The 72,089-nt window shown below is 35.9% G+C and overlaps 5 protein-coding genes, 1 long non-coding RNA gene and 1 other non-coding gene across 7 annotated transcripts; 5 read left to right on the top strand and 2 right to left on the bottom strand.

Moving 5' to 3' along the window:
• The first annotated feature begins 4,152 nt into the window (after positions 1–4,152).
• Positions 4,153–11,929, top strand: LOC125214779 (ubiquitin carboxyl-terminal hydrolase 14-like). The gene is made up of 20 exons (XM_048115931.1): positions 4,153–4,358; positions 4,926–5,097; positions 5,582–5,694; positions 5,781–6,117; positions 6,879–6,973; positions 7,155–7,288; positions 7,365–7,421; positions 7,543–7,620; positions 7,893–7,947; positions 8,033–8,074; positions 8,329–8,409; positions 8,752–8,950; positions 9,050–9,107; positions 9,182–9,304; positions 9,532–9,620; positions 9,702–9,791; positions 10,706–10,864; positions 10,946–11,067; positions 11,182–11,305; positions 11,443–11,929. Exons 1-20 carry the CDS (start codon positions 4,263–4,265, stop codon positions 11,619–11,621), a joined length of 2,403 nt encoding a protein of 800 aa, XP_047971888.1. The 5' UTR covers positions 4,153–4,262; the 3' UTR covers positions 11,622–11,929.
• A 14,140-nt stretch (positions 11,930–26,069) lies between these two features.
• On the top strand, positions 26,070–27,631 carry LOC125215805 (vesicle-associated protein 4-1-like). Its single transcript, XM_048117360.1, has 7 exons — positions 26,070–26,288; positions 26,370–26,440; positions 26,707–26,788; positions 26,864–26,967; positions 27,043–27,120; positions 27,190–27,309; positions 27,401–27,631. The coding sequence occupies exons 1-7, from the start codon at positions 26,123–26,125 to the stop codon at positions 27,458–27,460; spliced, it is 681 nt and encodes a 226-aa protein (XP_047973317.1). The 5' UTR covers positions 26,070–26,122; the 3' UTR covers positions 27,461–27,631.
• A 15,106-nt stretch (positions 27,632–42,737) lies between these two features.
• Positions 42,738–44,129, top strand: LOC125212139 (dynein light chain 2, cytoplasmic). The gene is made up of 2 exons (XM_048112219.1): positions 42,738–42,955; positions 43,704–44,129. The coding sequence occupies exons 1-2, from the start codon at positions 42,818–42,820 to the stop codon at positions 43,902–43,904; spliced, it is 339 nt and encodes a 112-aa protein (XP_047968176.1). The 5' UTR covers positions 42,738–42,817; the 3' UTR covers positions 43,905–44,129.
• Positions 44,130–44,826: 697 nt separating this feature from the next.
• Positions 44,827–44,899, top strand: TRNAF-GAA. Its single transcript has one exon. It is a non-coding gene; the product is annotated as a tRNA-Phe (tRNA).
• A 552-nt stretch (positions 44,900–45,451) lies between these two features.
• Positions 45,452–46,769, top strand: LOC125214734 (chlorophyll a-b binding protein 13, chloroplastic). Its single transcript, XM_048115869.1, has 3 exons — positions 45,452–45,615; positions 45,694–45,855; positions 46,113–46,769. The coding sequence occupies exons 1-3, from the start codon at positions 45,499–45,501 to the stop codon at positions 46,620–46,622; spliced, it is 789 nt and encodes a 262-aa protein (XP_047971826.1). The 5' UTR covers positions 45,452–45,498; the 3' UTR covers positions 46,623–46,769.
• Positions 46,726–55,201, bottom strand: LOC125214732 (myosin-2-like). Its single transcript, XM_048115867.1, has 24 exons — positions 54,587–55,201; positions 53,861–53,962; positions 53,630–53,773; positions 53,392–53,542; positions 53,256–53,283; positions 52,991–53,159; positions 52,815–52,878; positions 52,669–52,682; positions 52,495–52,579; positions 52,028–52,131; positions 51,641–51,779; positions 51,203–51,321; positions 50,887–51,039; positions 50,702–50,791; positions 50,338–50,415; positions 49,889–50,047; positions 49,393–49,593; positions 48,946–49,151; positions 48,729–48,864; positions 48,431–48,560; positions 48,158–48,271; positions 47,979–48,082; positions 47,603–47,806; positions 46,726–47,349 (listed from the first exon to the last, which is right to left on the bottom strand). The coding sequence occupies exons 1-24, from the start codon at positions 54,878–54,880 to the stop codon at positions 46,894–46,896; spliced, it is 3,444 nt and encodes a 1,147-aa protein (XP_047971824.1). The 5' UTR covers positions 54,881–55,201; the 3' UTR covers positions 46,726–46,893.
• An 11,962-nt stretch (positions 55,202–67,163) lies between these two features.
• LOC125214735 lies at positions 67,164–68,176 on the bottom strand. The gene is made up of 2 exons (XR_007175165.1): positions 68,127–68,176; positions 67,164–67,308 (listed from the first exon to the last, which is right to left on the bottom strand). It is a non-coding gene; the product is annotated as an uncharacterized LOC125214735 (long non-coding RNA).
• Between the last annotated feature and the right edge of the window lie 3,913 nt (positions 68,177–72,089).

The raw sequence follows: 72,089 nt of genomic DNA, 5'->3' as shown, positions 1-72,089 counted from the left end.
GCAGTAGGATAATCTCTCCAACAGTACTGCAAAACCAACCTCATTATAGGTTTTTGAAGAAAAAATACCTATCTTTAGGTTTGCACTAAAAGTATACCAAAAACACTTTTCATAGTTTGAGTAATTGCATTCAAGTCCAAATCAATTCATATTTAACAAAATAGAAGAAGAGAAGGATAGAAGAAGAGAAAAAAGAGAAATTAAAATACAGACAAAAAAAAAACTTACAGATTGCAGAAAGTGGCGTGGAGAAGATGAAAATGTGAATTAACCTAATTTAATCTTATTAATATTTGATTTAGTTATTAAATGGGCTGGCCCATATTAATATTATATTATTCAATATATTGGAAAAAAAACTAGTATCTATTATTTATATAAGAGCCGTCCCTTTTTTCCTACGGAACCCAATTTTATTGTACAGTTTAATTACTAACGGTACATATAGTATGAAAATAATTATTTTATTAGTTAATTAAATACTATACGGACATTAATATATTCAAATAAAATATGCTATCAAATATAACATAAATAGTTAAACATTAGTAATTAAAACAATACATAAAATAAAAATAGAAGACTAATAATTAAAATTGCAACAACTAATAAAAACATAATCTAATAATAACCCGGTAAATCTTATATTATACTATTATTTAATTTAATTTAAGATATTGACAAAGTGTCATGGGGTTAGTGTGTAATATAGATAAAAATATATAGCTATGATTGAAAAGTTTAAAAAGTTAGTGGGTGAAGAATATTCTTTTGGGTTTGAGTTTAGTGTAAATGGTTGGAGCAAAATCAATATTTAGTGTGAGATTTACACTAAAATAGGTTTGAGTTTAGTGGAATGGTTGGAGATGGTCTAAGCACAAGAAATACAAAAGGAATGGAATTATTATTCCTTGATTGATTTCATTTCTATGATTGATAGCAAGGGAAGAAATGGTAGAAGGTGTCTTAGTAGGAACCCTCTTGGGTACATAGGAGCCAAGACTTTCTTCAACTAAAAGAAGTAATGAACTCTAGGCTACTTTCACCAAAGTAAGCTGCATTGGTTCCACAATCATGACTATGTTTAACCATGAAAGTATACATCTACTTGATTAATCACAAAGAATTTAACAAGCACCTGGATAACATCTCACGAAAGAAGATAAATTTGCTCATAAGAGTCTTTACAAAGTTCAACATTCAACTAACTATAAAATGAGCTAAGGGAGTTATTTATACTTAGTGCTAAAACGTAGACAATTTAGAAAACATGGACAAAATTCTATGTTTGAGAGATTTTATTTTATTTTCGAGAAAGAGTAAGCCGTCTTCTGATTTCGCGTCCTTCACAGAGATGCATAATTATAATGCTATCACCTGAAAAATTTCTCTCTCCGTCTCTGAAAAATATGAACTATTTTCTTTTTAGTCTATCCCAGTAAAGTATGAACTTTCTAATTTTGGAAACGCTTTTCTCTCTAATGAGGTGAGCCTCATTCTTCACTAACAATACTTTATTTAACTTTTCTTTCTATTTCTCTCTTTCTTTACCAATTATGCATTAAAACTCGTATCGAACCAAATGTTCATATTTTTTAGGGATGGAGGGAGTATAAAAGTTGGATTGTTCATTCGATAACATACTGACTATGGCTAGCTAAAATAATTTTCCTTATATTCTGGTATACCCGAGCCTAAGTTTGTACTCCCATGTCTCAACTAGGTTAAGTCAAAACTTTTAGACACGAAGATTAAAATTTTGTGTGGAAAAGTAGAAGAGATAAATAAATAGAAATGATAAAAAGAGAATAAAGTAGGTGATGGAATAAAGTAAAGAGTGATTGTATGTTTTGTTTTTTGTTAAAAAATGAAATGACTCAATTCAGTTAGGACACCCTAAAAAGGAATACGACTCAACTTAGTTCAGACGGAGAGAGTATAAACTACTCTATCTATTCCACAATAAGAGTCATACTCCCTCCGTCCCATAGAAATTGGTCATATTTTTTTTTTCGTCGGTCCCATACAAATAGTCACATATCCATTTATGGTAACATTTTTCTCCTTCTTTTTTACTTTTTCATTTATGGGTCCACCATCCACTAAACAATTTCCACTACTTTTTCTCTTTCTCTCTTATTTTACCAAATTACGCATTAAAACACGTGCCAACCCTAAAGGGCCAATTTCTATGGGACGGAGGTAGTATTAATTTTGACATCTTCGTATGTCCCACCAACTTATTCCACTCAAATTTTATTATTCTCTCCGTCCTACAAAAGATATCACACTTTCCTTTTTAGTTTGTCCCACAAAAGATTTCACATTTCTCTTTTTGAAAAAAGTTCTCTCTCACAAGAGTATAAAAATTATATTTTCTCTCTTTATCTAACACACAAACCAAAACCTCCTAAAATCCCGTGTCATTCCACAAATGTTATATCTTTTGTGGAACGGATGAAGTATAAAATCGATATATATAAGTGAGACTTACGTTCCACTAACTTATTTAATCCGATTTTTATATAATTTTTAAAACTCGTCCTCGAACCAAATAGGACACGAAGGAAGTACCACTTAGACAATTCAATTTTTATGTTTTTAGGTGACACATTATTATAATCATAATTATAATGATAATGATGTGCCTCTCTTAAAGCTGCGAAATCGAGACTCGTTTTATCCTTCATCAGAATTAAAAACATAAGAGCATCTCCATCCGTGCTCTTAGCTAAGAGCACGGAGGTGGGCCCGGACCCACTTTTACTCCTTGTCCTTAGCTAAGAGCACAACACCCACATCCATGCTCTTAGCTAAGGACAAGCTCAAGAGTCTCACCATTCTATTATTCAATTTAAATATTCCAATTATTAAAAATATTTCTACATTATAAAAATACATTAAAAAATAAAAAATACATAATTAAAATCCTAAAAAATAAAAATACATAATTAAAATCCTAGAAAATAAAAAAAAATACATAATTAAAATCCTACAAATTAAAAATTACACACGTGGAAGACTACTCCTCTAACCCCAATTGCCGTCGCCAAGGCGGCAATGATGATGTCGAGCTCGTTCGTGCCGCTCCCCGCCGACCGCTCTTCCTGGAGGTAAATCCCCTGGAACTTCCCGATTGCCTCGTTACATCTGAAGATGCAATTGCGAACCATACTATCATTGCGATAGATGGTTCCCCCGGCCGGGTTTCATTGTAAAGATGAGTGATGCGCCACCAATACGTTTCCCGGTCTGGTTCATGCCAACTTCCGGATCTTCGGAGACCGGCCAAGTAGGCTTTGAACATCGTCATCATCTCACCCGGAGTGTACGGGGTGCGGGTGCCACGAATGGAGGAGGGTAGGAGCAGTAGGAGTAGGAGTAGAGGCTGCTGCTCCCTCCCGATCCGGTTCGGGTGCCCACCCGAACCGGAGGCGTTTAGGTCGTCCACCGGGTAAGGACGGTAGCCACCCGGAGCTTGCGAACCTTGGGTTTGAGGAGGGGCCGTAAATTGCGTTTCCGGACTAAATCCGACCTCGGAGTCGAACCAACGTGGTTCCAACCGCGATTGCCGGATGGGTGATCGCGGAGAGCCGAGACATTGTGTATCTTGTGGTGGGAATTTAGATGAGAGAGTATGAGGAAAAAAGATGAGAGAATGTAGATGATGATAGAATAGATGAGAATGTGATTTTTTTTTGTTGAAGTGGGGGTATTTATAGATGAAAATGTGAATTTTGGGGAAAAAAAATTAAAAAATAAATTAAAAGTGGGTAGAAAACGGATATAATTTTTTGGGAAGTGGGATTTTTTTTTTATTTAAATTTTTTATTTAAAATAAATTTCAAATTTTTTTAAAAATAAAAATAAAAAAACCAATTTGCCAACGGCTAGCCGTTGGCCAATCAGGGCGTGCCACGTAGGGCTGCTCGGCGGCACGGACGGACGAGCTCCATCAGCGGACGGATGACACCGTGCTCGGCGGCATGGACGGACGAGCACCGTCCTTCTCACCGCTGCGGATGCTCTAAGAGTATCTCTGAAATAGTATGGAATTCCCTATATTCGTGTTGTAAAATTATCCTAAAGTCGCGTTTGTAAATAGCACCAACCAACAGGCCATAAAGCTTCGCCTTTGTTCTTTTCCTCGTCTCCTCAGTCATCACTGCCTCAGTCGCCAAGACATAGGGCAATACACACCTAAACTCGTCGGTTTATCTATTGCTTTCCAAACATCGGCTGCGGTAGAAAAAGAAAAGGTTATGGAGCTGCTCCGATCAAATCTCTCTCGGCTGCGAATTCCGGAACCGACCAATCGCATCTACAAGCATGAATGCTGCATTTCATTTGATACTCCGGTATGTATTTGCTGTTTTGCCCTCACGCTCTAATTTTGATTTTGGATATGCTTATGTATATGTAATGTGTCATGTTTGGGATTTTTTATGCACTGGCAACAAGTTTGTTCCTCTATTGGTATTGTTTTGAATAGTAGGCTATGATTGCTTGTTTACTGAATTAGGGATTATGATGTGAGAAAATTTTGAGGATTGACGGACATTAATAGTAAGGATGAAATATACTTCTTGTGGTCCTATTGTTCCTTGACCAGTAGTCATAGTGAAGCAGGGAAGCATCTACACCATTATACATCACATAGGCTTTGAATTTCATAGTACTTCACTTGTGGATTTCGTAGAGAATCCAGCTCCGTGTGAAGATGCGGAGTTACTAAGTGCCATGCTGTTTGTCTTTAGTGAATAAATCATTGTGGCAAAGTAAGCATAGCAGTGGAAAAAGTATTGAGGTTATCATTTCATGGGTAACTTTTGATTACACTGCTATGCTACTATTTACTTTGCCACAATGATTTATTCACAGCCATTCGCTATGTAAAGCTGATTTTCTTATTCATGTTTTTGCAGAGATCAGAAGGTGGATTGTTTGTAGATATGAATTCGTTTCTGGCTTTTGGCAAGGAATTTGTGGATTGGAACTATAAGAAGAGTGGGAATCCTGTTTATTTGCACATCAAAGAAACAAAAAAGGCAGTTTCTGAAGACAGACCATCAAAAAAACCAACACTTCTAGCCATAGGTATTTTTTAAACTGCATTTATAATTGGAGACCCTTTCATATTCGGCATTCTTATAACAGGTTCATCTAAATTTGTCACCTAATTTCTGTCTTTATAGCTTGCAAAAGAACCCTTAGTTTTGTAACTTAGCCATTTTTGAGCATTGGATCATTGGATATTTTTAGACTGAGTAGATTGGTATACATAATGGTGAATATGAGATTATGTTAAATTGTTGAGCTCGACACGTTTATCTGAAAACTCATTCTGTCCGTTACAGAGCTCACTATGATAGGCCATTTTACCGTGTTTTATTGAAGGGTTTTTGGAATTCCTCTTATTTTATCCTTCCTCAATCCTTAGCCTTTTCATTGATATTGTCAGATGCAAAGTGCTTACTTTTAGCGGACTTTCTTGTTCTTCTATGCTATTAGCATGGAGCATGTCATGGGCATCAGTGTGCTATTTAAATTTCTATGAGCTAATATGCGTTGTGGTTTGCAGGTGTTGAAGGAGGATTTGATAACAATGACCCAGAATATGAGCAGAGCTATGAAATAGTCATTTTACCGGATTATGTTAGCCTTCCCTTTCCATGTGTAGATTTGCCAGAAAAGGTAATCTGGCATTTTCCTTTCTAATAATTTGTGAATTATATTATAATAAGAGTAGATAGGTAAAGTTCAATTTGTTGAAATCACAGGTCAGATTAGCAGTTGATGCTGTTATTATGAATGTGGGTGCTGAGAAGAAAGAACAAGTTGCTGTATGGACTGCTGATACAAAACATGTCAGTAAACATGCATTGGAATTAAAGCAGCTAAACAATGGGGTGATTGTTCCTCCATCCAGCTGGAAGTGTGAGAAATGTGATAAAATGGAAAATCTTTGGTTAAACTTAACTGACGGATCAATCCTCTGTGGTAGAAGAAATTGGGATGGAACTGGGGGTAATGACCATGCAGTTAATCATTACAGCACAACTGGGTATCCCCTTGCTGTGAAGCTTGGAACAATAACTGCTGATCTTGAGGCAGCAGGTAATGCCTGCATTCTCGTCATTATCCACCTGCTTGCAGTTAGTTGTTCTTTTGTCTCTTGCAGTCTTGCTATAGTGAATGGTGATTGAGATTTGAGAGTGCACATGATTATCTTTTCCTGATAATTTCAAATTTTCAGTAACATGTTTAGCTTGAACAACTAGCTTTCTGAAATGTCTCCGGTGCTTATTTTGTGACTGTGCCTGGGGAGGGTGGAGGCAAGGATGTTTCTGTTTAATTATCTGTTTCTGTAATCTTTATTCTGTGATGCTAATTTTCAGCACACACACCCACACACACACACACATATATATATATTAAGATTATTGATAGATGCAGAGGTGACTATTTAATTTGTTAAATGCTGCAGGCAGACTAAAGTGATGTTGAAGAGAAACCAATGTGGCCTTTCAGTGCCTATCGTTTTTTTGTTTGTATAGAACAATAGGATTGGTTTTAAGTTAATCATCTTGTCTTACCTATGCTGGTTTCAAATTAGTCTGCAAAATAAACATATTTGCATGATTGGCATAACTGGTAGTTTAACATGTAGTCAGAAGTTTGGTTTCCTTGACATATTTTATATAACTTGATCACTTATTTCCTGGATACACCAATTGCTTTTTGTTTTAAGCCTTTCAGGATTTGTACTTTCATTTCTTCAGAGAAACATCGAAGCACATCTTTGTGGTTTATGTTTTTCTGGTGCTACATTGCTTTATTTCATGTATAATCATGAAATTCAAACTTTGGCAGCTCAGACGTTTACTCTTATGTGGAGGATGAAAGTGTTGTAGACCCACTTCTAGCACAGCATCTGCAACATTTTGGCATAGACTTTTCATCCTTGCAAAAGGTATAAGGCTTTAGAGTATTTGTCTTGTTTAACTTATACAGGTGTTGTCTTGTTAGTCCCTAGGAACTTAGTTGTCATTATCTGATAATTTTTTCCATTCCTAAGCAGCATTTTGTTTTTTATTTATTGTTCATATTGTCATACCATAACGGACCATGGAATTGGTTGTGAAATTGTTTAGACCGAAATGACAACTGCGGAGAGAGAACTTGATCAAAACACCAATTTCGATTGGAACCGCATTCAGGAGAGTGGTCAAGAAGTTGAGCCACTGTTTGGACCGGGTTATACAGGACTTGTGAATCTTGGCAACAGGTTGCTATCCTCTCTGTAGTAAAAGCATTGTGATCTTATTATTTGAACACTCTTTCCTAATATATTTACTTTGCAGTTGTTACTTGGCTGCAACTATGCAGGTTGTGTTCTCCACAAATGGCTTCTGTTCAAGGTCAGTTACTGCACTTTTGAGTTTTATTTGGAGTCGAATTTTTGACAGCCGTTGAGGTTGAGCTGCTGTTATCATTACTAGTTCTGAAGGTTCCACCTTTATCTTTGGATTCACTTTCTAGATACTATTTGAACCAAAGCTTGAAAGCAGCTTTTGATTCAGCTCCAGCTGATCCAACTGTGGACTTAAATACCCAACTGTAAGTAACTTCTTTTAGATAAAGTGTTTACTATTGGATAAAAGTTTGTTTTTTGTGTCATATAAATGTAATTGGCATTGCAAGAATTGAAATAGTTGTTGGAGTACAATGCATACTTTCCATGCATTGGTGGTTATTATCGGTCATTTTATTTAGAACTTTCTTAGCTTATTTTACTGCACTATGAATTATGATTAAGAGAGGGAGTTGTGTGTATATTAATTAGTGCCACTTCCAATGCTCATTGGTTGATATTTTTCTCTTTTATGCAGGGCAAAGTTAGCCCATGGGTTGCTTTCTGGAAGATATTCCATTCCAGCAACCAAGGTATGCTCACTGCATTCTGATTGGTGCTATCTCTGCCTTTGTTCCTTTCTCTGCTGCTGCTGATAACCTTGTTATTTCCTCACAGAAAGACGATGCAGGAGATTCAGCACATACTACGTTGACTGATGTAAGCCACTCTTTGTTTTACTTCCACCTAAATTAGTTTCTTGTCATTGGAAGTAGAGAATAACGTGTAAGATGATGTGTAAGAGATCTTGCTGGAAAATGTGTATCCAGAAACAGAGAGAGCAATTATATTTTTTGTTAGTAAGATAATTTGCAGTGCTGAATGGGAGTAAAGAGTTATTTATTGCCACAAGTCATCCACAATACTACTCATTCTGGCCCTTTTCCTGTGTTTTGACTTCCTTCAATTTTCAGAAACAAGAAGGAATTCCCCCTCGTATGTTCAAGTCTGTAATTGCTGCAAATCATCCTGAATTTTCAACTATGCGACAACAGGTATGTTAAAAGCTTGGCATGTTAACTAGTCATGCGGTTTGAGGTTTTAGATATCAGGTGTATAACTTAGGTTTATGTTATTTGATTTTTGTGTTTTCCGTCTTTATTATGTTTTACTGGATGGTTGATTGGAAATCTCAGTATATTATTTTAGATGAACTATGCATACGATATAGTGCCTTTGTGTCTGTTGTTTCTGTTTCCTGTAATTAGCCTATACTGCTTTATGGTACAGCTTAGGTATGATGTAACTCCTTATAGGAATTTGTTTAAATATGTATACTTTCTATCTTGTTATGTTCCTGTATACATGTCGGTGATAGACAAATTGGTTTTATGTAGGATGCTTTGGAGTTCTTCCTACATCTTATCGACCAAGTTGAGAGGATCAACACTGGAAATCAGGTCTTGGATCCTTCAAGAAGTTTCAAGTTTGGTGTTGAAGAGCGGCTGCAATGTCCATCAGGCAAAGTTGCTTATAACAAAAGATGTGACTACATTCTATCTCTAAACATTCCACTCCATAAAGCTACAAACATAAGTAAGTTTGTTTCACTTCACTATTGCAACTTACAAGTATAAGATGATGAATGATTTAACTATTATATCCATGTTTTTTACATTTCTTTAATTGTTTCAGAAGAGTTAGAAGATTTCAAAATGTTAAAAGCTGAGAAGGATACAAAGGGTGAAGAACTGTGAGTTGAGTCCCTTTTATTTGTGTGGTATTTGTTTTATTCCATCACATACCTTAATATATCTTCGGAAACAGTTCATCAGATGAAATTGTTCGCCCAAGGGTACCTCTGATGGACTGTTTGGATTGCTTTGCTGCCCCTGAGGAGCTACATGATTTCTACAGTAGTGCATTAAATGCCAAGACAACTGCAATCAAGTGAGTGTCCTCCTCCTAACACTATCAGTTTATCACTTTACTGTTAAAACATGGAGTTGAACTTGCTAGAACTGTTCATCCTGCTCTCAGCTTTTGTACTCTTCCTTGTCATAATGCATAAAGGTTGGATACAATTGCGCTGAAGAAGATTTAGCATTAAGCAGGCTAGGCAGAATATGTATTTTGTCCTTGTTTTCCACATGTAACTAATGTAGTTTTCCTTGCAGAAGTGTAGGCTTGACTACATTTCCTGATTATTTGGTATTGCATATGAGAAAATTCGTCTTGGAGGAGGGCTGGGTCCCAAAAAAACTTGGTAAATCTCTTCCACGTTTTATTTCATTACAGATTTTCAAGAATTATCTGTGATGATACTTACAACTTGCAAGCCCTGTAGATGTCTACATTGATGTTCCTGATACCATAGACATCAGTTTTATGCGCAGTAAAGGTCTTCAATCTGGGGAGGAATTATTACCTGATGCTGGTAAGTTATCATTACTTATTTCATCTTCTAGTTTTCTGATTTTGAAGGTGAAATACATGGAAATTGGAATCTTTTCACGATAACTCACTTTATATTTATATATTTGAATTGTGCATTATATTTATCTCCATAACACCATGCTTCTTTTGTTTTAACAAGCAATTGCGACTTGGTCCCTTTCAACTGCATATATTTTTGGTGTTGCATAATATTCACTGATATTTGTAAAGTGAAAAATTGGATGCTGATAATTTCATTACCTTTTACAAATACATTATCTAAGGAAATTAATCTGGATTATAGTTGAACACAGCTTTTATTTGAATATGATTTATAGAGATGGATCCTGGAGCTGGAGCTTGATTTTACTACCTTATAGGCCATAATTTAGTTACATGTCCTAGTTTTAGTTTTATACTTTTATTCAATTAGATTCCTCTGTATAAAAACACTATGAGCTGTAAATGAAGTGAGAAAGAAAGTTATCCTGTTTCTATGAGTGTTGGGTTTCTCACTCGAATTCTTAGTTCAGAGCTCATCTGGACAACTTAATCTTTGCCATTGTAGCTCAAACTAGGTGTATGAAGATCATCCAGTTAATTTTCCCGATTTTAGTTCCATATCCGCAATATAATATCTTTCAGATTTTCATCATATGATACAATCTTTTAAGCCTTGTTATTGATAATTGATTATGAAGTATGAAAGGTTCGTAAAAGTTCCATTATGTTTTTCACTGCTGCTTCCATGAAACCATTCATAATCAGTAACACGCTTTCTTAATAAAGCTGTATTAAATCTGGTTTGGAGGCTCTAAATGTGTTTCTGTCCTGTAAGCCAGGCTATCCATTGCCCTCAGTCTGCTGTATGTCTCTCTGCTAACGTGTGCTATTTTGTATCTCTGTTATGTTCAGCTGCTGAGGATGACGGGATAAGTGCTAATGAGGACATTGTCAACCAACTTGCATCAATGGGGTTTCAATATCTTCATTGCCAAAAAGCTGCTATCAATACCATGAATGCTGGAGTGGAAGAAGCAATGAATTGGTTACTTTCCCATATGCATGATCCAGGTATTCCATCTTAGGGTGTTACAAAGTTAATGTAATTTATGATTTTTGGTGTAGCGACATGCTCATTGATAATTACCCCAGACATCGATGAACCTGTCACTAAAGCTCAAAAGGATGTTCCACATGTTGATCAATCGAAAGTTGAGACTTTGATATCATTTGGGTTTGAGGAAGAAGTTGCCCGTAAAGCTCTACAGGCATCGGTAAAACATCTTGTTTAACAGACTTTGGAATATTGATTTCTTTTGGTAGAACTTGTCTGTCAACTGAAGTGCACTATTATATTACTCAGAAATGGACTATTTTAATATTCACAGGGTGGTGATATAGAGAAGGCTACTGAATGGATATTTAATCCACCTGCTGATACGTCAAATATGGATACAACACCGAGTAGCAGTGGAAATGTGGTTGATACTGCTATGTCAGATGGGCTAGGAAGTTAGTGATTTTCATTCATTTCAGAAATTTGTGTGTGCGCTGCTACCGCACCATTTTCCTACAAGCTTCAAATGTGGTAATTTGCAGTTGCATCCATTTATATTCTCTTGTTTAATGCTTTTGTGTTACCTCGTCAGGATACAGACTCATCGGATTAGTGAGCCACATTGGTACATCTACACACTGTGGACATTATGTTGCCCATATATACAAAGATGGTAGGTGGGTGATTTTCAATGATGATAAAGTTGGGATATCGAAGAATCCACCACTCGACATGGGTTACTTGTACTTTTTCGAGAGAATTGATCATTGAGTTTCTCAAATGCACTCTGCTGCCGCTGAAAGGTAGGAGGAAGCGCACGTCTCCAGCAATCTTCTGTAGCCTTTCAGCTATGCTTATTTTCCCCCCGATGTCCAGGATTGAGGTGTGGAAGAGATGCAAGTGATCTTTTATTATACCAATTTTTTTTGTTTTCTGTGGTTTTGTTATTGTTCAACTAATTGATTCTCTATCTTCAGTGGGTAAAAATGAAGTGAACAGGCATGGGTGTTTCTTTATCATAAAACTCTCTTAATTACTCCTAGTTAATATTCGGAAAGAATATTCAATTGATTTGCCTACTTTTTGGGAACTACGAGTTTTCAGAAACCATTATGCCTTGATATGATGCTATAGAATGAGATAGGAGTGAAATGAAGGTATGAACGGAATATTAGTTCCTTTGTATTTATAGTTTTTTCTCTTCTTACTCCATCAAACGAGTATTAGGCAGAATGAACGGTGGTAGCTCGAAACTGATGAGGTACACCCTATGTTCGTAAAATGATGTCTACTTTTGCCTTTCTGATCCATCCGCGTAATGTTGTCCATCTTTGCTTTTTTCCATTTTTGATAAATGGACTTCACTTTTCACTAAGTTATTGCATTTACATTTTATTATAAAACTAATATATAAATGTGGAACTTATATTCCACTAGCTTTTTCAACTTATTTGTTTTCACAAAGTCAAATAATTTCTTAAAATTCGTGCTAATTAAAATATGGATAATATTTTGCGGACGGAGCTGTATAAGATTTGAAATCTTATGCAACAATTAAGGAGCAGAGAGTTTGGTTTATGGAAGAAGAGGGCTAATTCCGTCCCAAGGTTTCTAATCCATATATTTGTGTCGAAAATGACGCCCAATCCTAACTAAATTGAGGTATTCAATACGCCAATCAAACGTTGTGAAACAATATAGAGTTTAGGGTTTTAAAGAAGTGTTGGAATGTGTAATTAATGAAGTGATATGATGAAGTGTGTAATAAATGAAGTGAAATGGTAGAGTGTGTAATAAATGAAATGAGTTGGTTGAAGGTGAGTAGGGATGTCAATGTAGCCCGCAACCCGTGGGTTGACCCGAATAGCCCGCTAAATTTATAGGGTTATGGTCGGAAATTTCTAGCCCGATAAAAATAAAACCCGATAAGCCCGCACCCGATTAACCCGCAACCCGTTAGGGCCAGACCCGAAAACCCGATGGGCTGGCCCGATAACCCGGAAAAATTTATATTTTTCAATTTTTTACTCCTAATTCGACACGTCGTTGATTAATTTTATGACATAGATAACTAAAAAAAGGATAACTTTCAATTTTATGGTAAATATATAAAGTATATATTGAATTTTTATTAATATAATAAGTGTTAAATAAATTAATCTCACTAAAATAATATTTAAATTTTTAACATGTATTAAAATTTCACAAAATATCACAAATAATAGTATTTTATGATTGAGTTTAAGCATATATATCAAATTTATCATAATTAAATATTTTATATTTTATAAATATAACTAATTTTCATCATGATTTATTGGATTGTTCGAGCCTTAACCTTATCGGTAGCAACCCGATTAACCCGTCGGGCTAGCCCGAAACCCGAGCTTTTAGGGTTAGGGCCGAACTTTTACAACCCGAAAGAAATCACAACCCGGCAAGCCCGCACCCGATTGACCCGCAATCCGAGTAGGTTTGGCACAAAATCCGATGGGCCGACCCGATTGACATCCCTAAAGGTGAGTACCTTTTTGACTTTTTGGTTTTTTATTTTTATTTTGGTTTATTTTAATGTAGATAATGATATTTTGATGTAATTTTGATGAACAATGGGGTAAAATTGTATGTCCAAATATGAAAAATTTTAAATGTGACCTAAAACTGGGACGGACTTTTATGGCAAAATGTGACTCCAAAACTGGGACGGAGGGAGTTCGTCCTAACAAAGTTAAGTCATTTATTTTTTTTGATAAAAAACAAAACATCTGATCCTCTTACTTTATTTCATCACTTACTTTATGCTCTCTTCATCTTTCCTACTTTTTCCCTCTCTTATTTATTTTACTTTCATTTAATCAATTTAACACAATTTCTTAATCTTCATGCTGGAAAGTTTTGTACCAACTTAATTGGGACGGAGGGTGTAAGAATTAAAAAACTAATCCCTTTGTTCATGTAATGTTGTTCATATTTAACTTTGTGCGGGTTTTAAGAAATGTGAAGAAAAGTGAATGAAAAAAGTTAGTGGAACGTGAGTTGCATATTTATATTCTCCCTCCGTCTCATAAAAATAGTCTTATTTTTCTATTTTAGTCCGTTCAGAAAAATAGCCCCTTTCTATTTTTGGCAAGTCTTTTCTATCTTATAAGGTGGACCACCTTCTCCAATAATAATACTTCAATCACTTTTTTTTTTCTGCATCTCTCATACTTCACCATTTTCACATTAAAACCCGTGTCATCCCTAAAGTCCTTATTTTTATGGGACGTAGGGAGTATAAATTTTGTAATAGAATGTGAGTCTTGTGTTAGTGGAAAGTGAGAACTATGAAAATAAACAAAGTAAACAACATTTCACGGATGAACCGAAATAGTAAAACTAGACAACATTTCAAGGACGGAAGAGTATATAATAATGTTGGATAAATAATTATTATGTATATATGAATATTTATGATTGATTGAGCTTGACATGCCAAACGACCAACTTATCATTTATAAAATTCAAATGAAACGTACATATTTTTGGTCAATGGAATTAAGGACAATTGCTGAAAATATTATGAAGTTTGGTCCGATTTTAGTTAATTCAACAATCTTAAAATCTGCTTAAAGAAGTTATGAAATTTGAATTTGTTCTCAATGATCTCGTCGCGAAAAATTAGGTGGAACTGTATTTGATACGAAAGTCGAGAAAATAATATCCAGACGTCACCATTATTGAGTTAAATGATGTCATATATTAATAATCAAAACAATATCGTTTGGTTAAAAAACGTTATTAAAATATTATATGAAGGCAATCGTATTTTTTTGTCGTGAGATAATTGAGAAAAAATTTTAATTCGTTATTTTTCTAGTTGATTTTAAGAGTTGCGAAATAAACCAAATTTTTACTAAAATTCATACAATTTTTCGGCAATTTTTCCTTCTGATAATGAAATTTAAAAATTTAATTATTTTATCTATTACTCCCTCCGTCCTGGCTAAGATGACACATTGTTTAGTCGGCACGGGATTTTAGGAGTTATTAATTAAAGTGTTTAATTGGAGAGAGAGAAGGTGGATGTAAGAGCATCTCCAATGCCGGCTAGCCAACCGGCTAGCCGAATTCATTGGCTAGCCGACCGGCTAGCCGAACCATTGAGCGAAGCGCCAAATCGGCGAAAAAATCGGCCAATGCGCTGGCCGCCATTGTGGCGTGCCGATCGGCCAGCGCCGTATTTTCGATTTTTTTTAAACCTATATAAACGCGATTTTAGTTTCATTTTCATTTGCACCACTTGTTTTAACGAGTTTTCTCTCTCTCTACCTTTCTGTACAAGAGCATCATCGAGCGATGAGTAATGCGGGTGGTAGCAGTGGTGGTAGTGGTGGGGATGCTGAGGAGTACGAACGGAGGATGAACGAGGCTAAAGAGGCCTACATGAACCGCGAGATGGAGCAGTACATGCGTAGGGTGGAACAGCAGGCGATACCTCGCCCTCCACGGGTTGTCCACCGCCGAGCAGTGATTGATCGGGATCACGTAGCTGCACATCACCGGCTGTATGAAGACTACTTTTCGAGAACCCGCGGTTTCCAGCAAACATGTTCCGGCGGCGTTTTAGAATGCGCACGGAGTTGTTTATGCGTATCGTTGATGCTTTGGAGCGTCGATATCTGTGTTTCCGCTTCAGGCACGATGCGGTTGGAAGACCCGGCCACACCCCTATTCAAAAGTGCACGGCGGCAATCGGGCGGTTGGCCTACGGAGGCGCGGCAGACATGTGGGATGAGTACATCCACATCGGTGAGACGACTACTCTGGATTGTCTGAAGTATTTCTGTGAGGGCGTGATAAACATTTTCGGTGAGGAGTACCTTCGAAGCCATACTCCCCAAGATTGTCGGAATTTGATGCGGATGCACGGGGAGAAGCATGGGTTCCCCGGGATGTTAGGCGGCATAGATTGTATGCATTGGGAGTGGAAGAAGCTGTCCGACTGCCTGGAAGGGGGCCTACACGACCGGCTACAAGTCAAAGAATCCCACGATGATCCTCGAGGCCGTAGCTGATTACCGGCTGTGGATCTGGACATGCGTATTTTGGGGTAGCCGGGTCGAACAACGACCTCAACGTCTTGAACTCGTCTCCCCTCTTCAACGAGAAGTGCCAGGGCGTCGGTCTAGCCGTCTCATTTGTGGCCAACGGCAACCGGCATGATATGGGCTACTACTTGGCGGATGGGATATACCCTAGGTGGCTTGTCTTTGTGAAGACGATCAGGCACACAAGTGATGAAAGGAAGGCCTACTTTGCGGAACGACAGGAGTCGGCGCGCAAGGACGTGGAGCGCGCATTTGGTGTGCTCCGGTCTCGATGGGCGGCAATTAAGGGTCCAACGCGTTTGTGGGATGTCGAGATGCGTTTCCCAAATAATGTACGCCTGCATTATCCTGCACAACATGATCGTCGAAGACGAAGGCGCCTACAACCGACTAGTTGGGCCAATGACGATGAAGCCGGTCCAAGCCACGGAACGGCCACCCCTAGCGTACGACGTGGGGTACCTCTCGATGAAGTTGGTCGCCTCAAGGAATTTGCCGACATGCGCCAAGTGGAAGCTCATATTCAACTCCAAAAGGATATAATTGAAGAGTTGTGGGCACGGAGGACTGCACGCCGATAGTTTTTTTTTTTTTATTATTATGTAATTTGTTTTTAATCTATGTACCTTTTTTTAATGCAATTAATGAATTTTCCCGTATATGTGTCGTAAATTTAATTCCGTAATTTAATCGTAATTTTAATTTCGTAAATGTAGTATATTTTGAATTATTTTTATTGCGGCTGGCCTATGACTGACCTAAATTTGATGTGGCAGGTGGATTTTTAGTGCTGCTGACGTGGTAGGAAGAGAGAGTGGCTGGCCTATGACTGGCTTAAAGGGCAGAAGCCGGGCTCCGGGGTTTAACATCCCTGGGAATCAGATGATGGGGATGATGGCCGGTGCGCCGGGGATGATGCAGGGAGGAACCCGAGGGGGATATGCCGGGGGTTATGCCGTGGGGATGCCGAGGCGTGTAGGAGAAATGGCGCAAGGGCGGTCGAAGCGCACTGGGGTAGGGAAAAAGGCCCTGCATGCGGTATGTTGGATGATGGGGATGATGTGGCAGGGCGGGATGCGGCAGGGGGGGATGCACCACGGTATGCATCCCGGGATGCGGGGGGGGGAATGCAAGGGGTCACCGGGAGAGGACACGGTATATCGTCCCTTTCGCTTGATTTTTTGACGGATTCGTCTCACACGTCGACCCCAGTGGAGAGGCACGGATCAACTGGCGATGACCTTCTGTCATTGCATGATATGGGGATCGATCTCGGGGATCGGGATACTCCGCCTTCAGCCGGGGGCGGGCCGCGCCGAAAGAAAGAAGACGAGGGGAAGGCCAAGCGGTCGACGAGTCATCGCAGCCCGCTGTTGACGACACCCCTGGCCGGAGGAAGTGGATGGAGGATGAGTACGCCGGGGGGTGGCCAGGGGGTGGTTGGAGGTGTGCGACGAACGGCTGGTTGCGAACAACCCGGGTCGTCAACATGTGAGTGAAAGATCGAGAGCTGCCTATAGGAGGCACCGCCCGCACGGGAGGGACTTCGGTGGGGAGGAGGTCCGGAAGGGGTGGGAGCGCATCGAGGGCCGTGGTGGGCCATTTGCGGGTCGTACGCCAACGCTCTCCGTCGGCTCAGTGAGTGGGCAGAATGAGGACGACGCCGGAGGATAGCCGAGAGTCAGTTCCCCTTGGCGGGGAAGTATAAGGAGTTCACCTTCCGGGAGTGCTTCTTGTTGCTGAAGGACTCCGAGAAGTTCGGGCGAGGTGCGACGTTGGGTGGCCGAAGAAGCGGAGGCTGAACTATACCGGCGACTACGGCGGCAGCAGCGGCGGATCCCACGACCTCCCCCGGATGCTGAGGAGTTTCCATCCCCTCCTTCATTTGCTGGTCGCCCCCGCCCGGTTGGACGAAGCGGGCGCAACGGGCTGCGAGGGGCGGATCCCCCCTATCGCCCGCGAGGTCCAGGTCCTCCTCCGCCCTCCACTCGAGTACACTCTCCATTCGCGTAACCATACGCGGGATCAGATGTACATGGTCTTCCAAGATTGGAGGACCGCCACTGACCCCACGGAGAAGATGTTTCTTCACTCGATGCTCGAGAGCATGCGGGTTGATTTGGAGATCGCGAGGGCACGGCTAGCGGGTTCCGACGTGGGCTCAGATACCACGGGTGAGAATCATGTAGATAAGAGTACAAAAAAGAAGTGACTCAACTTAGTTGGGACGGAAGGAGTACTTTATTCTTTACACCTAACTCACAAAATAATACTCCCTCCGTTCCACAGTAATAGAGGCATTTCATTTTGCGCACTTATTTAAAAAAAATAATTATAAATAGTTAAAGTGAAGAAAAAGTAAAATAAGACAAAGAATATTGTAGATAAGATTCTTCTCTACATTATTCTTACTTTTACTTTACTCTCTCTCCACTTTAATTATTTAATATCATTTTTTCACAACGAGTACTGAAATTGAAATGCCTCTATTACTATAGAACGGAGGGAGTACTATATAAAATCCGATGCCAGAAGAGAAATGTTCTACTTAGAATGAAACAAAGGTTGTATAAATTTTAAAAACCCATGAAGAATTAATTTAATTTCTGCGCAAACTCAGTCTAGCCTGGACCACGACCCTAAATATCTTGCTCAGTCCAACTTATTTAACAACCCCAATCAAAATCATCATTGAAGTAGTTTAGTTAGTTAATTTCAAATACTAAGATGGAAGAATATCCAATCATTTAATCATCATTGAAGTTTTGAAGTGTTAGGGTCAAATCATCGGGCCAAGTCACCCATCAGACAAGGTTGTCAGGTTGGATTAAAATGTGTAACCCTAAACCTTATAGTAGTAATTATGTGGGCTATTTAGATTAGTCCGAAACCATGCACTGACCTCCTAATAATAATTTGGTCGTATTATTATTTATCCATGTTAGATTGAATCATTGAACAATGGAGTTACAACTCACATACCATTGCTCGACTATAGAAAACATTATTTTGCGAGCATAATTATATCAATGACGAAATGTCCATCCAGGTATCATCCCAACTTTATTCTATAAATAGTGAAGTTTAAAGTTCAAATCTGACTACTATTCGGCTATTCCTCCCCAAACTTATAAAATAAATAATTATAATAACATACGCCTTTCATTCTATAAAAGACTAATTTAGAAAATATATGAATTTTAATGAGTAATTGGCAGACTAAAGCAACTATAGAAAAAAAAAATGAGTAAAGTATAGTAATAAGAGAATAAGACTCATTTAATTAAAAAGGAATTTTTTTTCTTAAACAAAAATACCGTATTAATATATTTTTATAGGATAAATTAAAATAGCAAAAATAATTTATTTTTATGGGACGAAGAGATAGGCTCAAATTGAATAAATTTCGTACCGTCCTCTTTACATTATGAAAGAAGGAGATAAAAAATTTGAATATTTCGTTAACGTGTTCATGAGTATGAGAACAAATTCATTCAATATTTCAACTTTACGACTGGCACTACCAATTAGAGCAAACTCATTTAACAAATACTACGAAAAAAGCTGCTCCCTAATGTATTATATATGACTAACCAAATAATGAACAAGTATAATAATCAGCTGTCGAATATCATCAAATACCTAATTAAAGCTTATCACCGAACAAATCTACACCGACTAACCAACCGACTAATATCATTAAATTGGCATCATTTGCAATTAATTCTAATTTGTTTAGAATTAAATTAGAATTACCTAATTATGTAGTGCGTGAATTACACGCCTTGAACGAAAACTTCTAATTAAAATATTATCATTGTAGGGTTGTGATGAATTGATAATTATAGCAATCCTACATAAGAATAATTTTTAGTTATTAAATTAGGAAATTTAGCGATTGAAATAACGATACGTGAATAATATTTTATATTTAAAAAATTATTAAATAAATTATAAAGTGATAATGTCAATTTATATACGTAGGTAATTAATCACTTTATGTCATCAAAATTATTTCAAAATTTTAAATTAATATAACTCTATCAATTTATATTATTTTTTCACAAAAAAATATATCAAATTAAAGATAATTTTATAGAATTCTAATGAGATTTCAATTGCATATGTTCAGACGATGTTCAGATGAGGAAATTTGATAGTTTTTATTTCAATTTTTCATAAATGTTGATAAGAAGTTTTTATATCAACACATGCATCAAATATTTTCAATATAATACATGTACAATATCAATAAAACTGTGTTGATATTTTCGTGTACATTTATTGAAATACTCATGTCATTGTGTTGATATTTGTAATACACTATGTTGATATAAAAAACCACGAAAATTATCATATGATAACACAGTGACGATCTTACCCCTTTTGTTGATATTTTGTTTACTATTTATTTAAATTCGTGAACTTTAATCTCATCCACTCATCTAAAAATCTAAAAGTGTAAATTCAGTTTTAGTTTTGGATAGGGATGTCAATCGGGCCAGTCCACCGGGTTTTGGGCCAACCCTATTCGGGTTGCGGGCCAATCGGGTGTCGGCTAATCGGGTTGTGATTTTTTTGGGTTATAAAAAGTTCAACCCTAACCCTAAAAGCTCGGGTTTCGGGCTAGCCCAACGGATTAATCGGGTTGGCGCACGGGTTGCGTGACTAAAATACCCTCTTAAATTCTGAAAATTATATATTTTGTTTATAGAATGCACAATCCAAAATATGTGGTCCACATTCAATTCTTTGTTATCATTCGATCTCTAGTTGTCATCTTAATGCACCCTTATCCCTAAGTCGACACTATCTTCAAAAAACCGTTTATCCATCTCTTATATAATTAAATCCACAACGTTATTATTGCAACCATCGTAAGTTAATGACAAGTAAATATATCGATAAACAATATGAATTAAAATATTAGATTACCCGATAAAAAATCTTTACACGATAATGATGTAAATTTGTCATCAACTTTGCTCCATGCTTTTTCCAACCATGACGTAGTATGATGTCTTCCATATAATAACTAGCGAAATATTGTGCAACTCACAAAATCTATTTGTTTGGTCTAATATGACTTTGGATCGACGATATAACTCTGCTCCATCCATCTGCAATTGATGTTTCACACTTTAGACCATTGATATGGCTGGTACAATGTTTTGATCAATCCATTATAAAGCAAGAGACAATTCATTATTAGTTCCTAATCAGTGTTTGATCAAGTGCAAAGTAAAAACAAACTCATAATTATTCATCATTTCAATCAAACCTTCAGTAGTACTTCTATTATCAGGAGAAGTGGTATCATCTCTAACATTTTTCAACACATTCTCAACCTAAGGCCACATGGAGCAAAAACGAACCAATGTAGAGTAATGTGAGCCCCAACAAGTGACTCTTGGTCTTACCAAACAAGTTTCTTGACTTTGACCTCTTCCACTAGTCACTTGTTCATTTTTAAGTTGTGCAACTAAGCTTTATGTTGGAAAAAAATTGCTCAACCTGCGTTTTGAGGTGTAGTTCCTCCTTAAGTTATACTTCCTCCGTCCTAAGGTAGTTGAGTCATATTCCTTTGTGGGTTGTCTCAAGGTAGTTGAGTCATTTTCTTTTATGGCAAACACTTTATCTTCCTCATACTTTACTCTCTCTATATATGTTTTACTTATTCTTTTTCTTACTTTACTCTCTACACTTTAATTAATCTTTTATACAGCAATTTCTTAAATCCAATACCAAAAGAAATACCCCAACTACCTTGGAACGGAGGGAGTATAATTTTTCTTATTATGGCGATGGTGCAAGCGATTTCAGCAACAAATGGTGAAAATCCCAATTTGAGTAACATTTTCATCAATTATGTTTTTGGAGGAAAGCTCGACAAGAAGAAGAGGATGTTCGGGATGGGAACCTAGCCTCCTGGTCAACACCTCAACACAGTATGCACAAGCAACTACCTCAACCAGCTTGGATCCTTCCTTGAGAGATGAATTGCTCGAGGAAATATCAAACAGGGAGGAATTAATGGGGGAATTAAGGGGGAAATATTGTAGGAAATAAAGGAAGAATTAGGGAAGAAATTGTGGAAAGATTTAAATGTGCAAAAGAGTAAATGGAAATTAATCATGTGGCGACGGAAGAGAAGATGAACTAGTTCATGATGTCCCAACAGTCCCACCAATCACGTCACATCGATGATGATTTGTCACAAACTTGATACTTATTATTCCCTCTGTCCCGACTAAGATGACACATTGCTTAGCCGGCACGGGGTTTTAGGAGTTATTGGTTAAAGTGTTTAATTGGAGAGAGAAAATGTGGGTGTAGGTATTAAAGTAAAGAGATGAAGATAGATGGATATTTTAATCGGAGTGAGAAAAAGTGGTTTGAGTGTATTAATTGGAGAGAGAAAGTTACCAAAAAAGAAAATGTGTCATCTTAGTTGGGACAAACTAAAAAGAAAAACGTGTCATCTTAAGCGGGACGGAGGGAGTACAAACTAAATTCAAATTCGCTGCTTTGTGTTTTCTTGCTCCTTACTTTGGTTGCTTTTAACTTATTTATTAAATTTCCATTATCTTGACTATTGTTATTGATTTGATGTTATAACAAAAAATAAATGATTGTATAAATGAAAATAGGTGATTCAGATTGTAAATTATGAAATTAATTTGTAAAAATTCCAAAGGATTACCTACGGAATTAGAGCGGGATAAGTACATCGGTAAGTACCAACGCTTGTCGTCTTAAAATCACCGACGATGGATTTCCGTCGGAGATATCATTGACGGACTATTTTGTGACGATAAATATTACTAGGAACATGCAATTTATTACCGATTGATAATTTCCGTACGTAAATAGTGCTACCAACGGCAAAATAGGTTTTATAAACAAAAATTTACCCTTTTTTTTAGCATTTGGTTAATATTTGAACTGGGCATCGATTAACTTATATTAAAGTTTAGTTATCAATTTACCGATGATCATTCGGTTTTAGTTTGATTACAAGTTAATCTATGATTTATTAATACTAATTAAATTTACGGTTTCAAGTTTAAGAAATTTATAATTTAATTATTACAGTAACTTTTTATTTTTCAATATTAAATTCTTAATTTTGGAACGTTACTACGAACCTCTATCAAAAAATTACCATACATATTTTTAACTCATTTATTAAATGTTTTAAAGCTTCATAGTTAATTTACCATGCAATAAATTAAAATTTGATATATAATATTATTCTATTGATAATACTCCCTCCGTCCCGCTTTAGCAGTCTCATTAACTTTTCTGCCCTCTTTTTGTAGAAATGATAAAAAATAGTTAAAGAGGAGAAATGGTAAATTAAGAGAGAGAATAATATGGAGAAGAGTCTTATCTACATTATTGTCTCTCTTATTTTACCATTTCTCCACTTTAACTATTTTTTATTATTTTTACAAAAAGATGACAGAAAAGTCAATGAGACTGCTAAAGCGGGACGAAGGGAGTAATTGAGTTCACATTTTTAATTATAATAATTTCATAACTTTGATTTAATTTTTTAAGTGTGAATATTTTAATTCTTACTATTTTAAATAAGGAGAAAAATTGACAAACTTGTACTCCCTCCGTTCCATACTAGTAGAGTCATTTCATTTTCCGCACTCGTTTTGAAAAAATAATTATACATAGTTAAAGTGGAAAAAATAAAGTAAGAGAGAGAATATTGTAGATAAGACTCTTCTCAACATTATTCTTTCTTTTACTTTATTCTTTCTTCACTTTAATTATTTATTATAATTTTTCCAAAACTGAATGCAGAAAATGAAATGACTCTACTACTGTAAAACGGATGGATGGAGTAGAATATATCAAAAATGAAAAAGTATATAGTTACATTAATTAAGCACCACTTTCATTTGCCATATTAATTACAAAAAACATAGGGGTATATTAGTCGAGATATATTAGTCAAGATATAAATTATACTTATGACAAAAAAACAATCGGGTATTATGGCATGTATGTTTTTAAATCACTACCCTAATTATTAGGGATGTCAATTGGGCTAACCTGCTCGGGTTTGGGCCAATCCACTTGGGTTGTCGGGCTATTTAGATGCGGGTTTTTCGGGCTATAAATTTTCGGCCTTAACCCTAAATCTTCGGGTTTCGAGCTAACCCACGGGCTATTCGGGTCAATAGTAATCTTATATGTTACTTTCTATCCAATCCAATATTCTAATTATTAAAAAGCAGACTGTTGCAAATAGTAAAGTATTATCAAAGTAATCAAGAGAAAGAAAATAATAGCAATTGAAATTTGAAACAAAATAGATAAATATATCGTTAATTAATAGCACGCATTAATCTGACTACAATTAACTAGAAATCATGCATTCCATATAACCCTAACTTTTAATTTGAGAGAGAAGACTAATTACCATATATTCTTCATATCAATGTTGCACTAGTATTTAATATTGATATTACCAAATATACTTCATATAAGTATATAATCCAAAATTTTAATTATATTTTTATATTAAATGTTCAACCCGTGGGCTAACCCGCAACCCACTCGGGCCAGCCCGCATAACCCGTTGATAAACGGGTTAGCCCGTGTAGCCCGCTTCTGAATATGGGTTGCGATTTTTCGGCCCTAACCCTATGATTTTACTGGATAATTCGGGTCGACCCGTGGGCTTCGGGCTAGATTGACATCCCTACTAATTATATTTAATAAATAACTACATAAATTTACTTCATTTCTAATTTTTATTTCCTTTGGATCTATTTTACGTAAAGATACGTGTTGCAAATTTTTTTTTTTTTTTTCTTTTTTAATCATGTGTCCATCTAAATGTGAACTGCAATATTCGATTATAATTTCTTAAATCCCAACTATAAATTCAACAAATTCCCATAAAAGGTTATTTCAACAAACAATATACATATACATTTTTGCACACGATTTAATGCGCAAAGCGACAAATCTCATAAACACCGTCCAAAGTTCTATTCTTAGCTGTAGAATGATATCCTGACGCAATGTATTATATGGAATTAATTCCAAAAGTATAAGAAAGTAAAAATGCATGACATATCTTTGAAAAAGAGTTAATTGACATTAATGAATGAAACTCTGAGTTATTTGTAACTAATGCATGAAGGGAACTCAAAACTTTTTAAAATATAGTCATAATCTCATTGTGTATTAGTAGTATTTTAAATTTGGTATTGAAAAGGGAAAGGGTAGATTTTGTTCTATTGTTGAATCGTTTTCTTAAAATTTTCATTTTTCACTATTTAGGTAGTTATCGTTTCATACCTATTGTATCACTTTTTGGAATTAAATGTCTTGCAAATTTTTGTTATGCAATCGAAATGTTGATGTGAAAGGCGAAATAACATGTTAATTACTCAAAATTACACGTCAATTACCTGATCGGCATTTAATTTCAGTGTCCACGTCGATATTTTAATAGCCAATTTTTTTTTTAGAATATTTTATTCTACAAAATGAAACGATGGGTATTAAATAGTAATTATCTAAACGGCGGACATTTTCGAGAAAACGACACAAACAATAAGACAAAATCGACCCTATTTCCATTTGAAAATCTTGAGTTGGAACACCATATTTCAACGTTATAGATAAATGTTATATTTATTAGCATTCTTAAGGAATCGTTTTAATTTGTTACAAATTAAACACAACTTCGATCACCATAAAGTTGTCGTGACACGTTTCGCCAAAGTTAACATCCATAAATAACGGTTCAACTTCAATATAACTTGTCGTGACACGTTTCGCCAAAGTTAACATCCACAAGCAACGATTCAACTTCTATATAACTTGTCGTGACGCGTTTGACCAAAGTTAACATCGCGAAATAACGTAAATAATATAATTATGAAATATAAAAACAATATTGTTGATAGAAAGTTAAGATCCTATCTCAAACAATAGGATAATTTCACCGACATCAAGGATAATGGCATGTAAATGAAAATGACATTGAATGCAACTGACCTATTCGTAATGAATGATTCTTTTTATTATCAAAAAAAGGAAAATTTAACAAACTGGCACACGCGTATATAAACGATTGACTTTTCTTCAAAAAAAAAACACACACACAACTTGATAAGTGAGTGAATTGCTCGAATTGTTTCGTCGGAAATGGCAATAGTTGACGATCACCGCCACAAGAAGTGGGGGATTTTCCGGTTGTGGCAAAGTCAGTCACACCAAAACGGCGTCGTTAGCCGCTCGTTCATTGCGAAATTGCTCTTCCCTGGACGGCGGAAGCTCAGTCTCGATCCTTCCAACAAACTCTACTTCCCATGTTAGTTGCTTCATTTCTCGATTATTCGTAACTAAATTTTGATTTTAATTTTACTGATTACGCTGTGATTGCGTTTTTAAGATGAGCCGGGAAAGCAGGGCCGAAGCGCTGTGCGGATCAAGAATTCCAGCAACTCTCACGTTGCCTTCAAGGTCTGATGTGAACTTACTTCGATACTCACCTATTTTATTTGAAATTATTGACCTTTATGTTGGGAAGTGAAATAAAAATAAATATAAATATATCGTACATCGAACTGACACTACTGTATAAGTCGATTAGACCACTCCTCCTATCACTAATTCGTTTTAGGATCATTTTGCACATCGTTCATTCACATTTATTTGCCTTTGGCCTGTAAATTCAATATCTATGTGTGGCAATAGTGAAATAAAAGTTTGTTTTTTTGTGTCAATAGTTTCAAACTACTGCACCGAAGAGTAGTTATATGCGACCACCTGGAGGTATCCTTGCTCCTGGACAAAGCCTAATAGCTACTGGTAACTATGGTCATTTATTTTAATTGAAAATAAAAGAAACAAAATCATGATTTTAATTGATATATTTATTGACAGTATTCAAGTTTATGGAGCTTCCTCAAAACAATGAGAAGCGCAAGGCTAAGTTCAAAATTATCAGTCTTAAGGTGAAACAAGGAACTGATTATGCGCCTGAACTGGTAAGTGTTGTGAACTACTAATATCGGATATCGAATCTTAGATATTTTTATGAGCAGTTTGAGATTTTGATGCAGTTTGATGAGCAAAGGGATGAAGTGGTGGTTGAGCGCGTGCTGCAGGTTGTTTACCTAGATCCAGAGCGCCCTAATCCGGTAAGTTTTTAATCAACGATCGATCACCTTCTTTCACAGTTAGACCATGATGACACTGTGTGATTTTAGGCACTGGAAAAGCTGGAGCGCCAACTGGCTGAGGCCGATGCTGCAATAGAAACCCGCAAAAAGCCCCGAGCAAATGCAGGTCCGAAGATGATAGGCGAAGGTCATGTTATAGAAGAATGGGTGAGTTTTTCCTTTTTAACTTTCATAAAAAACACATCCAAATCATATGTTGATGTTGATGTTGATGTTGATATTGATTTTGATCTCACAGAGAGAACGAAGGGAAAAATATCTCGCTAGGCAGCGGGTTCAGGCAGTAGATTCAGCGTGATTTTGGTTGTTTTCATTTGATTTCTGATCGAACTTCTTTGGATGGTCCACGACTGGGAAAGTTATTAGTTATTACTGCTTCTGTAGTGTACGGTTAAATTGAAATCAAATATATGTAGTAATAAATAGTTTTTCTCCGTATTCTCTATTTGTTATCACGCATATATATTTGGGAGGAAAATTGTTTGTTAAATTTTTTATTAAAATTTATAACTTTCAAATTATGTCAATCAAAATACAATTTTTACTTGCAAACCCCGATCTAGCTTCCATGCAACATGACACTGCAAAATTCAGATAATGAAACCTTAAAATGTAGATGTCAATAATGCAAATTAGGGGTTGGGGAGTTCTAAAGCCTGTCCTATCGATTCTGTCAAAAAGATAATGTTCTTTGCAAAATGAAACATATTTTTTAAGAGGATTATATATCAATTAGAACAATTAACTTAAAAATGTAAATTTTACAAATTTTTCTTACAGATATAATCACAAACTTAAAATAGAGGGAACGGAATAAAAAGATTGTGAGTAAAAGTTTCATAAACCCAAACTTTAATGAACAGAACTGAAGATCCTATAAGAATGCTACTGTCATTTGTCATTTGTCATTTGTCATTTGTCATCCGTCAAATCTAAAATTCAGCGGGCAAGATATAATGTCAATTTGTCATTTGTCCAATTTTTGGGGGCTGAAATTTAGTTTACTACTATAATTTAAAATTAGTTCAATTCAATAAACTTTTTAAGTAATTATTCCTCCATTCCATGGAAATGAGTCATTCAGAATTAGCATATGATTTAATATGTGTTGGTAAATAAGAGACAAGAAGAAGAAAAAAATAATTGAAATTGTATAATTTATCATAAATGAATATGGATTATTTCTATAAGACGGACGAAAATAAATATATGGTATATGGGATGGAAGGAGTTTCAATTTTTTTGAAATAATGATGATTTAAAATAATAATTATAACATCTATATAAGAATAATATTTTCATTATCACACCAAACCTTAAAATAACCATAACTAATTATACAAAATTAATAAATTTAATTTACGACAAAATATGATACTATATGCCAAATGATTATATACAACGTGATAGGGGAGCACTATGTGCCACCATAGATAGATAACACCATACCACCAATATGTCCGTTAGATCTCATTTATGGACGTCTAGGACTAAATTTCGTGAACAGAACACGGATTGCAGTCTAATGTATTAGATATTGCTGGCGTGGTAAACTGCAATATTATTGTGGTAAGACCGCAATAGTCAATGAATAACACTGCAATATGGTAATATAAAAATTAAAGATTTCCTATTTTACCCCTCCGTGTTTTTAATTGATTCAGCAAAATTAAAATTTGCTGCCACATGGCAACTTGACAAACATACGATTTTCAGATCCAATAACCTAAAATGGTGGTATGATGTCATAGTAAAGAGTTTTGTCATTTTAATACCTCCCATATAACTAATTTAAATTACATATTTGGGCTATCTTCATCCATAACTATAATTCAATCAACAATATTCATTTATCTATTATTTATAAATTTATACTCATATATTTAATCCTTTTTATTCAATTACTATTTATCGTCCTAAAAATAAATAAGCCCCACATCAAATAATAGTAGTAGTAAAATTAAAATGAGAAGGGTGAAACCGCTTCTTTTTCGACAGAAAGCATGGCTGCCCGCCACTAGACGTTTAGCCTTCCTCTATGCAACTCCGTTCGATCTACCAATTGCAATATTAAATTACAATTTTAATTTTAAAAATATTATATATTCAAACCGTCAATTACTTGCCTTTTTCTTCATTGAACAGTGAATTATTACTATTTGTTTGTGTCTTTTTAATAGCAAGGCCGAAAGAAGCTACGAGTGCCCCGCCCCCGCCTAGGAGAAACAAGCTATACACACCCTTTGCAAATCCAATAAATCAATCCACAGGTATTTATTTGGAAATAATCAACTCAATTCTCTCTTTATAATGTTATAATTACATTTTTCACATCTACTCCTTTTAACTTTAGCATAGGGTTTTGATCTATGTAAAACTCATTCTTAATACAAAAATGCAGAATCAAGCACACGAAGGTCATTTTTAGGTTATCGTAAGCTTATTTTTACATCAATATAGTAAGGATGACATAAAATGATCTTAACATGACCTCAAACCCGAATTTTATAATATGACCTAAAACTGCTTTATAATGACCCTCTGTGTTTTTATTTAATTATTGACTATTATATTGTCAAATCTCATGGTCAGAATTTGGTTTTAATTTTTTGTATTAAGATCAATTTTTGTGTTGATCATTTTCCACATATAAAAACACATTTTTTTGTGTAGAATGAGAAAAAAGATACAAACTTTAAAAAATATATATACAAACTAGTGTCCATCATTAATGAAGTACTCCATCAAAATAGTGTGTTAAATTGATGTTGAACAAAGTAAAGATAAATGTTGGCAATGAAAAGATCATAAACGCGAAGGAGGTGAATGAAATTCGGCCACGATTCGTTCGAGCAGTCCATGACGGGTATAACTGAATTTCAACTTGTTAGTGCAAGAATAATGTTAAAAGGGATTTGGTCTTAAGAATCATAAATTTTTGGTAAATTTTGATGTTTCCTATGAACTTTAAAAGTTGTCTTAAAAATCACAAATTTTTGAAATTGTGCCAATATCCCCAGTCGAACATGTATATAAATTTTCCGGCATAGACACATCTTATATGGAAAGTTGAGACATATATGTGGCAATGATTGGTTTTAACCCAAACGACGTCGTTTCAAAGACTATTTCATGCAATTTTGAACCCCAAAAAAAAGGAGATTAGAAAAAAGATTTTAACCTAATTCAGTCACAATTTTCGTGACCACTTTCACCGGTGGACTTAAATTTTAGTTGTTCACAGATCTGAAGTCATGTCGTCTTCCCAATCAAGTCCTTTTCAATTTTGACTAGTTTTTTCCACCCAAAGGTTCATGGTCGAGTACGAAGAACATCACGTGGAGAAGACGCAAGCAATCTACGATTCTTTTGATAATATAGTACTCCCTCCGTTCCATAGTAATGGAAGCGAAACTTTTCGGCACGGAGATTAAGAAAAATTGTATTAGGTGAGTTAAGTAAAGGGAGAATAAAGTGGAAAATGAAAAAGGTAAAGAGATGAAGAGAGGAAAAAGTAAGAGAGAGTAAAGTAGGTGTGGAAAAATGTGTTGACTTTTACTAAAAAGGGAAATGACTTTATTACTATGGAACGTACCAAAATGGTAAAATGACTCTATTACTATGGAACGGAGGGAGTATGTAACTAAAAACCATAGGAAAAACTCATGATTTAGGGATTAAATTTTCTTAAGCATGAATTAATGTGCATTATTCTTGTATACAATTGATTGTCTAAAAATTTGATTGATTGTTCCATCCTCAGTCAAATAGATTCATATTATGATTTATTTATTAACTATGCACGACTTCCATTGTGAAGGAGCACCAAACCCCAGCACTATATATGTGTCATGTTATTGTTAAACTTGCTCTTTGTTGGCCATATACGATAAAAGGTGTTGTGCCCTTCATAAACTCAAGCCAGAGTTCTACATTCATTGATTGTGGCCCGATGAAGAAACATGTCCCGTATCTACCCAAGTGGCCCGATGAAGAAACCTGTCCCGTATCTACCCAAATGTATGACGAAAAACGTTTTAATGAAAAATCTGTTAGGAAGGTATGTCTATGTCTAAATTAGTAAGTAAATGTTTTATAGAAATATTTTTAATACAAAATTAAAATGTTTTTAGATGTTTAAACTCTACGAAGAAAGGATCTTAACTCTTAAGAATGTTTCCAAACTTGAAAGCTCTAAAGAATTCTAAATCTATGGACATTTTAAGAAAGAATACATGAAGCACAGTGTTATAGGTTGTTTTGATGAGCCTATGTACATGTATTATACCCTAGCTTCAAGGGAGACAATGCATAAAAGTAAGGCGCGAGAAATCGACGATCATCACGTGGAGAAGGCGCGAGCAATCGACGATTCTTTGGAGAATTAAATCTGTAGCTCTAAACTGTAGAAATCATGTTTAGGATTTACTTTCTATGAGCATGAATTATTTGCATTCTATCATGCAATTATCTGTTTAACATGTGAATTGATTAATCGCATAATCGGTCAAATAAATCCGTGTCTGATTTATATTTTGTACAAGTCTTCCATTGTGCAAGGGGCACCAAACCCCAACAAATAGCTCTTTCTTTTCATCATGTAGAAGCACCACACCTAAGATATCATGCTAAAATAAATGGAAGAAATAGTAAAACATCACAACATTTGCCTCGTTTGAAACGCCATGCTTGGGATAAGAAAAGTTTGGAGCTTTACCATTTAATGAGAAAGAGAAACAACAGGCTACTGCCTTTTTACCCAAACTCAGTAGCAGTAACAACTTAACATTTCTAAATTCTTTAATCATGTATGGACACCAAACCAAAGAAATCCTTACATGCTCGTAAGATTTTAGCCAATCTACTGCCGATTTCTTTGAAGAACATCTATAATCTGCCTAACGCTAAAACTACGGAACAAGAACAGACTCTGCGAACTCAAGGTTTAATAGACCAAGCTTTAAAGGATAAGAAAGAGATAGATGACTTAGCTTAGTGCGTAAGGCTGTCCGGCGGAAGCCGAGTGATGACGGAGCCCCGGAGATCACTGCGGGACAGCGACGAACCGGCGGTGGCACTAGTTTGAGAAGCGGACCGAGCAGCGACGGTGACCACAGAAAGGCGCCGGCGCTGGACGGAGGAAACTCGCGTGCCTCGTGGTGTAGCGGCTGTCATCGGAGATCCTCACTCTCAATTAACAGTGCCGTTTTAAGGGAAGCTAACTGTAGCGTCTATTAAGTGGATCTAACTCGCTAGAACTCTGTCACAGTTATGAAGCAAGTTATATGTACACAATTGTGTCACTCAATCATGCAGCATCAAAATTACTTAGGGAAGAAATAAAGTAAAAACAAAACGGATATTAAATAGAAAAAGGAATTTGTATAACCAAAGTCTTTGCTAACACATCCCTAGAATCCTATGAGTTTAGTTACACATAAATGAATAAGCTAAAAACATAGATTGAAGGGAAGACAATTTGAACATAAAACTAAAGCAAATAAAACCTGTAGGTTGAATCCTTGTCGTTCTTGATATTCTTGAAATCCTTCTCCAACTCATTGCACCAATGAAGTACTCTAGGTCTTTGATCTCTATGAAGTAGTTTGCAAGTAGAAGTTTTCTCTTTTTGATGAAGCTTGAGGTCTTATTTTTAGAGGGAAAGCCATTCCTTGTTGTAGGGACTTTAATAAAGAAGTGGACAGATATTTGTAATGATCTAATTAATATGCGAGATTCTAGAATTTTTCCTAATGAAAGAATAAAAGGAATTTAATAGGAGGCATGCATTCTAATGAGATTTTGTCTCTAGTCTAATTAGTATGTTGTTATGTTATGTTTTTCACAAAGGACTATCTCCGCGAGTTAAGATCAGAGCGAGAAATTCAAGTTAAGGAATTTAAGCGAATGAGGTGGGCTTTCAGTTTACTATAAAATTTTTATGAGAGTATTATTGTGGGCTTTCTTTTTAATGTATAGTATTTACAATAAGTATATTGTGGGCTTTCCAGTTCGTAGTTTTTATGAAAAGTATTTTGCGAGCTTTCTATTGTGATAATATGTGGGCTTTCTTGTTAAAGTTACAGTTTTTACGAAAAGTATTTTACGAGCTTTCTATTGTGATATGATATTACCTGAGCCTTATATGATATACTTTCAGTTATTTATGTTCCCAGTATGTTTTGCACTATGAATGCAGTTCAGTTATTTACGTTCCCAGTACGAATGCTTTCAGTACGTTTTGTTTTGCCAAGTTTTGTTTTGAACTTTGCCTATCTGTTTGTCTAGCAAGGGCGACGTCCCTACTAGACCATTTCAGTTTAAAGAAATTCCGATTTGTAAGTGGGGTAAGCCCATACATACCCAGTTCACACAGTTTCAGATATGGCATTAGTTCCAGGAAAATAGACTACAGTCAAAGATTTTACTTAGAAAATGCTTTTAGTGTCCTCGGGCCTTTCAAGATAAAACCCCGAGCTCACTCAGTAGTGGCTTGACAAAACCAGTTACTTTTCAGTAAAATATATTTCCGCACGTGTCCACTGAGTACACCAAGTACTCAGCCCTGCATTTGTTTTAAAAATGTGCAGGTTGAGCAGTGATGACGGCGGGTGGTGTTGAGCATAGACGATGAAGATCCTTCGATAGAATAGTACTTGGATGGTCATGTCTCCATACACGTATAGATGCCCATGGTTCGTAAACCGGCGGTTCTGGTTCGGAACTGCCGGTTCCGGTTTCGCGAAATGTGGAACCTGGCGGTTCCGGTTCCGGTTCCGAACCGCCGGTTTTCGTACGGTTCTCACGGTTCCGGTTCGGTTTTGGCGGTTCCAACGGTTTTTTTTTTTTTTTTTTTTTTTTTTTTTTTTTTGCTATATAATTTGGAATTTCATGAAATGGGGGGAAAAAGGAAAAAATTGAAAAGGGCTTGAACTCAACTTAAACTTTCAAAGTTAAACTTTTCAAATTTAAGTTGAGTTGCCTACGTATCCACAATTTTATTGAGGAATCAAAGCCCACGTAGTTCTCTTACCTTGCTTACCTTTTTGGCCGGCCGTGCTCGCCGTTCACCGCCCCCCCGTCATTGATATTGTTGAGCGCCTTCGCTTCCGACCTCGTCATCGGTGGAAAACTCTTCACCATCACTCTCTACACGAAAGTCGAAATCCGGCTCTTGTGCTCTCATGTCCGCCTTTGCCCAATCATCAAGTAACATAGTGGCTTCCATGTTTTTGGCGGAGAGATTGCTCCTTTTGTCGTCTAGGACACAACCGCCGACACTAAAAGCTTGCTCCACGGCGACGGTGGAAGCGGGAACGGCGAAAATCTCCTTAGCCATTATCGAAAGTATCGGAAACTCTTTGTCATGTGTTCCCCACCAATCAAGGACGTCAATTTGTTGAGTAGGGGGACCTGGATTTTGAAAAATAGAGCGCGATTCCAAATATATATCTAACTCACTAGTAGCTCTAGTCCTATTGGTTGTAGCACCGTATAGATCTTGCAATTGTGATACTACGTCGGGATCAATCATGACATTGCTATAATTCCCGCCACCAAAATCAAATGTCGAAGGACTAGGAGGAGCACGTACCTGGTGAATGGTGTTATATCGCATTTCATATTCCCCGTAGAGAGCACGAAGCGCACTATCTAACCTTAGTTTGATTTCTTCAACATTCGGAAGATTTAGTTCGAAGCTTTCTCCTCTTGTCAAGCCCATTTCGCGAAGTTGAGAAAAATCCAAATCGTGCAAACAACCATAGTACATGTCTAAAATTTTATGCACACCATGCAACTTCCACTTTGGATCCAAGCATTTTGCAATCAAAAACACATTTGGAATACGCGCAAAATATTTCAACCATATAAAACAAAATAGCCTTCAACTCAATGAATTGAGTATTTTTCACACATGTCTTAAAACCAATTGCCACATACATGCAATGCTCCAAAACGCGCACAGAAGTAGGATAATAAACACCGGATAACTCAACAGTGGCATTTTTGAAAGCTTGGAATAATCGAAACAAATCCATGTTGTGGTCCCAACAAGAGGGTATCAAAAGCAAATCAGAAGGAACATGCGGGCAAGTTCTAAAAAAATCACATAAATACTCAATGTGGTTCAAAGTCGACTCCAACATATCGTACGTCGAGTTCCAACGAGTTGAAACATCCAAACGAAAATTGGTGTACCTGCACTGCTTGCTATGACAATATTTCTTCCAAGCTCTACCAATAGGAGCTTTGTTATGAATCAATTTAACAGCAGTTCTAATAGGATCAACATACTTTTGCCACAAATCGATCGCATCTTGAACACACAAATTCAAAATATGAGCAATACATCGCACATGAAAATATTTGCCATCAATAACAGGAGAACATGCACTGATGAGATCATCTATACTAGCAGTGTTAGCACTTGCATTATCAAAACCAACAGAAAAAATTTTATTGATCAATTGAAATTCATTCAAAACTTGAATGATCAATTGAGCAATTGCTTGTGCAGTGTGTGGTGCGGGAAATTCCCGAAATGCAATCAAACGTTTGTTCAAAGTCCAACTGTGATCAACGAAATGCACAGTAATGCCCATATATGAATTTTTGCAAAAACAATCAGTCCACACATCAGAGCAAATCGAAACTTTATGACCCAAGTTAACAATAAACGTACCTAATTGCACCTTCTTTTCCATGCATTGTCTAACAACAGCTCGAGTCATAGAAGTTCGACTCAATTTTCTTGCAGCGGCATTATAAACTTGTCGCATACTCGACTCAAAAGCATCGTTATCAAAAGCATTGAATGGAAAATGTTTCATCACAGCAAATCTAGACATCACATTAAGAGCATTTTTATGATCATATTTTAAAAGAGTATTGCTACACATACCTGATGTTTGGGATGAACCCGTCCCACTCCCGGTCCCGCCTCCATGTTGAAAGTTGAGTTGAGTTTGGGTTGGAGCGATACCAAACTCGACCGGATGCGCTTTCTCCATGTGACGGGTAAATGTACCATATCCTCCACTCTTTCGTAATGTGTATACGTTTTCACAATAGTTGCAATACACATTAAAAGTGTTCGGATCGGTACTATCTCGTACCTTCTTGAAATGTTTGACCATGATATCTGAGGTTAAAGTCCTTTCAACTGGTTTAGGAGGTTGAGGAGGGTGTCCACGACCACGACCACGACGACTCCTTGGTGGTGGTGGTGGGGGTGGCATTTCTTGTTGTTGTTCCTCTTCCGCCTCCTCCTCCTCTTCCTCCTCGTCATCATCGTCGTCATCAAGATTCACCGGGGTTGGAATTTGTTGAGAATAGGCACCGGGACCGGGAGCACCACTACCACTACCAACATAAGCATCGCCTCCATATCCACGTCCGCCTTGGGATTGAGAGCGGGAGAGAGCAATAGCATTGGCCATATCTTGCTCTTCTCGATTCTACAAAATAATATTTGTAGTGTAAATATCAAATAACATTATGAACAATAATGTAATGTAATTCATAATTAATAATATTAGTAGATAATAAATATTAACCTGCCACATATCCATGTTCCTTTGAGAAATCTCATCAATAACGGATTTTCGACTTGGCCTCTTGGACTTTCCTTTTCCCTTATCAATACGACCTTCTCGGGATGAAGACATCTTGATAGTTTATGGAATTATAGTAGAAATATGGACTTATAATTTTTTTTTTGTTTTAGCAATTGAGAAAGACAACTTATAGAACTATAGATCAAGTATAACAATGCGTAATATAAGAGTAGCACTTGAATAATTCAAATGTAAGCACAAATAGCACAATGAGAAATGGGAGACAAAGAGAGAGAATTGAGAGATTGAAGAGAGAAACTCTTATTAACACAAGAGTGGGGTAAATGTAAGTGAGGATAGAGGGGGGTATTTATAGATAACGATCAACCGGGCTTTCTATCCTTAGAAAGTGCGGTCGTGACACTTGTAGGTGTTTGAAGAATTGCTTCTTAGTGGTTTAATCTTGCAAAGGAAAGGGAATTGTGATTCCCGCTAGGGCTATTTAGAGAGGAAAATTAGAGGGAAAAATGAGGGGGAAATTAGAAAGTGAAAAATTAGAATGAAATAAGAGAGGGAAAAACGCGAGGGAAATTAGAGAACTGAAAATTGGAGGCCACAACTTATAGACATTGCATATCAAACATGAGTTAATTTAATCTTGGGCCTGTAGACTAGTCCAATAACTTGGTGATATATCTCACCTGTGCATAACCCATCCAATATATCAAACGAGCCCTAATTAAGATAGAGCTTATCAGATATCATCTTTACAATGACACGAGCATATAGGCTTTAAAGTCTATATGCTACGCTACACTAAACAAGTACAAAAGGACAAAGGTAAAAGTGAGCTCAAGATGGGGGTGGATCCCCTGCTATGTAAAATTCCTCCAGCCATATTATCAGGATAAGCAACTGGACAAGCAATAGGCTAGCCACATCAAACAAAATTAAAAAAACAACTAAAAATTTACGGAACTAAACACAAAATACGGAATTAAATTTACGACACATATACGGGAAAATTCATTAATTTTATTTAAATAAAAAAAAGTACATTAACTAAAAAAAATTACATAATAAAAAAAAATCGGGCTTCCACACACGAGCCCCCACCCCACTCTACTCTCGTCGCCGTCTCCGCCGTCCTTGCCGCCACCCTGGGACCCCCAAATTTGCGGCATCTGAGCCCGCGTCTGATCCCCCCAACTGTGCCGCGGCGACATCCAAATCGACCTGCATACTCTCGAGCATTGAGTGAAGAAACCTCTTCTCCACGGGGTCAGTTGCCTCCCTCCATTCAGCTAAGATCTTGTGCATCTGTTTACGCGTTTGTTGAGGCGCGTAGAAGGCGAGCTCGTTGTCGACTTGCCAGCAGGGGGGATGCCGACTGGACCTCCTGGGACCCCTGGGCGACTCCCTCGCTGCCCGTTGCGCCTGCCTTTGACCAACCGGGCGAGTGCGGCGAGTAAACAATGGAGGGGATGGGAACTCCTGAACATCCTCGGGGAGGTCGTGGGAACCGCTCGCTGCTGCCGCTGTAATCACCGGCATAGTTCAGCCGCTGCTTCTTCGGCAAGCTAGCATCGAGTAGACTCGTTGTTGTTATCCATTTCGTGTTGTTGTTCTTGTACAAAAATTAAGAGAGAGAGAAAAAACTCGTTAAAACAAGTGGTGCGAATGAATATGATGTGAAAATCGCGTATATATAGTGTGTCGAAAAATTTAATTAAAAAAAATGCGCTGGCCGATCGCTCGCCGATCGCCAGCCTACAATGGCGGCGAGCATATCGGCCAGCGCCCGGGAATCGGTCAGCACTCGCCGAATTTCTCGCCGATTGCAATGGTTCGGCGAGCGGACCGGCCAGCGCCGGGAATCGGCTAGCCGGTCGCTTGCCGACCATTATGGATGCTCTTAAAACACAGCAGGGCTACTGTGATATGGAACGGTGACGTTTTGCTTCGATTACCACTGCATCACTTGCCTATTTCAATTAAGCTTAACTTGCCGATGTAGTATGCAATATCAATGTTTTATTTGATAAATGATTTTACTCAACATTGTACTACTAGTTCTACCGTTGATTAAATCATAATTATTTAATAATTTGGTAGAATAGTGATTTTATTTATATAAAAAATAGTATTAATAACTTGTTGAATATTTGTTTTCAATATATATTACTCAGAACATTTAAATTATGTTTACAACTTATATCACTATACTACACTATATTATTAATTATGTCAATGTTAAAATTTGTGCTAAATTAAATATTTATATTTTTCAGGGACGAAGGGAATATATTTTTATATTTTAATTTTAAAAATTATGAGATCAACAAGAAGAAGTCCACAAAAAATAATTTAAAAAATAATACTCCCCCCGTCTGCGAATAGGAGTCTCATTTCTTTGCGGCACAGATTTTAAGAAATATTTAGAAAAGTTAGTGGAATATGGGTTCCACTTATATTCTGTCATTAGGAGTCTCATTCTTTAATTTGGCGGCACGAGTTCTAAGAATTGTTAAGAAAAGCGGATGGAATAAAGTTAGTGGAACATGAGTCCAACTTGCATATATTAGTTTTAAATGAAATGTGAGTGGAATGAGTTAGTAGAATGTGGAGCCATATTACCATTTATAGTAAATATGAACCGATACTCCTATTCGCGGACGGACTAAAATGAAAAAATAAGATTCTTATTCGCGGATGGAGAGAGTATTAGTTTAGTTATTAAGTACTCATAAATTATGGAGTAATAGAATTGATAATTCTTAGTTGCAACCGATAAGCTCTTAAGTCTCTAACTATAATATCAAATATAATTCATTGATAGTACATTAATTTACCATAATATTAATAGTTAAATTAAATTTAAGTGAAGCTGATGCAACTGATTATGAAATCAAATTTATCACAAGCTCCTAGTTAATCGCTATTTAGATAAAATCATTATTACTATGAATCGGTACGTGTATTTTAGATAGTTCGGCTACATCTGAATAAAGCAAAGTTTGTAAAAGTTGAGGCAAAAACGTCACCGTTCCATGGGATCCACCCTCGCTGCATAGGTGAAAGTAGGTGTTTTGACTAGTACACCTTGAAATTGCGAAAGTTGAACAAACAAGAATTAAACACTACTTCTACTGCCTATAACAACGAAGAAGAAGATGTTCGCAATGGGCACTTGGAATCAGTTGGTCTGGTCATCCTCAGCATCAGCAAGTAGAGCTCTTCTTTCCATATTTTCTATTCTCCACACTTCATACTTGTGCCCCACAATGTACCTTTTATCGCAAATAACTTTATTATAGTGTGAAAAGTGAAAGAAAACTCAGTGACACAAATCAACCTATCATAAATTTTCATTGGTTTACTTCATTTCAATACACAAGTTTGTACATGAAAGTAAATAAGTTGGAAATATCTATGCTCATCACTTAATTAATTCTAATATCGCTATCCTTTTAAATTTGACGTCTTAGTTGTGACTTATAAAGTTGCGTCTTCTTCTTCTATACAATACTCCATCCATTCCACAAAATTTGTCACATTTCACTTTTTACTATTTCTCACTCACATTTTATTATAAAATTAATATTTTAAAAGTAGAACGCACATCCTACCAATTTTTCAACCTACTTTCTATTATATTTCTTAAAATCCATTTCCGATTAAACTTTGACAATATTTAAGGGATGGGGAGAGTATAAAAGAACATTCTAGCATAATTATCAAGTATGTGCATATGCGATAATTAAATATAGCAATATTCATTATAAGACGTGCGCTGGATTTTAGTGAAAAGAATATAGTAGAATTTTGTGGAGAGGAGAGCTAACGGATTAGTGATGAAAATATGAAAAGTGCAAAGTATAGCATCCACAGGCCACAGCCACAACACAAGAAAGTAGCCACGCCACGTCTTGCTTCAATACGGATCAGCAATTATTTTCTGAATTTTACAATCCTGCCAAATGTCATACGCGTCAATCCCTTTTTTTCTTTTCTTTTTTTCTTCAAAGTTCATTTTGAACATAATTTCAGCTACATACACTGTCGATTGATTGATATTTGTTTTGTGATCGCTGTTTATCCCAAGACTACAATTTCAAAAATACTTTCTGCGTTGAACCGTAGTTAATGTGGACGAGAGAAAACTTGGTCCATGTTTATACTCCCTCCATTTTTAATAATTTGTCACTATTTGACCTGATACGGATTTTAAGAAATATAACGAAAAATGTGTTTGAAAAAATTATATATAGATCCTACTTTTATAGAATACTAATTTAATAAAATATGAGTGAGAATGAGTTAGTAGAATGTGTGGTCCATCATGAAAAATGGTAAAAGTGAAATGTGACAAATTTTTAGAATTACGAAAATAGAGATAAGTGACAAATTTTCAGGGACAAAGGAAGTAATATACTACCTCTATCCCATTAGAAATGACACATTTCTTTTTATTATATATTCCCTCCATCCCATTATAAATGACACTTTTTTTTTGCACGTGTTTTGGAAAAATGATACTCTCCCGTCCTACAATAAGAGTCACATTTTGTCATTCTGGTCCATCCCACAATAAGTATCACATTTCACTTTCTTCATAAATGGTAAGTAGTCCCACATTCCACTAAATCAGTTCACTCACATTTTATTATAAAACTAATATAAAAAAGTGCGACCTCAGATTCCACTCCTATCGTAAAACGAAGGTAGTAATAATAAATAATTAAAATATAGATAAACTAAAATGAGAAAGACTCTCGACCAATATGAAAAAGTGGACCCCATATTCCACTCCTATTATAAAACGAAGGTAGTAATAATAAATAATTAAAATATAGATAAAGTAAAATGAGAAAGAGTCTCTTATAACATTTTCTCCCCTTTAAATCGTCATTCTTTCGTCAGTTACATGCATAAAATATTTCTAAAGGTGCATATAACCTTGGGAAATAACAATGCAACTGTGATTTACATCGATCGCTAACGTACCATGGAAAACTACATTAATTGGAGTTAAAATGTTGTTTTCAGTAAATTGCTACTTGATCCCTCGTTTCGGAATTAAATAACTCATTTTACCTTTGCATATTATTGAAAAATGTGAAAAAAAATGGTGGATAAATTTAATGGATCGCGAGTCACATTTTAATAATTTAATTTTATAACGTGCGTAAAATAAGTTAATAATTACTAAAAATATTAAAGTGAGAGAAATATTCAACTAAGCGACGGGTGACGGGTTGAATGAATTTTCCTTATCTTGCTCTTTAATAAATTTTCCTTAATATTCTCCCTATTTAATTGTGGTGGACCCAAGAGAATCTTACGAGTGAGTGATTTATCACCATGGGATCAATGCTTCTCCAGGATTTTATGAATTTCAAATATTCCCACAAGTCTATTGGAAAATCAAATAGTTTTTACAGTTAATTTTCTAAAGGTTTCTACATATTCTTCTTTAAATTTCTTGAAAACCAAATAGCTTTAGGAGTTTTTATTAAAAAAATATGAGCTTTGTAGAGACACATTCATGGTCATCACATGTAATCTCGATTCTTTCCCTTCGACGACTCAAATCATTTTTTATTTTATTTTTTGCAATCATACCCATAATAATAACATGAGTCCATCGTCTACAGATTAATTGTTTTCAATAAATTCTAAAAAAGGGGGGGATTTTCATATGCAAGTGGGAAATGAGATATTTAATACTATAGACATTTAATGGGACGAATGGAATAGTAAATATATCAACCCTTAAATTTGAACTTTTGTAATGATAAAGAAGTTTCCCACCCATTTAGACACGAGTTAATCAATTTTATAGTTAATAGATCACTAAATATATATTGGTGTCACTTTATATGGTTTCTACTGCATTCTAAGCGGATAGAATATAGAATAAGAATATGTGACGTGCCAAAATATTGGACACCACATAAAAGGAATCCTCATTTTAGGTATTTCAATCCACTCCTCGTATAAATAGGTCCTATGAATTTAGATCACCCAAACAAATAGGAAGAAGAAGATAATTTGTAGGTCAATCACTTCTTATCTTCAAAAAAAATAGAGAGAAAATGTTGGAAGGAAAAGCAATTGTAGGTGAGACCGATATGCTTGAAGCCATGCAGCATGATGCTCTTCAATTAGCAGCTAAGGCACTCGACTTCTTTGATGTCATTGACGCCACTGAAATTGCTCGATTCATTAAGAAGGTATATATATATATATTCATTCATTTTTGCACCAAACTTAGCTTATATGAGCATGCACTTGTTAAATTAATAATCTTATTCACCTATTTATTTAATTCACATGAGAGAAAACTCAGATCGCTTAAGCTTGTTCAAGTTAGCTCAAGATCTGGTGCACACGTGTGTGTGACATGGCGAAAAATAAGCTAGAATGGATTAAAAAGTATATTCACTATTGAAGTAATATCTATTTGTAGGGATGCAAATTCGATTTCATGTTTTGGGTATATCTGATCTCGATCTGATACTCGATGGATTTCGGGTACCTAATACCCGAAATCACGGGTTCGGATAATTGGTGTCAGGGATTTTAAGATTTAGGATATTCGACTAGTGTGTGGTAGAGAGGGGGAATATAGAAGAGATAAATGTGTTTTCATTTTTAGTAATTAGTCATCTTAGTTAGGACAAACTAAAAATGAAAGTGGGTCATCTTCAGTGGGACGGAGAGAGTTCAATCATACCAATGAAAAAAAATTAAAGCACTAAATTTGAAGCTTGAACCATAAATATTTTATCAATTTTTATAATTCCTATACTCATCACAACATAATTTATATAAACAGAAAAGAAACGGAAAAAAAATTGGGTTCCGGGTACCCGATTAATCGGAGTCGGTAAGTATTAGGGTACCAGAATTCACATGAGGCAGGTCAAGTACCAGATTGGATAGTTTAGTGTGATGAATAATTTATTTAAACATTTGTAGGAGTTCGACAGAATATATGGAAATGGTTGGCAATGTATTGTGGGGACCGACTTTGGTTCGTTTGTGACGCATTGCTCGGGGTGTTTCATCCATTTCTGCGTAGGCAGCCTGGCAATTTTACTCTTTAAAGGCTCAACCGACTCCGAATCTGAACCTGAACCTGATGCTGATCACCAATTCTCAGCTTCGATCATTGCCTGATAATATATAATTCTGTTGTAACCAATATGTCAAATTGAACCTATAGAGTTCAATTCTTTTTTGTTCTTTTTGGAGATCCATAATGTTAATACTATCAATTAGAAATTCTAATTTCAGCAGCGTTATTATGTACTGGTTGTATATGTGGGTTTTGGTAGTTCAATACAATATTGTACTTGTCTCTACATAAAGTTTTGAGTATATGTTCAAGTATTGAATTAGTTATCAGAGGCGTAGCTGAATTTTTCAGTTCATTTCGCATCTTTATATATAGCCAAACCCAATTTATAGTAACTGAAATTGTTGTGAATATGAACATCTTGTGATGTTGTATTAAAAATATTACATTAACAATATTGATGATAGACACGTATTAACTCTGTTGGATAACACAATTTAAATCTCTAGTCTTCTACTTCGATTGTGAGATACGGGTCCTTTTGTAGATATTTTGAGAATTTGAAAGTTATAGGTACCTTTACCAATGAGCAAGAAAATAATGGATAAAATATAAACGAGAATATTGACTATATCTCTTGTCAATAACAGCCATTATTTCATTTTCTACGCCAAAAGTTATATTCCCACGCTCACCGGCACCGACTTTAAAAAGTGTTGAGAAAATAATGGCGGAAGAAAGTTAATGAAATATGTGTCTCACTTGGATGTATTTAATTTTAAATAATATATGTGAGTGGAATGTGAAGTCCCTTTACCGTTTATAAATTAATGATGAACCGAAAATCTTATTCGTAAAATGATCAAAATGAAAAAAGAGACTCCTATTCACAAACGGAAGTGTACACATTTTATGAATAAATTCCTAAATTTATGATGGACGGTCGAATATATGTCATTATCTATATATATTCGAATATAATATTATTAGGAATTGTTAATGAATCATTTTATAAAACATATTGCGGGGATAGCTCAGTTGGGAGAGCGTCAGACTGAAGATCTGAAGGTCACGTGTTCGATCCACGTTCACCGCAATTATTTTGTTTTATAGCCCATTTCATTTCTTTTCTCCTTTTCCTATATTGGGCTCATTTAGTAAACTTTTACCCCATTTCAGATTTTTGGAATTTCAAGTGTTTGGCCCATTTCACATTTTAATCAAACGCCCATTTGACTCTTTTTATTTTCTCGTCTGCTGAAATTTAAAAAAAGGTTATTATTTGTTCATTTTAATTTAAGTATGATATAATTAGAACGGATGCATCAGACTCAATTTTCATATAAAACATTGTTAACCTTTCTTTTCTTTTAAATAATTCTTTCTATAATTGAATCGGAATTGTGCACAATTATGGATTGCTAAATATTTGACATGGCAATTCCATAATTATTTAAATAGATAAATATCGGATAGAGAGGATATGATATGGAGATACTCCAATCCTTAAAACGCTTCTGATTGGCTGAGTGTTGCAATTTGGCAATTGCCTTGATCAGCAACCACAATTTCCACACATGCAATCTTCACCACTCATCTCTCCACTCTCTCACTCTCTCCTCTTCAAATAAGTTACAACCTCAAGCATACAGTTGAGCTCCAAACACAGCCTTAACTAAAAAAAATCTCAAAGAAATGGCATCAATGGCTAGCTCCACAACCCTTGTGAAAGCAACCCCATTCTTGGGCCAAACCAAGAATGCCAACCCTCTCAGAGAAGTTGTCTCAATGGGCAATGCCAAATACACCATGGTAATAATCCATTCACTACCACACACATTGTAATAATATGATCTATTTAGTTGCTTATGGTGATGATTTTGTGACCAGAGTAATGACTTGTGGTACGGACCCGACCGTGTTAAGTACTTGGGACCCTTCTCGGCTCAGACTCCTTCCTACCTTAACGGAGAATTCCCCGGTGACTACGGCTGGGACACCGCTGGTTTGTCCGCCGATCCCGAGGCCTTTGCCAAGAACAGGGCTCTCGAGGTACATATTTTTGTTTTATTACTATTACTATAACTGGTCGTTCAGTTGTCATGCTTACTTGTTATTGAAGGTCATCTGTACTCTTTATCTCTTGTTCAGTTGCCTTTAATTTATCAAAAATTCATCTGTGCCAATGTGTCTCGACTCGTCTCCACAATGTCTATGACTAATGCTAACAATCCCTGTTTTGACTCATCTCACTATTATCTTGTCTAAAGAACTGAACGCCACCTAATTTTTTGCTCAAATCTTTGTAGGTTATTCATGGAAGATGGGCCATGCTTGGTGCTCTAGGATGCATCACACCAGAGGTTCTTCAAAAATGGGTCAGTGTGAGCTTCAAGGAGCCCGTGTGGTTCAAGGCCGGTGCACAGATCTTCTCCGAGGGCGGTCTAGACTATCTTGGCAACCCCAATCTGGTCCATGCTCAGAGCATTCTAGCAGTTCTTGGATTCCAAGTTGTGCTCATGGGACTCGTGGAGGGATTCAGAATCAACGGCCTTGATGGAGTCGGAGAGGGCAACGACCTCTACCCGGGCGGCCAGTACTTCGACCCACTTGGCCTGGCCGACGACCCTGTCACATTTGCTGAGCTCAAGGTCAAGGAGATCAAGAACGGAAGACTTGCCATGTTCTCCATGTTCGGATTCTTCGTGCAGGCAATAGTCACCGGAAAAGGACCCCTCGAGAACCTCTTGGATCATCTCGACAACCCGGTTGCTAACAATGCCTGGGTCTACGCCACCAAGTTTGTCCCTGGATCATAATCAATCAAAATGGAAAAATATAACAATGTGTAGATTATTTATTTGAGTTGAGTGCATTACTATTTTCCTCAACAAAATGTTGTTCATCTACTAAAGGAGAATGTAAAAACATAACCTCAAACTTGATCGTTTCCTAAACGTATTTCATCCGAGCTTCGTTCCATACACTAATTACACAGTGGATAGATACTATACACGAACACGGGAGAACGAACAATCGAGACTTACAATGCAACAACAAAATTGATATATACATATTCCGAACGCTATGCTATCCTCTCTTGCTTTTCTTTCCCCACCATGTCCGCCTGTGTTTCTCTGCATCGTTTCGCCCCAGCTTGTATACCCTCCCCTTTGCTTCCTTCAACCTCGCCTTGTAATCTCTCTTCCATGCTTCGAACCTCTGTCTCAGCCTCCGGAATTCCTCCACAGCATGTATAGGCGACTGGTCCGACTTGACTTCTACAACTGCTAGTGCTTCTTCATCGAAAGCTCGTCTTCTGTCCTCAAACTCCTTGGTCAGATGGCTCACCGGGTTCAAACTTCCATTTGTGTCATCGATACCATTGTTAGCGTATCTCATTGGAGTGCTACCACCCGGAGTCTGAGTTCCCATAGACATGTCCTCGGATTCATAAAATGGAGGGGATTGTGCTCCATCGAGCCTTCTAGCAGGGTTTATAGCATTTTCAGCAATAAGGCTCTTCTTGGCTGCAGCCAAGCTCATCTGCCCAGAAAGACGAGGATCCAAATTAGCATACTAAAGGCCTTAATGATAGTTAGATAGATACAAGTAACATAGGCTATTGCTAATCTAATCTATCTACCAAAATAAACACAGCCCTTAAAAGCCAAGGTTGCTGTAAAAGACATTAGTATTAGTACATAAGAAAGTAGACGACGACTTCAATTTTGTAGCTTCATTGCTATATGTGCGAAATTACCACAAGTTCATGATAAAACACAATAAACAAACTCACTTGTAGAGATGTTATCTGCTTTTGCCACATCTCCTCCATGGATTTCACTTTGGCTTCATATTCCGACCATCGGGCTTCATACTGTACCACCTGCTCTCTCAAACCCATATTTTCTGTTTCCTTCTGTCCAAGTGTTGCTTCCGCCATTGACACACGCTTCTGTAGTTCTTCAACAACCAACGACAGTGTTTCTTGTTGCGGATCCTGTTCACCAAAATAATGGATCAGTTCAGGAAGAGTGAAGAGGTGACTCATGTACTCTTAAATTTACTCATTCATTCAACCCAACTCTGAGGTGATAAATAATTATCCAATAAAAGGAGTTCACACGATAAGAAGTAGTTTATTTGAACACATGGCTTTTGCAGCTAAGTACCTTGACTTCAGAAATTCTCCTGCCTTGCTTCAGATTACTAACATTCAACTGTTTAGAGTTCCGGAGGTGATTAAACTGTTTGCGGGCCAACCATCCACGAATTACTGCAAAAGCCATTTGATTCTATTAGGACAGTACAAGATGCTAATATATCAGCTATTCCTAAAACAGAAGTTTACCCGACTGTATTTGCACGATTGCCATAAACAACTTGTCTGGCCCCGTACGGATAACCTGCTTTTTCAACCCAAGTAAGGCACCATACTCCTTTCTAGCAATTTCACCACGAATATCTGTATTTGTTTGATAATCAACAAAAGTAAAAGTCATGTGACAATTTTAGATAAACATTAATGATTTGGTTCCTTAAAAACACTTTTTTGAAAAAAAAAAAAATCATTTGAGGGAAGTAATACTCTAGTATGAAATCGAGCTGTAGAAGCCGGCCTTACATGATTGCAATGTCAGTACTTCTTCCTTGAGTTTACGGAAGTCTTGGCATGCATGACGGCCATTGAAACACTTCTGCAACTCAAGAGTACCTTGGACAACTTGTTTTCTAACAGCTTCCAAAACATCAATCTGTTGTTTCACAACAGCAGAATATCAGGAAATTTAGTACTACAAAAAAGTTGTTCAGTTTCCAGAAACAAGACATGCAAATGTTATCTTGTCGATGTAATACAGAAGATAAACAGCCAATGAATTGCTCTAGGAAGTCAACAGATGTAAAAAGGCACACAAAATCACCTGTCCTTTTCGAAAGTATAACTTCGTATAGCCAACTTGGTACATCTCTGGCAAGATACCGAACTTCTGCAGAATGGCAATTGACAGACTTAACGGATCTTGACTGTCCTTTTTTTCCCCGACTAGGGACACATACCTGAAATTCACACCGACACGTATTCAGAAAACTAGACACTAATCATACAGAGTGAATGGAAATTAAGATTCGATGCTTCACCTTTTTGTAAACTCTTGATGAGTCATCTGCATCAGATACCCAGACTTCGAAATCCTGACAACTTGCAGAATCCCACAGCAACGAAGCTGCCTCAGGGCAATATCTTTTTCAAATGCACCAGGAATCTGCTTATTATTTGGTTTTATGCAGCAAATGAAATGTTGTTTTGTGCTTTCCAGATGTTGTATCAATTTGAACAGCTGCCCCTGCAATAGTGAGCAGAAGTAACAACAAATTAGATAAAGATATATAGTGAGAAGTTCTTATTCCTAACAAAGATAGTTATAAGAAAACATATTTAATTAAAACTCATTACTTTAACAAAGGGGAAAACATCAAGCTTAGATAGAATCAGATCATTTTATCCAGCTTTGTTCTTTTGTTTTCATAGTGTATCCCACAAGCAAGATGAGATTGCTAGAAGAGTGGAAGAACAAGATTTATCACCTGGAATGTTGTGGCAACACTTTGTTTCTTACAAACTGACATCCCTGACTGCACCGATGCACTATCTAGATTCTGGGATTGCTTAAGTAGAAGGGCAAAAGATTGAGGAAGTCTACTAGTGCAGGATGCGAGTAGCTCGATGATTTCAGAATGTATTGGATCCCGATTCTTTTCCAAGAATTTTTCCGTCTCATAAAGAACCTATAGTACAAAGCTCATGTCAATATAAATCAATCTAAAATCAACGTCAGTTATAACTTAATATACCTAAACATAACACAAACACTTTTTATATCCAGAATTAAGTGGCATGTGTGGATCAACCCCTCATTATTGCAATTAAAGTAACAAATTTAGGTTCCAATAATACAATAAATCCAATACAGCAGAGGCAACTAAAATTTCAATCTGCAATCTACTTGAGGTTCACTTGCTCTGGATAAATTTTAAGCTGTGTACAGATATTCCACAAAATTACAATGACAAGTAAACTTACCTCCCCAGCATGATGACGAATGCGGAATGTTCCACCTCTTTCTCCTTGAAAGCAACGGTTATTACTTAAGTGATGCTTAAGTTTAGCAGAAAATGTTAAATCTGTAGCTTTGGGAAGATTGGATAATTCATCCAGTATAGGTATCAGACCAATAGGTTTCTGTTCAAGTATACCATGGTGAAGATAAGAGTAAGGCGGCATAATTTGTTCAATAACATAAGCAGGTAAAAGTCAGATATAATACTAACAATTAGCAGTAAGCAGATACAAAAAAGGAGCTGGGTGCACTTTTTTAAGGTTCAGATTCATTTGTCTTAGTGAACAGGCTTGAATGGCCCTTCACTTCATGTTAACCCCAGACATGAACAGAAGAACTATTTCCAACAGAAAATACCCTACGTTACAACAATAATAACACCGCTATGAGAGACTTCTCTGCATAGGATTACCTTCTCAAAAAGATCTATACATTCTTGGTTGTCTTCAAAATCCACTTTTTTCCAGTCAATTCCATCTAACTCATACTCCTGTAATGAAGAGTATTCCACCAGCACCAAGAATAAAATATCAATATCAGAAGCGTTATGCTAAAATATTTAATGCACAGTTTTCAAACAAAACAGTCTGCATTAAGTTAATTGCTCATTCAGATACTTTATGCAGAAGTGTTTACTTATGATGCACAATACATATAATCGTTAGAGGCTATATCTTGTGAAGTAATGACAAAAAACAAAACAAATGTGTGAAGTATGTATCCCCAGTAATGCCTTCTTTAAAACCTAAAGATTGGAAGACATGTTAGATGCTTACTTCTTGCTTATGTTTGATGAGATGTTGATTCGAATGTTGCTGGAGCCGCTCATTAGCATAATTGATGCAAAACTGTTCGAAGCTATTCTTCTGGTGCAAAAAAGCAGTCAAAGAATCCAAGTAAGATTATTTAAAGTGGGGACACATCATAATATGCGTAAAGGACAATATCAATCGTTGTATACCTTAAGTGATTCAAATCCACACATATCAAGAATGCTTACTGAGCACCCCATATTATCTTTCCCCGTGGAAAATGATAAGTTTATCTTCTCCACAAGCCAGTCGAACAAGCTCGCATAAATAAAACTTGCTAATGCATCCCTTGTGGAAATTGCCTAAACGTGAGAAAAAACCGACATGGCATAAGTGTGATGGTTTTGCAAACAAACCATCCGGTAACATATGAAAGTAACCATAAAGCACTAGCATGAAGTATTTGAATTGTTGGAATCGAGTGTGCATGTGTTTATGAAATTATCGATCTTTGAAACTATGAACCTGTTCAAAAGTCAGAGATTTGGTGACCTCATCCCTTCCAGCTCGTACCCTCCGGGTTGACAAAGTAAGTATCAGGTCTTGCTCGAAACAGCCCATCAAGCCAGCAGCATTTGTAACAGCTATAGATAAGGAAATTAATTCAGATATTTAATTCAGAAGATAAGCATAAACCTAACTTGAAACTGCACAATGTTCTGTATCTATGATGATCACAGAGGTTATTGCCGGGGGAGGAGACTCTTAACCATTTAATTTAAGGGAAAATTAAAATGCAAACAATTTCTTTACTGAGAGTCCCATAGTAAATCCCCAACGAGAATTCCCTTCAATGTAACTATTTATTTCCCAGAAATAAAATAGGGAAGTTTTAAAATAAAAGGATGACCATTGATGGCTAGTGAAAGAGGATTGGGAAAATGAATCAGAACATGCAGATACCTTCATCAGAAACAACCTCAATATGCTTTTGATTGTCAGTTACAAGAAACGATATGTTCCCCAGCCACAAAACTGCAGCAAGCATCTCGAAGACGTGCTCTTGATCTTCTTTACAGATTCTGATAGAATCTAGGGCTCCCTATGAGTAGAACATGTTCCAGAATTAATAACTTTTGCGTAGATAAGGAATATGCTGAAAACACTCAAAGTTCTATAGAAACTATGGTTTTTTATTTTTCCCACCGGTGGTGCAGCAGTTTCCTCACTAAAGTTTCAAACCTCTCCAGATACAAAACAGGTTGGGTGGTTGTGTAACGAAGTACCAAGGGCAAAACAAATGGGAGTAACTGACCAATATAAAGCACATGAGCAAGACATGTCATTTACCATAAGATCATGAAACTTCTGAGCATCATCAATGTTGGGGATCTCCAAACATTCACTCTGATTGAGATATTTGTATTCAGAAGCACCTCTTAACCTTAGCCTACCTGAAAAATAAAAAATATTATGTGCCACGTCTTCCGGTCATAATACTTTCAGAAAAGCTATAAACGTGTTATAGGCAATAGATGATTTAAAAAAAAAGAGTTTAAAGAATTGTGCATCATCAACAGTATATCTTATAAGCTAAATTCATGCATTTGTATGCCTCAAGGTAAATTAAGTTCTCACTTCTCAACCACGAAACTCCAACTAGCATGTAACACTGACACCAGCTGATAACAAAGATTTTTCGTTTGCCATACCAAGTCCAGAAATATTTGAACTATTCTCATAATTTTCATTTGCATACAAGGAAAGAACAAGATACGTGAGGAAAACTGAAGATTTGGGCAAATCTGCGAACAAACCTCGGAGACCAGAAGGAGCACCAGAGCAGAGCTGATAGAAAATGTGATATGACCGCTCTCCTTGAGCTAACTGAACAACTCTTGACTGATAAAACATTGAATTATATCAATTCCAGTCCAATATCAATATGCAGACTAGAGAACAAACTCACTGATGTTGATACACATACTGACCTTTTCAAGGAGGACTGTTCATGATTGAGGAATTTGACATTGGACATGAACAAAATAGAAAAGCCATGTCACCAAAAAATATGACTAAGAATGGACTAAATGAAAAGCTTTTCATAATTCAACTTGACCATTAGAAGCATGCTTACAGGTTTGTATTTTAGCACCACACATTTTTCCAGCAGCACCGAAGTAGATTTCAATTAATTTTCCCTGCACAGATCCTGAGTGTTACCAAACAAGGCTTCCCTATGTTGATTGCCGAAAACAAACATAGGCTACCTCTTGAAGTAGTAGGAAAGAATTTAATTCAGAGTGAACTCACAAATCGGCTGGAGTTGTTGTTCATGGCTGTTTTGGCATTTCCAAAAGCCTCCAGTATGCAGCTTGTTTTCATGACTATCGATTCTATTACATCGCCACCTCCACCACGAGCTGCCAAATATTGCATTGCAATCTTAGCTGTCTCAGTCTTGCCAGCGCCACTTTCTCCACTAAAGATCACACAACAAGAAATTATTTCTTCCTATAACAACTACAGCATGGAACAAGAACAGCAGAAGGAAATCTTTATCAAAACTGCAGCTAACCTGATAACGATAGACTGGTTTGCTTCATCTGCAAATTTAAAAAAGTAGCAAAATGATAGGGAAATAAGAATCTCAGCCAAAGCAATAAGTCAACAAGGCAAGCATTTCTCTGAGTATTTAAGGTGTCATATAGCACCTGCTATCATTGCTTCGTATGCTGCATCAGCAGTAGCATAAACATGAGGACTGTCCAAAAGGTTCTTTGTGTAAGCAGTAACTATATCATCCCCATATATTGGGACACTTTTAAAAGGATTGACGGCTAGTAATACAGGCCCTGCCTTACTCTATATAGAGAACACACAACAAATTGTTTAGGTTAGAGACAATTGCTAACTTATAAATAAGAAAAAAAAAATTTAATAGAGGATTACATATATATTATCTTTTGTATATCTATACTGGAGATTGTGAAGAACTGAAGGCTCATTCAAATAACTCAGTTGTGCAAGATCATCAACTTCATCGAGTATATGCGGATTAGCTGGTAGGAGGTCTTGTGTCGGAACTGTCACAATCTACAGTAATACAATTCTTGTAGTGAGTACACAATTCTTGTAAAATGCATGAAAACAGTGAACAGATGACAAATGAAATGAACTAACAGTTCCCTCCGATAGCAGAACCGAAGCTTTCTCCCCTGAGTTTGATCTTATTTGCCCAGATTCCCATAGGTCGTCATGTCGTCGACACCAAACCCGAAGTTTCTAAAATTACACATCAACACTTACAATGAGAAACCGAGATTATAAAATCCTAAATGGAAACAGAAAAAGCCCCAACATCTGGGCAAGATAAAAATACAGTATTCTCGACATTGTTACAAAGAATCATGAGCCCAACTCTTTTTCATGTTCCCCCACTATTCTACTTGATAAACTATCCGGAGCTTCAACTTCCCCAGCCTAATGATTTAGTGTCCAGCACAACAAAATGCAAGTAAACTTCGCACAATATGAGACAGGATAAGTTGCATTTCAGCGTAATCTAGGTAAACTCGCAAGCAATAGAATAGAATTTAAAGCTCGGACTTATCTTAGAGAAGAACCATCTAATCTCAGGCAATGCAACCAGCGCCATAAGACATTCAAACTTTGTCATTGAAGTTATAAAAATAGTATCCATGAAGCATCTAGCTAGAACTCAATAAAATTGTGAAACAAATAAGTCTAATTGTACAAGAAAAGAAACAAAAATCACCATAACTTGATTCACCACAAAAACAATAATACTCCCATAAACCCTTTTGTTTTCTTTTTCTACTTTTATGTACAAATATTCTCAAGTAGAGATCATAGAATATTAGCAAAGCAGAAAACAAAATCGTCTACCTTCCGATTGCCCTCATCCCCATCCCCATCCCCATCTTCCAATTCCTCAACTTTTTCGGCCCCAAAACAATTCTCTCTCTCTCCTACGCTTCCTTCCTTATTCACAGCACAACTCGACCCGCCCACAGGCAAAGACGGCCTCCTCTTGGGCGAAGGAAGGCGAGCACGAGATGTGGCCTTAGGCCTCGGAGGCAGCGCCGGCGGCAAGTCCCCCGGCGACTGGGTCTCTTCCTCTCGCCGCAGAGACTCCAGCATTTCCTCCAAAGAGCTCCGAGCTGTCGATAAAGACAGCATTTTTATCTTTCCTCGTCCCACAAAAACCCACAAATCTCGACTCAATCCGCCACTTCAAGACAGTCATCCCCGGGATTGCAGTGCTCTATCCGATCCCATCTTCAGGGGAAAACGAAATTAACTGATAGTAATGATTAAATCCGCCACCAAAAAAGAAACACCAAAGCAAAAGCAAAGCCACAAGCTTGTTTCCGTGAAAGCCAAGTGTAATGACGATGCCGGCCTTCGACTAATCTCAGAGATCGTTAATGACGAAACTGCAAATTACTATCTGGAAATTAGCAGTTAGGAGTTGTAATGAATTTGGGTAGAGTCGGAGATTAGATTTAATAAATTTAGGATTTCTGAGTAAATATTTTCCGTTTACCAAAAAAAAGTTAAATTACGACAGGTATTTGGTGTTTTAAATATTTGAATTCGGAAATAATTAGTTAGAAAATAAAAATAATTTGGGAGTTATGAAGTGTTAGTGGGTGGGGCCCGCACAGGGATAGGGTTCAGGAATGTTTTTTGACGATTTTAGACATCTTGGGGTTTAGTTTCTATCCATTTGTTGGGGGTCTATCTAAATAATTTTATGCAATAGGCCAACAGAAAGTCTATCATAAATTTTTCAGTAAGTTCCAAAATATAATTCAATAATGGACTTTTTGTGTTTCACATTTTAGTTTTGGAGGGATTTCATAATTTTTCAAAATTTAAATGATATTTGGGTGATGGGCCAAGAGAAAAGTCTATTATACAGAGTATTCTCACTATCTTCCAAAAAATAATTTGATAGTAATTGACTTTTTGTGTATTTTCTGTTTTGGAGGGATTTGATATTTTTTCAAAATTTAAACTAGTACTAGATGTACTCAAAATTATTAAAATACTACTCTCTCCGTCTAAGAAACATAGATAAAATTGTGAACGGAATAAGTTTTAATAGTAGTATATAATTGGTAAAGTAAAAGAGAGTGAAGGAAAAAAGGTAGTGAAATGTGTGTTAGTGGATTATACAGTTCATATTTAGAATGATGTGTAAGATTATTATTGGTTGAAAATTTTCCTTTTTGAACTTAGTCTATTTTTTGTGGATGGACCAAATGGTAAAACTTATCTACTTTCGTGGACGGAGAAAGTATTATTTGGGTAAAAATACACACACTGATGTCAGTTTTTAATAGTTGCTCAATGTTGAGCTTATGTGGGGGTCTAAAATGTTGAAGACAAGCTTCGAGTTGTTTTTCAATTGAATCTAGACCCATTGAAACTGATTTTTGGAATAAAAATGGAAGAAGAAATGAGAATGTGGTGAATTCTTAAAGAGGTTGGGTATATTTATAGGAAAAAAACACTTTGTTTAAAGAGACCGTGAATGTGTATGCATTTGATTTCCAATGGCATAATGACTTTCGCAATCATGTGGCAAGTTGTAGTTAATTTCACGTGATTGGTACCATAGAAATTTGTGGACTTCATCATGAATTTGACAATTAATATTCATTAATTTATTATAATAATGGGATTAAATTATGAAACTTTATTAAAAGCGGCATTTTATGTATATAAATTTGCAGAAGGATATGTGTTAAGGCGTCCACCAACCAATGACATTGCTCCGGGAAATATTATTCCTACAAACCTTATTTATATCATAGATATTAATAATTTAGGACATAGTTTTTTGAATTACAGTGGAGAATGAGAAAATAGTGTGAAATGGCTCGAAGCCACAACCTTTCTTGATCGAGATCATTAGAGCTAGGGACAGAGCCAGAAATTTAATTAAGGACAAAAATATTTATGTAGAGAAATATGTTAGACTAATGTTGATACATATCGATCTTTCAATTTTGAAGAGACATAATCTGGAAGATATGATGTAGTACTAAATTAAGAGTGTTAGTTTTAATCGTTATCTTTTACTATTAAATATTAATTAGTAATTTTACATATCTTTTAGTTATTTAATACTAGGATTTTTTTAAGGAGAGAGGGAATCGTTTTGGTAGATCAGTTTTGGGATGGCAGTAGCTGTAGGTGTTTGCGGAGGATTTATATATTTGTTCTTGTTCCCAGTTCAATTTATCAATAAAGCTGAGAGTTTAATTTCCAAATTCTATATCAGTTTTTGTGTGACAATTTCGCTAAGCACCTCTAATTATTTAAATAACTAAAAGATATGAAAAATAACTAATTAATAAAAGATAAGGGTAACTGCTTTTAAAGTCACCAACTTTCCATGAATTCCGGTTTTTCCCACGAACTTTAAAAAGTTCGTGTAATGTCACGAACTTTATTGTCGATTGCCATTTTCCCATGTCAGGTTTTCGGGTCTGATTCAAACTGTTCGTTTCCTATTAAGACAATGTCCAAATTCTTTTATCTTACTATCGTTATCTTCGTCTTTGAAATAACTTCGCGTGGGTACCTTGTACGCCTCAATCGGAACTCGGATGAAGAAGTTATGGTCATTTGATGAAGGTTGCGACTTTGTGCGACCTTGTACCATCATAATGGTCATAACTTCTTCATCCGAGTTCCGATTGAGGCGTACAAGGTACCCACGCGAAGCCATTTCAAAGACGAAGATAACGATAGTAAGATAAAAGAATTTGGACATTGTCTTAATAGGAAACGATGACATAGGAAAATGGCAACCGACAATAAAGTTCGTGACATTACACAAACTTTTTAAAATTCGTGGGAAAAACCGGAATTTATGAAAAGTTGGTGACTTTAAAAGTAGTTACCCCTAAAAGATAACATTAAAACTAACACTCCTAATTACTGCATCATATCTTCCAGATTATATCTCTTCCAAACTGAAAAGATCAATCTGTATCAAATGTATTGTACTAATTTTAAAATTAGTAGTACTAATATATTAATAGTGATTTTTTGTATCATTTGTTATTCTCTATATACACCTATTCGACTATAAAAAAATAGATTTAATAAAGCTTCTATCACTATATTTTTCTGGATCCACTACTGTTTACGGATATACTTATATGATTTTGAGCATGTTCCTCTCAAGATTACAGATATATGATTTTGAGCATTTTCCTAAAACGAAACTTTGTCGACAACTTTCCGATCCATTGCTTTTGAGCATTTTCCTCTCAAGATTACATATATGATTTTGAGCATTTTCCTGAAATAAAACTTTGTCGACAACTTTCCGATACATTACTATCGCTTTTAGTTTACTCCTCTTTTATTGACAATCATTCTTATGTTCATAGAAAGACGGAGATAATATATGCTATTTCTAATATGGATAAAGTTATACTTTACCTTTGAGATTTATTTTCCTGCAATAAACATGAAAATTACTCAACTTAATCTTGAAATTAGTATATTCCTTCCGTTCCACTCAAAATAACATTCTTGAGTGACACGAGATATTAGAAAGAGTTGTTAGGTGGAATAAGTAGAGATAAAACAAAAAAATAATTGAATATTTTAATAAAGAAAGATAAGACATAGATTTATTACTAAATATAGAAAATATATATTTTAAGTGGGACAACCTAAAAAGTAAAGATAGACATCTTAAACTAGACATATGGAGTATTATTTTGATCTTAAATTGAGTCATGCTGATTAGTTTTAATGTGATAAAGTAATTCGGTTAAGTTACTGCTTTTTAGTGATGAGTGAAATACAGACTATGTGGCACCATCGATATAACATTAAATATATATAATTCCGTGAATTGAGCAAAATTAGAATTTGATTGGGGCCACATGCTCTTCCTCTTTCATAATCCTATATCTTAATCAATTTATTTATATTCATTTTCTTTGCTCTTCCATTTGGTGTTTGTATGCTTGCCACTTCTACCCAATTGACAAGTATCAATTAATTATTAATTCAACTTTTCTTCTTTATACTTGTCTTTTCCTCTTGACTTCGATCATGTTCCATTCTCGTCCCTCACCTAATCTAATTAAAGTTCTAGCTTTTTTTCTATAATATAAAACATTTTCATTCTCTATATAACATTACATAGTCACATTTGGTAGTTTTGATATCAAACTAAATATTCTGCATAATATTGTGCATTTTACTATAAACAAAACTGAAAATCATTTTTCTCCTGGTGAGAGACAAGGTCCAAAAAATGTGAGCCACGTTGAGACAATGAGGCTCAACAATATTAAATAAAGAAAAGGTAAACCATGCAGATAAATAATTTTAAAAATTATACCCTTAAGAATATAGTTGTACATAGTATGGACCCAAATTATGGATCAACATTAATTATTTGATTCGAAGGTTCCAAGTTGCAAACATGCACTACCTAGAAACATGTGAAGCACGTCTACCAAGTGACGTCGATGTGTATTAATAAAGTTAGAGATTTATACTCCCTCCGTTCCTTCATAGTTGAGTCATTTTTCCATTTCGGAAAGTTCCCTCATAGTTGAGTCATTTCCATATATAGTAACTTTTTCCTCTCCCTTACTTTACTCTCTCTTACTTTATTCTCTCTACTTTATTCACTTTTTACTTTATTATCTCTATCATTTTCTCTTTCTTACTTTTTAATCTATTTATTTAACACACCCAACATTCATTTCTTAAACTCCGTGCCGAAAAGTTCCGCCTCAACTATGAGGGAACGGAGGGAGTACTATTTTATTTTGTGAATTGACATGAAATCTATACATCTATATAATATATAAATAAAATATATAAAAAGAGGAGAGTTTTAGGAGATTTTAAATAATTATTTTATACTAAGGGAGGAGGAGAGTTTTAGGAGATATTAAATAATTATTTTATACTAAGAGATGTAAATACAATTAATATAAAATTTAGAAATTAATTCTAATAAATATATAATCCTAATATACACATATCCCACGTTTCTTCTTATTAGTGGAGTGAGTGGGAGGTTAGCTACAAATGAATATACTTTAAAATGCATTTGTATAATTTGAGCGTGTGAAGAATCTGCAGATGATGAATTGACTATTGAGAATATACATTCAGTTGAAGTTGATAGATCAGGCTCTCGAGTCCCTGCTATGATTAAGATTTTGACCGAGTTCTTTGGAATGGAGCCCAGGCGTACAATGAATGCAAGTGAATGTGTTGCCAAAGGCTGTGCTTTACAATGTCCTATCCTTAGTCCTACATTCAAACTTCGGGAATTCTATGTGCATTTTCATTCCTATCTTAGTTTGATCTTCTAAGGTTTTCACAGTTATATCTTATTGTTTTTATAATATTTAGAACCGTAATGCGCTGATTTTTTTCTTCTTCTTTCGTATTCATGGACTATGGTCCATTCACTCCCCTATTCACACTCTTCTTCACTAATTCATGGAATTGACGACCGTTGCTTCTCGCCATACAATTACGTGCTTCTTTTTAGTTGATTTTCAGTGTTAGTTGATTATTTAGATGTTGTCATGGAAGCCTCCATCCTCTTCATATTTATAAGAATACCATTTCAAATATAATTCAATTTAAGATTTCAAGCAATATAATCATCAAATCAAACCTTCATATGATACAGCTAAACAGACCTTTCTCTTCTTTTTATTTTTATTTTTTTTCATTTGTTGGGATTTTGATTAGTAAAAGTTTTTTTGTGCATTGTTATTTATAGAGATTTGATTTTTGCCAAAGAGACTCTTCGATTGAATTGACTCTTCCTATTTTTATGTTAATTAGCATTTGTTGCAGGAAGAAGAGAAGACTAATCTTTGAGAAGGCTAACCGATTTCTTATTATTATCATGAAATTGCCGATTGAAAATTGAATGCACAATAATGGTGAATTTTTTTTTCATCAAATGTATTTTAATGTTAGTTGAATTAAAAGTGAAAACTGACGGCATCTACAAATTCATTATTAAAATTATGATTAAGTGGAGCCTCTAAATTTGTCAAGAATTGAATGTTTTAGTTTATAATGATAAGGTTAATTTTAATTTTATAGTTAAAAGTTTTAAAAATAATGAGTAATTATTTATTATGTTTATAATTCATTCTGATATACTTTTATCTTCCTACTCCATAATTTAATGTTTAAACATTATATTATGTTATTTGTTTCAAATTTATTATACTTCAATATTGATTTGTATAGATTTTTTATTCTTATATAACTGAAATTGTTACTTATATTGTTCATTATTAATATCGATTCTAATTTTGTTTAATTAATTTAAAATTAAAAATTAATATTTTAAAAATATATAAATATGTGCATAGTGATACTAGTATTACTAATGGAGTACTATTTATTTCTAATTAGATCAGTTAATGCATATTACGGAGTAATATTTTTTTCTTCCGTGTTTAATTCGAGAGCTATCTTAATCGAAATGGATGGGATATTTAGAAAATGTTTATCAACCAGTGAAATTCAAATTTAATTTATTAAAAATGTTCAATTTAATTAGTAACTTATAAATAGAGGGGCATTATGCATATTAATATTTATTTATTACGTGTTTAATTTGAGAGCAATCGAATGGAGCATTTACAAAATGTATATATTTCACTTATCTATCAACCAATCAAATTCAAACTTAATCTATTAAATATGTTCAATTTAATTAGTGGTGAATCTAGAACTCATAAGCCATAAATAGAGGGACGAAATTTTAAGATCGGAGAATGTTTTTTCTTCATATACGTATATTCAACATATTGCCAAATTATAAAATTTAGTCAATTGACTCAAATCAGATTGTTTGGTTAAGAATTGAAAACGTGGCATGAAATTTGAAAATAACTCTGAATGTTACACTATGATGTAACTCTGCTGCATAACTAACTAGTACTAACTAGTATCTTAAAATCTAAGTACTGAAATGTTTATCACCTTTAAAAAAATTGATCTTCGTGGTCCAAAAGTAGGTTAAACATTTTTAATAGTGGTATTGGGCTATATTGTGTAATTGGCTAGTTGCAGAGGCTACAAATGCAACACGTATATATGCCCTCGACAACCTTTGCGTCTAAACTTTAGGACAAGTCTAATGTAGAGAAACCCCCTACTTAATTTTTTGGAATTGAAGATTTTGCATAATGTGAAAGATGTCGTCTTTCTCGTAAATAGAAAACCAAACAAAGTAGTAGAAATAAGCACCAAAAAGTTATAAAAGAAAAAGAAGATCAAATTGGATGTGTGTTAGTTGGGATTGGATCCCTGCTGTGGGGCAATCCACAGCACCCTATGCGGTGCATGAAACCGCACACAATTACTCATTAAACGATAGCCAATCTGTTGGCAAAACTGCTTTTATTTCATTTACTGCACTTTTAATTATTACTAGTCTTAACCCACGTGCGATGCACGACGGAATATTTTTTTGTCATACAATTTTAAATTGTTAATCGATTAATTAAAATAGGAAACAATATAATTATATACGATTTAAAATAGAAAAATATACTACTATGTAATAAAAATTCAATAAATATATACTCCTCAATTCATTTTACACCTAAAGACATTAACTTAAACATATTTAAAATTGAATTGAGACAAACACAATTATTTGGACAATGATAAAGAGACTACATTAAGTGTTGACATTTTTGAAAAATATGTTTAAAACAATCTTTCATATTTCTCTACTAAAAATAATAAACTGTGTAAAGATGAAGATAAATACTATGTATGTTTGAGTTAAGGATGCTACAATTCTTCTCTCTCTAAGAACGGTAAAAAATATTGGGGTAAAATTCTGAAACCATATACACGCGGTACTCTAACTTTTGTAATCAAAGGAAAAAAACAACAATAAATGAAATGGAAATTACAATGAAAATTAGTCAAGAAAAACCATCTTTCCGCAAGACAAATTACATCACGGTTAGTGCTCTCGGATTGACATATTTTCCCCAGAAATGAAAACGACTTCCTCCTAACGTATATAACATCTCAAACCTGCTAGGCACCTATAAACTTGATGGGGCTCCAAAATCAAGCAAAACAATGTTCCTAAAATGTGCAATAAAATGTTGAGAGCTTCAGAGAGAATGAAGAATGTTTTGTTAGTGTGTATAGTGTAATTCATCCACAATTCTATGCCTTTTATAGGTACAAAATTAGTACATGAGAGATCATGGAATTAAAACATCATAAATTTTAAAATCAAGACAATATAGGTTACAAAATTTGTTAAATGCTCATTATTCTATTTAAATATTTGTAACCACCAATGAGTCATTGTAGTGATTTAAGAATTAGTCAAATGCTCATTAAAATATCTAAATAAATATTCATGAGTTACTTAAAATATTCAAATTGGTCCATAACTTATAAATATTTCAGAATAAGGACAAAACATATAAATATTTCAAGAAAAGACCAAAACTCGCCTTTTATATATGTATAGATATTAATAACAGTATATGTTCAATTTTTAAATGACTTCAAAGTAAGATGATACTAAAAATTAAATACGATTACTTAATACTACTAATCATTAAAAAATAAGCCTACAGAAATGTTAATTAACAAACTAAAATCAAATAGTTTGAAATATAACTAAAATAATGATAAAAAAGCATATACTTAACATTGATTTCTTTATATACCGGTATCTATTTTATCAATCATATCTACAGAAATGTGAGTAGTACTATTATTAATACTATAATAATTAAAAGTGTAGTAAATGAATTAAAAGCAATTTTGCCAACAAATTGGCTGTCGTTTAACGAGTAATTGTGTGTGTTTCATGCACAGCATGGGATGCTGTGGATTGTCCCACTCCAGGGGATCCAATCCCGTGTTAATTAGCATGGTGATATAATGATAATATATGAGACTAAAGATCTGGGGTTCAAATTCACGGAGTGATCAATCGCTAACTCATCATTTAATTGCTACCTACAACTAATTTGAGACCATAGGATTTTAGAAAAATTATGGTCTACAATTTGTCACGTGTAATTTTTATTTTTATTAATTAAATCAAAAAAGAAAAAAAAACCTACCAAATTAGGGTTTTGGATGAAAATGTCAATATAGTGTTTCGTAAATATCAACACAATGCTTTGAGAATGTCAACACAATGCTTTGAGAATGTTTACACGTTGCTTATATTGACATTCTACATGTATTATATTGACATATTTTATATACTATGTTCACAATTGTGACATACGAAAAATTTAAAGTTTTTTATTTTTTTTCAAATTTTGACGTCGGAACATATGCAAGTGAAATCTCATTATAATCCTTATGAAACTATCTTTAATTTGATATATGTTGTGCGGAAAAATAATTTAAATCGAAAAAGTTATATGCTTAAAGTTATGGGATATTTTTCAAAAGTTTGTTACAACTGATTTCTCGTAAATTGACCTTAAGAGCATCCGCAGCGGTGCCCTGTCCGTCCGTGCCAGCGGCGGGGACACCGCTCGTCCGCCGATGCATGACGTCCGTTCGTGCCAGCGGCACGACGCTGCTCTTAAATAAGAGCACCTCCGTGCCGCTGAGCAGCCATATGTGGCAGCTCCTGATTGGCCAACGGCTATCGTTGGCAAATTTGATTTTTTATTTTTTTTAAAAAAATTTGAAATTAATTTAAAAAATGTTTTTAAATAAAAAAAAATATTTTCCACTTTCCAATAAATTATAACCGTTTTATACACATTTTTTATTTTTTTTCAATTTTTTTTTTCCAAAATTCACATTTTCATCTATAAATACCCCCACTTCAACACAAAAAAATTCTCATAACACTACACAATTCTCATCTTCTATCATCTAAATTCTCTAATCTATTTTCTCATCAATTCTCATCTATTATCTCATCTTTTTTCTCATATTCTCTCATCTAAATTCGCACCACACTATACAATGTCCGTGTAATACCCCCACCCGATCGACCGCCGACCGAGTAGGCGATGTCACAATTCCGGTACCATAAAAGTATTGGCAATTTAAAATTTTCATTTTCTAAACCATTCAAAACCAAATATTTAAATTATTATCTAATATTTACAATTGCAGTGGAAATAACTTGCATAAACTTTAGTGCTAACATGCCACAACTAACAATTCGAAAGATCTATCTCTAATAGAGCTCAGTGACCCACCAAAGATGCAGCGCTGATCAGACAAACATGAATAAATATCGACTGGTACTCTCCAATGCCAACTAACCTGTAGCACACTCATAGACAACTCGTTTTAATCATATGCATTTTCATGTCATCATTCATAATAAATATTCACTATCTATCATTTTCATGTTCTTAAACTTTTAAAAAATTAAATCATCAATTTTCTGTTACTAATCACATGCTAATATTCATGAGTTATTTCATAAATTCCTTAACAATTTTCATAATTATCCATACTTATCCCAGATCATATTTTCATGATTACGCCTTAAGGAAAATTAATTTATTAACCACATTTGATTATATTCTCCCTCAAGATAAAATTTTCATTATGAACACTAATATATATATATATATATAATTTTTTTCTACAGTTGTTTTACCCATCTAAACATGTTTAGCTATTCTTAATCACCCTAGTTGTAGTTATATACAAAATGTGGTGAGCTTTGACTTAGGCATTTATAGAAAATTTTACTAAAAAAAATATGAAAACCAACTAAACAATGTCTAAAAATTCCAATAAACTCATTCCACACGTTATCGACGGTCCAGAACCCAAATCCAATATCTGAATTATCAAAATAGAATAACTATTCATTGAAACATACTGATCAGTTCGACCCCCTTTATCCTAATTTCCACCTAAACTTCTTTTAGCTTTGATTTCGATTCCTAACCACATTTCTATGCATTATATAACGTATATCTCTATCCAATATAATCTAGTTAAAACCCTACCAAAATCAACATTAAAACAGCCCCCACATTCGGTCATTTCAAGATAATCAAGCCAAGGTTTCTAAACTTCTAAACATAACAATCAAAACATGTTTACCGATGTCTAAACGTAACTTATCCGACAAATTATCAAGCACAAATTCACATGCTAAATCCATCCCATGTTTAGTTAACGATTTCAAATTTTATAACTTCATAAATACTAAACTTCAACATGTAAAATAGTATAGATAGATAGAGCTTACTCAATTTATTAGGTTTTACGCGATCAGATTGACATTTCAACAGAGAAATTGAAGAAACTATAGTTTGGAGACTCATCAATGGCTACGGCCGTCCCTTCTTCTCCCAAAAAGCAAAGCTCTCCCCTACTATATTTCTTTTCCTTATATATATATAAACTAGCTTCCAAAAGATATTTTAATTTGTGGTACTTAATTAAACACTTGGCAAATTTTTTATTAATACAATTCATGAGCTAGTTCTTCTAGAATTTCTTTAGTTTTCTAGACTAAAATATTGCAGCCAATACATATGCCTAATTGATAGAAGGTTACGGTACTTTTAGCTTAGGTAACTAGGATTCGTTTAATTTAAATTAATTACTAGCTTAATTTTTATATTTAATTCTCTAATTAAATATCATTTCAATTCTAATTTCTCATCATTCAATACACACCCCAACTTAAATTCCTCATACATATTATATTTTAGATTTGCAGAAATTATTTCAAATATATTTTTCAACTATTATTATTTTTAATATCGATTTTATTCCCCAAAAGCCCCGGTTCGTCGAATTCTTACCTAAAACAGTGAATTCCGTCTAGGGTCATTTTTGGGATGTTACAGTCCGGCTCCGGCGATCACCCCTCCGGCTCCCGCGGTTGGAACCACGAATGGTTCGGCTCCAAGCCATTCTCTAGTCCGGAAATGCAATTTTCGGCCCCTCCTCAAACCCAAGGTTCTCAAGTTCCGGGTGGCTACCGGCCTTACCCGGTGGACGACCAAGATGCCCCCGGGCTCGGGTGGGCACCCGAACCCGGATCGGGAGGGAGCGGCAGCTCTGCTCGTACTCCTACTTCTACTCCTACTCTTACTCCTTCTACTCGTGGTACCCGCACCCCGTACACTCCGGATGAGATGATGCAGATGTTCAAAGCCTACTTGGCAGTCTCCGAAGACCCGGATGTTGGCACGAACCAAATCGGAAAAACGTATTGGTGGCGCATCACTTGTCTTTACAATGAAACCAGGTCGGGGGGAACCATCTATCGAAATGATAGTATGGTGCGTGTCACGATCGCACTTTCTAAGGATAGAAAGCCCGGTTGATCGCGACTAGGGGATGATGAAAGAAACGGGGAAGAAAGGGGAAAAATGTTATACAACTGAACTTGAACTGAAATAACTTGGAATATATAAAAATCAGAGCGCATGGTACAAGAGAATGAAATCTCGACTTTTACATTGCAGCGGAAGAGTCAAGAGCAGATGACATCGTGTATGGAGACACGACGCATCCAAGTACTATTCTATCGAAGGATCTTCATCGTCTATGCTCAACACCGCCCGCCGTCATCACTGCTCAACCTGCACATTTTTAAAACATATGCAGGGCTGAGTACTTGGTGTATCCAGTGGACACGTGCCAAAATATATTTTACTAAAAACTGGTTTTGTCAAGCCACTCTTGAGTGAACTCGGGGTTTTAGGAAATATTCCGAGAGCACTAAAACATTTGCCCTTTTCCTTTTTTCAAAAGCAAACTGCCAATCTATTTTCCTAGAACTTTTGCCATATCTGAACTAACTCCTGGTGAAACGAAGTCACAACTCCTGGTGAAATAAATTCACAAACTCCTGGTGAAACCAATTCACAACTCCTGGTGAAACTAATTCACAAACTCCTGGACTAATTCACAACTCCTGGTGAAATGAATTCACAAACTCCTGGTGAAACAAATTCACAACTCCTGGTAAAACTAATTCACAAACTTCTGGTCTAGTAGGGACATCGCCCTTGCTAGTCAATCAGATAGGCAAAGTTCAAAACAAAACATGGCTTGACATAACTTTCAAAAACTTCCTTTCCTCATAAACATCTTTGACAAAAACTCATTTCTATCGGTCAAAGCCGAACAAAATATCAACGAAGGCTGACAATTCACAAGCACCCGTAAAGCAACACATAATGTCACATAACTAAATAACATCACTTTCACTTGATGTAAATAGCACTCATCATAAAATATTGTTCATGAAACTGTAAACGTAAACTGTACTTTTCATATCACCTTGGCACTCTTCATAGAAACCATACTTTAAACATAAAGGCAACAATCGTATCTTAAATAGAAAGCCCACGTAAAATACTTCTCGTAAAAACTGTAACTTTAACAGAAAGCCCACCTCGTTCGCTTAAAACTCCTTAAATTGATTTTTCCTCACTCCGCCTTTACTCACAGAGATAGCCTTTTGAAAGCAAACAACGTACTAATAAGACTCAAGAAGTTCTCATACTTATAGGAATGCATGCCCCTAATTAATTCTCTTATCCTTCGTTCACTTCTAGGAAATTTTTAGAAACTCACATATTAATTAAATCGGGAAATTTAATTAATAGCACTTCTTTATTAAACTTAATTATTTTCGTGGCTCGAGAACGTCGTCTCTCTTTCCTCCTATTTCCTTAGCGGCCGTCCGAGGCGTCGCGGGGCGACGCCGGTCGGCCCTTCGCATCTCGCAGTTAAATATCTTCCATCTTCGGGAACTTAGTAAATTATTCGGGAATTAATTAATTGAGCTCCAACTCAAGTCCTTAAATAATTTCAGCTTCTCATAATTAAATCTTGGCCCAACAATAATAATAAGCTCCACTTATTTCTCTCATTCATAAAAAAATTGGCCCACCTTCTATTTTATTAAGTCAACTCCAGCAGCCCACTTAGCCAATTAAATGGCCCATACTAAAATAAAAAGGAGGCAGCCCAAATTCTTTATCCTTCACCTCAATCCATCGGCACTTCTCACTCCTAATTCACTTTCATTCTCACAAATTCCCAATTAACCGAATAGCAATGTTTTAAAAATCGGACCGGCCGGCGAACCGACGTCGTTACTGGTTCACTGGTTCAACCGGTTCACTGGTCGAACCATTGGTTGAACCGGAATATATAATAAACACATATATTATATATTATTAAGAAAGTTAATATTTTTATGTATTAAAATAGATGATGTTTATTAATTTAAGAAAATTTATTTCATAAAATAATATTATAATTAAATACGAATTAGGTATTAAGTTTAGATAAAAATATTCATTGATGTCAATAGCTAGGGTATATAAATTAAGTATGTAATATAAAAAATTTATTTATAGTAAATAATGAATCTTATATGGTACTAATAATAATATAGATGGTAAGTAGAGCATCATTAAAATATAGAGGATGATAATTATTTATATTATAATTAACAATTATATTAAAGAATATAAAATTAAAATGAATTATTAGTTTTTGTAGATAAAAATTTAATGGTTAGTGTATAAAAATATTTGATGTTCAAATTGTTCAATGAGCTCATGTGGTGGAGTGGTAGAGGTCTTCTTATGTAGAAGAGAGGTCATGAGTTTAACTCCTACCAACAACAAATTTTAAAATTTTTTAAACAAAACAATATTAAACCGGTTTCCGGTTCACGGTCCAACCGGTCCGGCCGGCCGGTTCTGCCGGTTCACAGCGATTCAATGCATTGGTGGTTTAAAGGAGTGAACCGAACCGGACTACCTACCGGTTCGCGGTCTGACCGGTGACCGGCCGGTCCGGTCCGGTTTTTAAAACATTGCCGAATAGTAAAGCAGCGGCGCTTACACCCTTCTTCCTCGCCACCTCTCCGGCGAATCGCCATCTCCGGCGTCGCCAGAGCTCTCTCTTCCTTCCCCTGCAACCTTTTTTCTTTTTCATCTCTTAGTTCCAAAACAAATCCCTAAATCAATTTCAAAATCCCTAAATCAAATTCAGAGGCGGCGCCTTTCCTCTCCGGCGAAACCGCGCCCCGCCTCAACGGAATTCCGGAGTTCCGTCGGCGCGTACTCCTTCCTCCATCGAGTTCTCCCTCTTCGCTGCCCTTTCTGTCGAGCCCTCCCGTCGCCTCTTCGCGCCAGTGGTGGCAGCGCCGCCGCCGAGCATGTGTCAGGGAGCCCCTAGCGCTGCGCGTACTCTCTCCGGCTCGCATGTGGGAGCTCCGAGGTCCGCCGTCTCTCTTGATCTTTCCTCGACGGCGCCGGCTGCCGTCCGACACCAGTCGCCGCCTTGTTCTGCTACTCCGGCAGCGCCTCCGCTCTAGCCAGGTCTCCCAGAGCTCGTCGCTACCCGTTCGTCGCCGGGCAGCTCCGCCGAATACTCCTCACTCCAAAGCTAAGTCTCCTTCCCCCTTCCCCCCTGACTCAATTTCTTTGAGCTATGGCAGTAATTATGTTGAGGATTTCCTTGTTGTTATTTAGTGGAGTAAAGTTATGATCTTGGGAAGGGGTGTTAGCTTACTATATATCTGAGATTACTTGGCCTGGTGTATTATGGTGTTGCTCCCAGATTCTGTGTTCATACTCTACTATGGTGATTCCAGTTACTAATATTGTTATGGTTCGTATCTGGTTTCTGAGCATCTACGTTCTAAGTTTTCGTTCTGGGCTATCTATTTTTCTAACGTGATGCAGGAGAGGAGTGCTATGAAATACCTCTCCTTGGCGATTCTCGGTTTACGGATGTCTCTCCGTGTTGCCGCTGCCTCTCCTCGCCCTCCTCTCTACTCCTCACTGAAATTCTAACTTTGTGAAATTTGGGGTGTCAAAGTGGTGGAGGAAAAAGGAGGTAGGGAGGAAGTTTATATAGGCCTCTTGTGTTGGAAACTTGGGGGAAAAGCCTCCTATTTTTGGCTGCCAGCTCCATCTCTTTCTTGGCATCTTGTTTCTTTACTTAATTGAGTAAGTCTTGGGGGCAAAGGCTCCTATTTTGGGGCTGCCAGCTCTACCTCTTTTGAGCTTGATGTTCATGTTATTCTTACTATTTTGGTGTATGTGTGGCTGTCTCTCTTGGCTGTTTCCTCAGCCTTGAACGATGGAGAGAAGAGGATTTGACTCATGTCTATATTGGGCTTGTGTAGAGGCTCATTCTACCATGCTCATTTGTCTTGATTCCTCATTGATGCTAGTTGAGAATGTGCCAAAAAGGGGTTGATCTCAAGCTATACTATTTCCCTTTCTTAAATGAGCTTGTGCCTCCCTTCCTTTTTATTTGTGAGTCATCTTCTAACTCCTATTCTTGTGTTAATTTGCAGGTACATGGCTAGAGCTTTGGAGTCTTGTGGCTACCTTTTTCGAGAAAGAGAGTGAGGGAAAAGAAAGAAGATGCTCCTCTAGAGATCTTTTGGCTCCATCACCAAAATAGCTAGCTTCCAAACTTGTTGACTAGTGTAGTAGGATAATGGTGTAGAATAGATGTGTGTGTTGTCACTCTCACATATGTAAACATGTGCTAGATGTATCTCCAACATTCTTGTATATCTTATTCCTCAAATATTTATCTAGTAAAAGCATAGCCTTTACTTTTATCCTTGAAATATAAATTTCCTTTCACTTTATTTCCAATTGTCTCTTTGTCCATTTTTTTTTATACTCCAAAACTAGTGCAAGAAAACTCGGGTTGTTACAGTGCGCAATTGCATCTACAGAGCCAACGAGACAATTGGTAAGTTTCAGGGGTATTACCAATAGGAAGAGCGGGCGGCGGGGATCGGCAAGAGCGAGCTTGACATCATCAATGCCGCCTTGGCGACCTACCAAAGCTTGGAGTTGAAACCGTTCAAGTACCTCAGTTGTTGGCAGGAGGGGCGCCAACATTCGATGTATAGGGGTGGCGTAGTAGCATCAGCAAACGGTTGAGGTCGGTAGCCCTATCCGGCGGCGCCTCCGATGATGTGGCTACCCAGCTTGCCGGAACTAACTTGGGTAGCCCCGACGCTGGCCCAAGCAGTTCCCGCCGGCCGCAAGGAAGGAAGAAGGCGACGGCCAACCGTGGTCGCGCCCCGACTCCATCCGCCCCCGCTCCCTTTGTGCCACCTCAACCACCGACCAACTCGTTGTGGGCTCTCTTGGGTCAACTCAATACGACCGATACGTCTAACATGACTCCCGAGCAACTTGCAACACATGTGGGAATGATACGGGGTCTCAAGAAAACATTGGGGATAGAGGACTAGTCTTCCACGAGGGTATTTTTTAGTCTTTAATTATGTAATTTTTAATTTGTATGATTTTAATTATGTATTTTTTTAATTTGTAGGATTTTAATTATGTAATTTTTATTTTTT

The sequence above is a fragment of the Salvia hispanica genome, chromosome 3 (genome assembly GCF_023119035.1).
Source record: "Salvia hispanica cultivar TCC Black 2014 chromosome 3, UniMelb_Shisp_WGS_1.0, whole genome shotgun sequence".
Lineage (NCBI taxonomy): Eukaryota > Viridiplantae > Streptophyta > Magnoliopsida > Lamiales > Lamiaceae > Salvia > Salvia hispanica.
The sequence above is the reverse complement of the archived record's forward strand: the minus strand, read 5'-3'. Positions and strand labels throughout refer to the sequence as shown.

Coding starts and splice junctions, on each gene's coding strand:
- LOC125214779 (XM_048115931.1), top strand. CDS start 4,263: ATGGAGCTGCTCCGATCAAATCTCTCTCGGCTGCGAATTCCGGAACCG. Junction 9,108..9,181: donor GATACAAAGGGTGAAGAACT/GTGAGTTGAGTC, acceptor CTTCGGAAACAG/TTCATCAGATGAAATTGTTC. Junction 9,305..9,531: donor GCCAAGACAACTGCAATCAA/GTGAGTGTCCTC, acceptor TTTTCCTTGCAG/AAGTGTAGGCTTGACTACAT.
- LOC125215805 (XM_048117360.1), top strand. CDS start 26,123: ATGGCAATAGTTGACGATCACCGCCACAAGAAGTGGGGGATTTTCCGG. Junction 26,289..26,369: donor CAACAAACTCTACTTCCCAT/GTTAGTTGCTTC, acceptor TGCGTTTTTAAG/ATGAGCCGGGAAAGCAGGGC. Junction 27,121..27,189: donor ATCCAGAGCGCCCTAATCCG/GTAAGTTTTTAA, acceptor GTGTGATTTTAG/GCACTGGAAAAGCTGGAGCG.
- LOC125212139 (XM_048112219.1), top strand. CDS start 42,818: ATGTTGGAAGGAAAAGCAATTGTAGGTGAGACCGATATGCTTGAAGCC. Junction 42,956..43,703: donor TTGCTCGATTCATTAAGAAG/GTATATATATAT, acceptor AAACATTTGTAG/GAGTTCGACAGAATATATGG.
- LOC125214734 (XM_048115869.1), top strand. CDS start 45,499: ATGGCATCAATGGCTAGCTCCACAACCCTTGTGAAAGCAACCCCATTC. Junction 45,616..45,693: donor GCAATGCCAAATACACCATG/GTAATAATCCAT, acceptor TTTTGTGACCAG/AGTAATGACTTGTGGTACGG. Junction 45,856..46,112: donor CCAAGAACAGGGCTCTCGAG/GTACATATTTTT, acceptor AAATCTTTGTAG/GTTATTCATGGAAGATGGGC.
- LOC125214732 (XM_048115867.1), bottom strand. CDS start 54,880: ATGCTGTCTTTATCGACAGCTCGGAGCTCTTTGGAGGAAATGCTGGAG. Junction 48,272..48,430: donor AGTACTGACATTGCAATCAT/GTAAGGCCGGCT, acceptor AAACAAATACAG/ATATTCGTGGTGAAATTGCT. Junction 47,350..47,602: donor AGCAGATAACATCTCTACAA/GTGAGTTTGTTT, acceptor CTTTCTGGGCAG/ATGAGCTTGGCTGCAGCCAA.